At 41.4% G+C, this 70,782-nt stretch overlaps 5 protein-coding genes and 1 pseudogene across 15 annotated transcripts in view; 2 read left to right on the top strand and 4 right to left on the bottom strand.

Annotated features, from left to right (window-relative positions):
- The window catches only part of LOC111958221 (lysosome membrane protein 2), a 27,765-nt gene extending 16,392 nt beyond the window's left edge, over positions 1–11,373 (bottom strand). Inside the window, exons 1-6 of one of the 2 annotated variants that reach the window (XM_023979427.2) lie at positions 10,285–11,373; positions 3,606–3,763; positions 3,100–3,247; positions 1,921–2,115; positions 564–655; positions 98–217 (exon numbers count right to left, since the gene is read on the bottom strand). In XM_023979427.2, coding sequence (XP_023835195.1) covers positions 98–217; positions 564–655; positions 1,921–2,115; positions 3,100–3,247; positions 3,606–3,763; positions 10,285–10,407 — 836 coding nt within the window. In that variant the 5' untranslated portion in view covers positions 10,408–11,373. The remainder of the gene's footprint in view (positions 1–97; positions 218–563; positions 656–1,920; positions 2,116–3,099; positions 3,248–3,605; positions 3,764–10,284) is intronic. The other variant, XM_023979426.2, reaches the window with a different exon arrangement.
- Positions 11,374–28,542: 17,169 nt separating this feature from the next.
- On the bottom strand, positions 28,543–40,356 carry LOC111957706 (coiled-coil domain-containing protein 158-like). Of its 9 annotated transcripts, none has more exons than XM_023978650.2 (24): positions 39,468–40,356; positions 39,264–39,318; positions 38,938–39,080; positions 38,534–38,730; positions 38,259–38,368; positions 37,817–38,123; positions 37,634–37,710; positions 37,352–37,462; positions 37,052–37,166; positions 36,608–36,727; positions 36,179–36,376; positions 35,612–36,064; positions 35,180–35,348; positions 34,567–34,710; positions 33,128–33,240; positions 32,736–32,912; positions 32,549–32,641; positions 32,321–32,437; positions 31,833–31,981; positions 31,547–31,606; positions 31,332–31,399; positions 30,947–31,123; positions 30,647–30,751; positions 28,543–28,665 (listed from the first exon to the last, which is right to left on the bottom strand). In XM_023978650.2, the coding sequence occupies exons 1-24, from the start codon at positions 39,580–39,582 to the stop codon at positions 28,580–28,582; spliced, it is 3,459 nt and encodes a 1,152-aa protein (XP_023834418.1). In that variant the 5' UTR covers positions 39,583–40,356; the 3' UTR covers positions 28,543–28,579. The 9 variants fall into 9 exon arrangements, 7 of the variants coding, with proteins under 7 accessions (XP_023834418.1, XP_023834417.1, XP_023834419.1 ...); XM_023978649.2 differs by having other exon boundaries at positions 32,321–32,440; positions 39,468–40,355; XM_023978651.2 differs by having other exon boundaries at positions 32,321–32,440; positions 32,754–32,912; positions 39,468–40,355.
- Positions 40,357–40,432: 76 nt separating this feature from the next.
- On the top strand, positions 40,433–48,837 carry LOC111957708 (cyclin-G2). The gene is made up of 8 exons (XM_023978654.2): positions 40,433–40,630; positions 45,376–45,505; positions 45,616–45,753; positions 45,973–46,223; positions 46,364–46,442; positions 46,534–46,632; positions 46,901–47,103; positions 47,330–48,837. Exons 1-8 carry the CDS (start codon positions 40,593–40,595, stop codon positions 47,442–47,444), a joined length of 1,053 nt encoding a protein of 350 aa, XP_023834422.1. The 5' UTR covers positions 40,433–40,592; the 3' UTR covers positions 47,445–48,837.
- Positions 48,838–51,370: 2,533 nt separating this feature from the next.
- Positions 51,371–55,847, top strand: LOC111957428 (alpha-N-acetylneuraminate alpha-2,8-sialyltransferase ST8SIA3). Its single transcript, XM_023978248.2, has 4 exons — positions 51,371–51,625; positions 52,218–52,340; positions 52,547–53,104; positions 55,016–55,847. Exons 1-4 carry the CDS (start codon positions 51,465–51,467, stop codon positions 55,296–55,298), a joined length of 1,125 nt encoding a protein of 374 aa, XP_023834016.1. The 5' UTR covers positions 51,371–51,464; the 3' UTR covers positions 55,299–55,847.
- A 3,065-nt stretch (positions 55,848–58,912) lies between these two features.
- Positions 58,913–63,238, bottom strand: LOC111958270 (ras-related protein Rab-27B-like). Of its 2 annotated transcripts, none has more exons than XM_023979508.2 (6): positions 63,134–63,238; positions 61,019–61,220; positions 60,645–60,730; positions 60,324–60,427; positions 59,957–60,080; positions 58,913–59,201 (listed from the first exon to the last, which is right to left on the bottom strand). In XM_023979508.2, the coding sequence occupies exons 2-6, from the start codon at positions 61,172–61,174 to the stop codon at positions 59,015–59,017; spliced, it is 657 nt and encodes a 218-aa protein (XP_023835276.1). In that variant the 5' UTR covers positions 61,175–61,220; positions 63,134–63,238; the 3' UTR covers positions 58,913–59,014. The 2 variants fall into 2 exon arrangements, with proteins under 2 accessions (XP_023835276.1, XP_023835275.1); XM_023979507.2 differs by having other exon boundaries at positions 61,019–61,199; positions 63,134–63,237.
- A 2,504-nt stretch (positions 63,239–65,742) lies between these two features.
- LOC111958117 (DNA polymerase iota-like) lies at positions 65,743–67,173 on the bottom strand (annotated as a pseudogene).
- Between the last annotated feature and the right edge of the window lie 3,609 nt (positions 67,174–70,782).

Genomic DNA, 70,782 nt, shown 5'->3' with positions numbered 1-70,782 from the left:
ACCTAAACCACTGCCCCGCTTTGTACTTGCTACTTTGACTGTAAACAAATCAGAGACTACCGATAATACAAGATTTGGAGATATGACTGTGACGTACCTGCAGAGGTCAGCAGCGAAGATGTACAGCAGCTCTTTCCTAGACAACAGAGGGTGGAACACACTGCCGTCCGTGCCGTTTATCATGTTGCTCTGGTTAGAGGACCACCACGACATTTCACTGTTGATAGGGGAAAGGTAGGGGAAATGTCAGACATCAAGAGGACACATTCGTCTACATAAGGTTATTCTAACACAACGGAACCAAATATTGATTCCATTTAAACTGCCTGGAAGCCATTAAACATAACATTTTGCAATCTGCTCTGTCATGACAGGGAGCAACTGGGAATAACCTTGGACTTTGAATACTCGAATTGGACAGATACCAAGTCATCCCCGTTCAATGAGTAAACCCAATGGCCGGGGCAAGGACCAAAAAGCAAAATGATGACATGAGAAACTTTCTTGTTATCCTTTAATCACAACAACATGACGGTAGAAAAACAGAGGAAACGGGTCCCTACGTCAGCCCGTTCCATGTGTCTATTCTGCCATATTCCATGTAGTCCCGTTCGCCAGTCAGGAACACAAACTCTCCTTCGTCAGTTCCATTTTTCTGGGAGGACAGAGAGAGCAACAATAGTTCAGTGAGAGTGTCATATCAAAACAAATACATCCAACAAACAGGGGAACAGCGGACAGGTACAGAATTAGAAACAGACAAACAAGCTTTAATAAGCAGAGTTAAATTTAGAACATCTTCCTTTATTGACGTTAAGTGAATTGGGAAGTCATTTCTGTGTTTAAAGTGGCTGGTTGTCGTTGTTGGAAATGTACTGACGGGGAATATTGTGCTCTAGAGGCTCAAATAAAAATGCCACTGTATTACTGTAGCCTGCCTATCCAGTTCAGTTTTCTCTTTCTCATAATACAGTTTTATAGGGAGTAGGTTTGGGCGATATACCGTTTATACTGTATACTGGGGTATTTCTAAATATGCTTTTCAATACCATTTTAAAAAACGGGGGCGGGGGGGTTGCTGCGGGGTTGTGTGCTACGCCACTGCTTATAACTAGAATTATAACTATAAGAAATCTAAGATGTGTCAAATAAAATATATCCAGCTCAGGGCTCCAGTTTTGCATTTGGTTTGCTAACTTGCTAGCTAAGTGGCTAGATGTCAAGATCAAGCTTCTTGGTTACAGCAGAGGCATTCAATCCCGTCCTGGATCAAGATCCCCATTGCCTAAATTGTTTTGTGTGCACTTCCAGTAATACCCCGGTATGGTACAGAAACGATGACAGTATGAAAATATGGATAGCGCCCAACCCTAATGGGCAACATTAAGACTCCGTAAGAGTGCCAAACGAACAATAAAAAGTCCCTTCCAGATAAACGCTTTGACAGTTGAGATTTGAAAGTTTAGGTACAGGTAAAATTCTACCCACTGTCTACTTCTTTCTGGGATTTTCCAAATAATGCACTGAACTTGTTTATTAAATCAGACTGTTTGCTTTTTATTGCGTGAGGCAGAATAGCAGACACAAGTCTCCAAAGCAGACATGAGTCTCCCAGAAAAAGAGGAACTAAGCAAGCTTCCTCAGCATATTGTCATTTTCACTCTCATCATGTGATGACATCACAATGCCTCATCCCCGTCTCTCAATCCCTACCAACCTCCGCCTGGTCCGATGACTAAAGGTTTTAATCGAGCAATGTCACAACTTCTATTAAAATCACAATTTCAAGACCGGCCATTAGCTAAGGCTATAACTTCAGTGAATGACTATTAACAAGGACCAGCTCTGAAGTGTAATCTGAGTGAGCATATGGCTTATTACAGTATTTCAAGGTTTTTACTGAATACAAACAGTGCTTACCTTCCACATCAGTCCAAACATCTCGTCCACCTCTGGCTTCATGGCGTGGATTTTGGAGAGCAGGGGGTCCTTGAAGCCCCATAGCACCTCGTGAACGGTGCGGGTCATGAAGATTTCCACACCGATGGAGTTCATCCACATGGAGACGAAGGTGCGCAGCAGGAAAGAGTAGGAGTTCAGCTCGTTCATCACCGCCTGTCCAGGGAGAGGGGAGGAAACAGAGAGCGAGAGGGGGTTAGAGGTCATAGGCACTATGCAACACAATCATCAGCAACATTTCTAAGTCCATAGCTTTTGTTGCCATCTGGTCTGGTCCTTGTCATTGGAAATTGCATTAAGTCCACAAAAGTGTCTGTGATAAAGTAACAAGCTTATAGGAACAAGTCACCAAGATGTCATAATACGGCGTTTAGCAAAATGCTTGGAAAGCCTACTGGAATGATTCAGTAAAGCAGGGTTATCAAACATATTTCATGGAGGGCCGAGTGTCTGCTGGTTTTTGTTTTTTCCTTTAAATTAAGCCCTACACATCCTGGTGAGGGGAGTTCCTTTCTAATTAGTGACCTTAATTAACCAATTAATTACAGGGGAGGAGAGAAAACCCGCAAGCACTCCGCCCTCAGTGGAATGAGTTTGATACTTCTGCAGTAAAGGAATGTCAGTACATTGTTATATTGAAACTCTTGAAAGGTTAAAGTTGACCAAAACAGAACAGCTGTGGAATGATTCCCACCCTCATGTTTCTATGTATTCTTAGAAAGGCGCTGCACCATAGTTTATAATAATGATTAGGTGGGTGCTTACATTTGTCCTATTTCACATACGTACAAGTGTGAATTATACACGTGTGAATTGAAAATGTGTTTTTTGCATATCCCACTCCCTCCTTGAAGACCCTCTCGGAGAGTGGGGTCACGGCCAGGGATCAGCCATTATTGAATGCGTCCCCGGAGCCTTGCTCAATGGCACAACGGCAGATTTGTTTTACCAAGTTGGCTTGGGATTCGAACCAGCGACCTTTCAGTTACTGACCCAATGCTCCTAACCGCTAGTTCATCTGCAGCCCAACACACTGTATTGCGGATATCCCATGTCAGCTAAGATAAAGTGCATATGTGAAGACTACAAGTATGTAGAGGTAACAAGCAGAGACCGAGAGACACACACACACTAACTCACCACAGCTGGGATGTTGACTGTCCTCAGAATGTCGACCTCTGGATCACCCCGGGACTTCTCTGGGACGAAGACAAAGGTTTTGGGGTTCAGGGCATACACCTTGGTTCCGTTTTCGAGGAAAGTTACATTTTCCCTGGGTCTGTATTCCCTGTTATGGAAAGGTGTGGGTAGAAATGTTGTCATTCCAAACAAATATCTCCCCCCCCATGTCAAAAAAGTCCATGAGCAGGATCAGGAGCATGGACTAACATTCAGTCCATATGACTTTCCCAAGACCTGCATCACCAGCTTCCCATGATCAAACAAACAGATCCTAAAACAAATACATAGTGGCCCGAATCTTAACTTGAGATATACACACGAAACACAAATATTATCAAAAACCTTTCATTGGCATCGATATAGGAGTTCCACTGAAGTCTGAATTACGAGTGTTGATCTCAAGCCCTTTGTGAACTGAGGCCATCTCATTTGAAAGGAGAGCAGTTAGTGTGTTGTCAACCTACCTGTAAGTGTAAGGTCCAATCTGGGTGACAGCTGCCTTGCCCCCTGCTAAGAACACTTCAGGGTTGGTCACGTTGAAGAAGTAATACTCCATGTAGACTGGAGGAGGCGGGTTCTTCCACGACTCAAATACTCGGCTCGCCTCAGTCAAGGTCAATTCCTACAAAAAAAAGAGAGCGAAATACAGTTAATGATGGAGGACAGACCAAAACAACAATGATATCTCCAAGCATAATTTGTTTACGGTAGTACATTCCGGAGGGATAGAAAGCTATTTAGCCTAAAAGGCTATTTAAAACCATTTCATTCATTTCTAAACTAAGGATATTTCAAGCAATTACATTTTTGATTGCGGCAGCATCATCCACCAACAATCCTTTTCAGGTTATGCCAGGAGAGAGCACACACTGCAATTAATGTAGTGTACACTCTATGCCAGCACACCAAAACAGGGTACGGGGGAAAGGTCCTTCACAGCTGAATAACTGTCAGTACAAGCAGAAAACCTGAGTGAAAACTGCCCAGGGGGAGTCTCTGTCGACTTCAGCAGGAGGAGAAAGATATTTGCATTTTGCTCAGGACAATCTTCAAAAAGCCTAAATTAACACCAACCATAGTGGCAGCATGACAGTTTGAATAAACAATATGGACTAGCATCACTGTCCTATTAGTCATCATCTGAATACAGGAAAGTGGTTAAAGTTAGCCATCATGCCTGGACTAGAAAAGACAGTAGCTTCAATAAGGTAATTCAACTGTAATTAAAACTGACGCAGTGACATTCAACACTTTGAATGAATGAAGCGTGTTGAAACATGGTTGTCAAATCTAAAGAGCAAATTACTGTTAAGCCGTCTGTTGATCCATAAAATACTGGTAAGTACTCGACGCCAATAGGGCCTACCGTATATGAGAAATCGGTATTACTAACTTCAAGTGAGAAATGTCTCACTTCCCCCGTCCTTTACGTAAGGGGTTCCTGATTGCTTTCTCTGTCCTCTGAGTAAAGCGAGGATGTACTTGAGAAAGGCCTTTACCATTCACACAGCTCACTCAGCTGAAGTCTCAGAGAAGCTCAGCGAAGCTCGGTGATTGAAAGAGGATGTTTATTTTAAGGTGCGGCCCAACAGGGGTGCACAAACTCTTGTTTCCTGTCAAGACTTTAGTGCAACCAACAATGGAGGTGCATACTCCCTATGGAGTCTTAAATGATAGGACAGTATTTTGGCTCATACACACACATTCTGAGAGAAACACTCTATACAACTGGGCCAAAGGTCAGAACTCCCTAGCTAGAGCATTGAACTGGGGGGCTTACTCCTCAGGGGCAAAACAGAAGCCTATTGCGTCACTTAGATTCCAGTCAGTTTTAAAACGTGATCATAACTTCGAGCGCGCATATTGCGGCAGTGAAATAGGCTAGTTTCCAGCACAAGTCATGTAAACAGGGTTCTAATAAAATGTTAGGAGCACAACGAGGGATGCACGATATATCGGTGAACATATCGGAATCGGCTGATATTAGCTAAAAATGCCAACATTGGTATCGGCCCGACGTCTAGTTTAACGCCGATGTTAAAAACCGATGTCAAAGCAACCGTGCATTCCTATATAACGTAGGTATGACGTAATGACGCCGCGTAAAATGTTGCGCTACACGTGCAACACAGCATTCTTAACCGAGCCCACAATGTCTGCTGTGTGGATCATCCAATCGAGCAATCATTTGAAAGAGTAAGAAAATTTCAGCGAGACAACTCAAAGGCGAAATCCATTAATGCCAAGATAATGGAATTCATTGCCCTTGACAATCAACCGTTCTCTGTCGTGGGTGATGTTGGCTTTTGTCGACTGGTCACGCACCGGTACACACTACCAAGTGCGCTATTTTTCAGCTGTTGCCCTGTTTCCCAGAAGTGATGCTTGAGATTTAAACAAACGAGTTCAATCTTGGTTTCATCAGACCAGAGAATCTTGTTTCTCGTGGTCTGAGAGTCCTTTGGGTGCCTTTTGGCAAACTCCAAGCGGGCGGTCATGTGCCTTTTACTGAGGAGTGGTTTCCCGCATGGCCACTGTACCATATATGCCTGATTGGTGGTGTGCTGCGGAGCTGGTTGTCCTTCCGGAAGGTTCTCCCATTTCCACAGAGGAACTCTGGACCATCGGGTTCTTGGTCACCTCCCTGACCAAGGCTCTTCTCCCCCCGATTGCTCAGTTTGGCCGGGCGGCCAGCTCTAGGAAGTCTCGGTGGTTCCAATCTTCTTCCATTTAAGAATGATGGAGGCCACTGTGTTCTGGTGACCTTCAATGCTGGAGAATTTTTTTGGTACCCTTCCCCAGATCTGTGCCTCGACACAATCCTGTCTCGGAGCTCTACGGACAATTCCTTCGAACTCATGGCTTGGTTTTTCCTCTGACATGCACTGTCAACTGTGGGACCTTATATAGACAGGTGTGTGCCTTTCTAAATCATGTCCAATCAATTGAATTTACCACAGGTGGACTCCAATGAAGTTGTATAAACATCTCAAAGATGATCCATGCAAACAGGTTGCACCCAAGCTCAATTTCAAATCTCATAGCGAAGAGTCTGAATACATACGTAAATAAGTTTTTGCAAAAAAATCTTAAAATCGGTTTTCGCTTAGTCATTGTGGGGTATTGTGTGTAGACTGATGAGGGGAAAAAACGATTTAACCCATTTTAGAATAAGGCTGTAACGTAACAAAATGTGTAAAAGGTCAAGGAGTCTGAATACTTCATGAATGCACTGCATATTTGGTCTATATAAATTAGCTACTTTTTAAGCAAACGCTGTGCTCTAGAAACTAATATTTAACCCTGTAATGACATTTGTTTATTATAAAAAGCTAAAATGTTGATACAAAAACAGGTCATTGAAATTAAAGTCATTTGTGGAATATCATGTTTCTACACTGTGTAAAAGAGCACCCTATTGAGATGCATTACATTGACAATTCTACACTTTGACGTTAAGAGGGTAAAGTTAGTGACGACATGAGCTCAGTCATTCATTCATTGGTATTGTCATTAATCTTCTAAAGAAACTATCACTTTTGCTTTCTTTCTGTGCCCCCAAATGTCCAGATATACTGGTAAAGTAACCAGGTTGTTAGCTACAAAAGCTAGCCAATGAGGTAACATTACTGAACAAGGTGTAAACAAATGCCCGTGAGTGGTTTTGAAGATCCCTTTTGAGGTCTAGGGAAGACAATTTAAAAAAACATATTTTGGAGGGTATTGTTTCCCTTTAAATTTCAATTGCACACGTCAAGAGACTGGTGTTTGGCTGGCAGTGTTTCTGTACTGCATGCGCAATAGCAGAGTTTGCAAAACAAAAGACGACCCGATTGATACAAATATTTATGATATCATATCATTCAAAAAGGTAAGCCTACTTTGAAATTAACATTTCATTTGTTATGTTTTATGAGAAAGCCTTTAGAAATGACTGTTTCAGCATTGCTGACTGGCTACACAAAGTGGTTGACAGAGACATTCCCATGCCATTATGTCATCAGAAAGTTACAAGAAATACAAAATCACTAATGCATTCTTTAAAATCTAGGCTTTTGACTGAACAAATCTGCACTCACGTTTTTTTTTCCTCTAGGGCTCTCGGAAGCAACTACACAGTGAAGCTTATCATTACAAAAATTATTATCTGGGGTATTTTTTCCCTGGTCGCACCGGTACTCACAAAATAAAACATCTGGGAGCATATGCAACCAACACGGTCGCACTTTAGAGCCTTGAATGTGAATCAACTCAAATTAAATAATCAATGCTGTACAGCAAATTATGAATGCTATAGAGTCAAATATCGCTTCGCATTAAAGAAAAAAATATGAGTTATTTTGGAACAAGCAACAAAAAGCCTATTTGATACTTTGAAGACATTTCCTTTTATTTTACAAGATCATTTGAGTCACCTGAATGGTGTGCATTTAAAAGTAAAGCCAAAGTATGCTAGCTATTCCAATGCTGTGTGTTGTACTGAATGCGTTTAAAGCCAAACACTGTTTGCATACAGGATATGAGAGAGTGAGGGAAACACCAACACGTGATTCAGAGTCATCAGCATTGTTCTACCAATTTTCCAAATTTCGCAATCAGTGAAGTTTGTTCTGTTTTCTACATTAACTTGAATACCTTTCAAACAGATACAAATCAAGAGACAGTTTCTGTGTATACAACATTTGAACTAAAACCAAGGTCTAGATTAGAAGATTTCCTGTGTTTACCAACCTTGAAAAAGGAAGGCCACCTAAAGGCTTCCACAGACATGTCTACATAATTTATCTCTTAGAAATGCTTAAAACCTTGATCTCACAAGCAAGCAGGGACAGAGGGTTGTGGTTTATCAATCTTATCATAAATCAAACTCACTATGTGCATGTAGCTGGTGGGTGGGTCACATGATGAGTGGTAAGGACATGAAAGCATAACAACTGTTAGGGTCACTCAAAAATAAATGAATAAACTTATGCCAAAATATACTGTGGTTTGATAACTGTTCAAGATAATAAGAAATTACATTCAGTGCCATAATTTTCGCTGGTTTTCCCATCTATGAATTATGAAAGAAACCTGTTTTGAATTAAAGTAAACAGGTTTGTCCCCCATTAATTTGTTGTGAAGGTTTTTTACTCTACCCTCCAAAATATAGTTTGAGGAGGGTAGAGGGTTTCTTCCTGGAAGAGCAGTCCTCTAGACCTAGATCAGGCCAGGGCTGAAACAAAAAGCTTACAGATGACTGCTGTCTGACCAAAAAATATCCTGCCTCCAGGCCAAAGGAGTCCGTCAGATTCCTTACATGAATGTAACACTCCTCTCATCCACGCCCTTTCACCAGAAGTCCTCTAGGTAGGATACTGGAAAGTTGTTCTAAAAGTGCACCATGACATGAAACATCAGATCAGTTTTAGAAGTGGTACAGTTGCGGATGGACATAACTTCTTTATTTATCATGTATCTTTTCAGTCACCGGCAATGTCCACATAAGATTCGGCACTTTATTGAACGTAAAGCGACCGGTAGGCTGATATTTGTTAATTTTTTGTCTGTTTCATTTCATGATGTTATGTATTCTAGGTCTAGGATGACACTACCATATCCAAAATAAACCCAGACGCGAATTTAACAGCAGCAATTAAACTGTGGCAGGGAACCTTGGGCTGTTTGTGTCTGCATACTCTCACTGTCAGTTTGACATTTCTGCTGAGGTTCGCAGCTTCAGGAAAAGAAATTGAACCTGTTCAGATCTCTAGGACACTTTTGGGGGGGATTCTTTTATAGTGTGGTATTCAACCTTGTCAGCAAAGACGGGGAAGAATGAAATGCAAAGTATTCCAAAAGGGAGCTGTACTCCGATCCTTCACGATCTCTCTCCCTTCCCCCCACCCATGCGCACGCACACACCTGCCTACCCTCCTCTGACGAGATTCCTACCCTACTACAACCCCTGACTGATAAACCCAATAAACCACTTGGAAAGCTCATATAACTTTAAATCCCAAATCAATTATATTGTGAGACACACGTAAATAAGATGAATACACTGCAGTTGAAGGTGCAGCAGTTCTAATTAAAATAATCTGTATCGTGTATAATAACTTGACTGAGTATGATTATTTAAAATTATTTATATTGGGTTTATTGTACTGATGGAATAAAGCAGGTTGCTTGCTCTGAGAGCACCCATCCATGGTGATGGTTTTACCACCACGCACTGTGACATGAGCATATCCCGCATTGTAAATCTGCCAGAGATTCCATCCATAGGCTACTACAATACACTGAGTTAACATGCAGAGCTGTTCAAGAGGTTAGAATCAATGTTACGGATGTATGAATGATACAATGTTGCGGTCCTACCACAAAAAAACATCACTGGTTGGTGGTAAAAAAAAATGCAGCACAAATTGGCGACCTTGGAATGCATGGTATGTTGCACTGACCCATGTTGGGTGGGCAAATGACTGGAGATGCGGATTGAGTGAACTCAATGCTGTAGCTAGCTAGCAAACATCACATTTAAAGCTCCAGCCTGGTCTCAGACTAGACGTAACATAGTAAACCGGGACACTGAAATTAGTATGCTGTGTTACATTTGGTATGGTTACATAAAACAGAAGGTATAACGTCAATGTCTAGCAACCCAAAGGTTGCGTGTTCGCATCTTATCACGAACAACTTTGCTACTACTTACTACCTACTTTGCAACTACTTGGCATGGGAGCTAACCCATCCCCTAACCCTTTAACCTAACTCCTAAACCCTAGCCTAGTTAACCACCTTGCCACCTAGCTAACATTAGTACAACAAATTAGAATTTGTAACATGCACATTTTTGCAAATTCGCAACATGTACGAATTGCAATCTAACATATTGTACGAATTGCAATCCGTAACATATTATACAAATTGTAATTCATAACATATCACACGAAATAATGTTAGTAAACCTGCATTTATGGGAGTCTATGTTACGTCTACTCCTGGGTCCAGGTTGAAAACTAGTAACGACAAGGGATGGGAAATGTGACTCACCGTCTGCTGTTCCGTGCAAAGACAACAGACGTTAACAAGTTAAAGCCACCAGACAACAACAAAAAACTATAAAATGCTTGTTTGAAGTGGGAAAAAGTTAAAACTCACCTTTTTAAGCCGATTGTAAATCATTGTTTGGAAGACTTGAGCCACGACCAATGCGATGCCCACTATCAGTAGATGGGCGCAGAGAATCCCAGTAGCGTAAATTGCACATGATCTCCGAGTCATGATGCTGGCCAGCTATCAAACTAGCTAATTTGGCAAATTTAAAATTACTTATAACACTAACGATAATACTGACTGTAGGTTCTGATCTTTATTTTGACTTTCTTTCCTCAAAGATAGCTGCTACTTCTTACTTTGCCTCATACTCACTACAGACAACACTTGAAACGAATATAAAATGTCTCGTTGATATGTAGCTATCTACTCGCAAACTGTCTTCGATAATAAGAAATACTGGTACTTAGTGCTGTCAAAAAATACTGTTATTCTGCCCATACAGTCGGTGCCTAACGGAAATCGACTGTGTTGTTCTGAGGCAGCGGGAGAAATAGCAGCTCGCAGTGCAGAGGACGGGCGGAAGACCTCCACTCCCTCCTTAGCAGATTCAAATTAACTCGAACAAGGCGTCGTTTTGGTCTCTGGTGGGTGTGTTAAAATCAATGACTGTATATGATGTTAAAATGTAGCGTGCTTTCCGTGTGGCTGAGGTCAGGGTTTTACTTTAACGCACCATAATAAGACGGCACAAACTAAAACACGTTCGATGTTTGCCGTTGATTTTCTCTACATAGTTAGCTAATGATTTGTATTTGGATACGTTCAACCAAGCAACGATTTGAAAGTAAACTTAAGTTTCTGACAATTTTATACCAATTCACTTTCATATGAAACTGCAAGTAACATTATGAAGTAGTGAGGTTAACAACGTGAATGTGCTGAATGGAGCTTGTGAATGAATTGGCATCGCATGCTCATTCACATATCACCCCAGGATTGCTGCTAGCTAACTTTATAAACTGAGTGAGTGTAACCTAGGCCTACTACTGCCACTGCTTAGCAGGGTGGCATATACTATTGCGAAACTATAAAACATTTAAAAAAACAGTGCTTCTGAATTGAGGAGTTAGCTAAATGAATGTATACATGATACTGCCTTCATACATGTTTAGGAGTAACCGACTGTTACTTCTCAAAATGAAATTCCGCTATATCACCTCATCATGTCTCTTTAAATAACTACAACATGAACATGAATAATGTCTTGTTCGGAGAACCAACGATAGTTGACGTGAACCGTTAGTTCACTGAGCAGTACATCTTATTGGCTAACAGCCTCCCGGACCACCATCCTAAGACCACCCCCAGTGGATTATGATTGGACAGACGAGGTTGAGCGTGTTGCAGAATTTGATCGACTGATTTCGGGGCGGGGCTCGTTTAAAGGGGGAATGGCAAAGTGAATCAGATGTGTTCAGAGAGCTGACTGGCAATCTCCAGTCTACTCAGTCAAGCTATTGTCGAGGGGAAAAGAGAAAATGCTAAATAGGTACAGACACATATCTTGCAATAATTCCTACCTTCAGCAAATAGTTATCCTCTGGTTCTCCCTTGTTAAATGTTATACAATTTTCCCCATCTGTACTATGCTTACCATTGATTATTGCCTCTGCACTAATGACAAAATGCAGATACATGTACACTACCGTTCAGAAGTTTGGGGTCACTTAGAAATGTCCTTGTTTTTGAAAGAAAAGCACTTTTTTTTTGTCAATTAAAAGAAAAGAAAATGTATCTGAAATACAGTGTAGACATTCTTAATGTTGTAAATGACTATTGTAGCTGGAAACCGTTGATTTTTTAAATGGAATATCTACATAGTTGCTGATAATTGGCCTCTGTAGCCTATCACTCTTGTGTTCCAAAGGCACGTTGTGTTAGCTAATCCAAGTTTATCATTTTAAAAGGCTAATTGATCATTAGAAAACCCTTTTGCAATCATGTTAGCACAGCTGAAAACTGTTGTGCTTATTAAAGAAGCAATAAAACTGGCCTTCTTTAGACTAGTTGAGTGTCTGGAGCGTCAGCATTTGTGGGTTCAATTACAGGCTCAAAATGGCCAGAAACAAATACCTTTTTTCTGAAACTCGTCAGTCTATTCTTGTTCTGGGAAATGAAGGCTATTCCATGTAAGAAATTGCCAAGAAACTGAAGATGTCATACAATGCTGTGTACTACTCCCTTCACAGAACAGTGCAAACTTGCTCTAACCAGAATAGAAAGAGGATTGGGAGGTCCCGGTGCACAACTGAGGAAGAGGACAAGTACATTAGTGTCTAGTTTGAGAAACAGACACCTCACAAGTTCTCAACCGACAGCTTCATTAAATAGTACCCGCAAAACACCAGCCTCAACGTCAACAGTGAAGAGGCGACTCTGGGATGCTGGCCGTCTAGGCAGAGTTCCTTTGTCCAGTGTCTGTGTTCTTTTGCCCATCTTAGTCTTTTATTTTTATTGGCCAGTCTGAGATATGGCTTTTTCTTTTCAACTCTGCCTAGAAGGCCAGCATCCCGGAGTTGCACCTTCACTGTTGACGTTGAGACTGGTGTTTTGCGGGTACTATTTAATGAAGCTGCCAGTTGAGGACTTGTGAGGTGTCTGTTTCCAGCTACAATAGTCATTTACAACATTAACAATGTCTACACTGTATTTTGGATCAATATGATATAATTTTAATGGACAAAAAATATGCTTTTCTTTCAAAAACAAGGACATTTCTAAGTAACCCCAAACTTTTGAACGGTAGTGTATGTCTATACTGTGTAGTGCACCCCTCCCCAATGTAAACAATATTTTCACATGACCCTTCCCTTGTTCTGTAAAATAAATTGCACACCCTCTCCCCTCATAGAATTATATCAAAATACTGTTTATGACAAAAAATAACAGTAACTGTAGAAGCCCTGTGTTTATAAATGGGGATATCGACTTTGCCACTTCAGCATGTTTTTGTGGCAAAGTCAATGCCACGCAGGGCTACGAGCCAGAAGGTTGAGGGTTCACCGACCACCATGGATGAGCTCATTCTCCTTGCCTGTTTCATTACACTACGGTCAGAGCCGGCTGCAGACAATGATTCGCTAGGGGGGAAATCAGATTTTCAACATTTTGATTCCATATTTATGAATATATAAAAAAACATGCAACACATTTTCCACCAACAGCTTTCTGTGCCAATGCATCGCACAACCAATGAACAAAGCATAACCACTTCAGGCACTTCAATATCATGGTTTGCGTTTTCAACACCACTATAAAAAGACTGTGTCAATCTAGACAAACAGAAAATGCATCCCTACCTACCTTGTAGGCCTACCCAGCATCAAAGGCTTGGCATGACAATGTCTGGATGTCATTCAACTGTTTGGTGTTTTGCAATGATGTGTCCTTCCATTCATCAAATGGCCTTCTGCACAGTCTGGATTGATTTATTGATTTTATTTGTCGGATTGCATTGTGGTCCCTATTTTTCTACATAAATACATATACAATTACATACAGTTGAAGTCGGAAGTTTACATACACCTTAGCCAAATATATTTAAACACATTTTTTCACAATTCCTGACATTTAATCAGAGTAAAAATTCCCTGTCTTAGGTCAGTTAAAATAAAGTGGGGATCCTAAGAATGTGAAATGTCAGAATAATAGTAGAGATAATTATTTTAGCTTTTATTTATTTCATTATATTCCCAGTGGGTCAGAAGTTTACATACACTCAATGAGTATTTAGAAGCATTGCCTTTAAATTGTTTAACTTGGGTCAAACGTTTCAGGTAGCCTTCCACAAGCTTCCCACAATAAGTTGGGTGAATTTTGGCCCATTCCTCCTGACAGAGCTGGTGTAACTGAGTCAGGTTTGTAGGCCTCCTTGCTCGCAGACGCTTTTTCAGTTCTGCCCAGACATTTTCTATGGGATTGAGGTCAGGGCTTTGTGATGGCTACTCCACTACCTTGACTTTGTTGTCCTTAAGCCATTTTGCCACAACTTTGGTAGTATGCTTGGGGTCATTGTCCATTTGGAAGACCCATTTGCGACAAAGCTTTAACTTCCTGACTGATGTCTTGAGATGTTGCTTCAATATATCCACATAATTTTCTGTCCTCATGATGCCATCTATTTTGTTAAGTGCACCAGTCCCTCCTGCAGTAAAGCACACCCACAACATGATGCTGCCCCCACTGTGCTTCACGGTTGGGATGGTGTTCTTCGGCTTGCAAGCCTCCCCCTTTTTCCTGCAAACATAACGATGGTCATTATGGCCAAACAATTCTATTTTTGTTTCATCAGACCAGAGGACATTTCTCCAAAAAGTACGATCTTTGTCCCCCTGTGCAGTTGCAAACCGTAGTCTGGCTTTTTTATGGCAGTTTTGGAGCAGTGGCTTCTTCCTTGCTGAGCGGCCTTTCAGGTTATGTCGATATAGGACTCGTTTTACTGTGGATATAGATAATTGCGCGGTATGATGGCTTCGTGGACCCATGGTGTTTATACTTGTGTACTATTGTTTGTACAGATGAACGTGGTACCTTCAAGCGTTTGGAAATTTCTCCCAAGGATGAACCAGACTTTTTTTCTGGGGTCTTGGCTGATTTCTTTTGATTTTCCCATGATGTCAAGCAAAGAGGCACTGAGTTTGAAGGCAGGCCTTGAAATACATCCACAGGTGCACCTCCAATTGACTCAAATGATGTCAATTAGTCTATCAGAAGCTTCTAAAGCCATGACATCATTTTCTGGAATTTTTCAAGCTGTTTAAAGGCAAAGTCAACTTAGTGTATGTAAACTTCTGACCCACTGGAATTATGATACAATGAATTCTAAGTGATATAATCTGTCTGTAAACAATTGTTGGAAAAATTACTTGTGTCATGCACAAAGTAGATGTCCTAACCGACTTCCCAAAACTATAGTTTGTTAAACAAGAAATTTGTGGAGTAGTTGAAAAACAAGTTTTAATGACTCCAACCTAAGTGTATGTAAACTTCCGACTTCAACTGTAGATAGATACAGACACATTACAGAGATAGAGACAACAAATGCTTGACCTCCAGATGAGTGTGAGTGGGGAGTTTTAACACAATTCTTACAAGCTTGTTTGGCTGGTAGCTTATTCATTAGATGTTTGGGGCTGCTGGTGAACCATGATGTGCAGGTATAATCACAGTGACACTGGACTAACGCACTTGCCAGAGTCTTTAGGGTGTCTATAGCTAGGTTTCCATCCCATTGGCTACAGATTTTCATGTGAATATTCTCAAATCTGCATTAAAAACAACATGCACATTTCCCCATAAGAGTTTTGTTTCCCTCGAATTTACTTTTTTCATCTCTAGGCCTACAATTGATTTTGTCACAAAAAATGTTGTATAGGTATAGCGAATGTGCCCACTCGGGTATTGGCACGTGCGCTCTAGCCAACAGTTTGTAGATACAGTTCGGGTATAGCCTACAATACACAATGATATTATTATGGACAAAAGTGCAAGATTATTTATATTTGTCAAATGGCAGCCAAGCATTGATCATCATGTCAGCAGAATAAGACCCTTGGTATTTATTGAAAGGAGCATCAAGCTCATCACCATGCACTTTCACCACACTGTGAAGTTTATCTTCATTTATTTAATTTGTAGCCTAATAAACTGCATGCTTTCCCATGATGTCGTGACATTTTTAATCCGACATGTACCAAAAGGTTGGACGTAAACCTGGTTAATGTCAAGCCATTTTGAGACTGCTGGAATTGTATTTTGGACAAACGTGCTCATGCCTACAGAATACTTTTGAAGTAGCCTAATCAGATGAAAACATTGTGACTGGTTGTGTTTAAGTCACATATAAAAGATAATACATTTCAAAAGTGATAAATATTTAGGCTATATTGAAGCACAAGGTTCAAGGGGGCATGAGGAACAGCCTCTCGGATTGGAGAGGAGGCAGAGCGTTCGTTAAACTTTCCTGAATAACTGGGCCTGCCGGGAGCATATGTCGCCACATTATTATAGGACGACTTGGGAGAATGATGATCTGCAGCAGACAGCGCATCCCAGTATCAGAAGTAGAAATACAGCCAGACTGGCCTGCTACTGTGCCATTCTATACCTTATAAACTGTCGAGAGTAGACCCACAACGGTTCCAAATGGAATGAAACATTTAAATCATAGGGCCGTTGCGCCATTATTCAAATTACATTTTCACCTAGAGTAGAATTTTGTACTCACTTGAAAACAATAATGCAATTATTCATTGCATTTTAGTGTTGTAGGCTAGTCTAGGTCGGATAATTGTATTGTCCCTAAACAAGATCAATAGGGGAGCTTTTTTGAGCTGCGTGTCTCAAGTCTTCACTGTTCTTTCATGTGCAGTGATCAAATCAAATCAAATTGTATTTGTCACGTGCACCGAATCCAACAGGTGTAGACCTTACTGTGAAATGCTTACTTTACAAGCCCTTAACCAACTATTCAGCTCAAGAAATAGAGTTAAGAATATATTTACTAAATAAAAGAACTTACAAAATAAAATTCAAAGTAAAACAATAAAAGAACAATAACTAGGCTATCTACCGGGGGTACCAGGTACCGAGTCAATTTGCAGGGTACAGGTTAGTTTAAGTAATTTGTACATGTAGGTAGAGGTAAAGGGGGAGGGGGGCAATGTAAATAGTCCGGGTGGCCATTTGATTAATTGTTCAGCAGTCTTATGGCTTGGGGGTAGAAGCTGTTAATTAGCCTTTTGGATCTACACTTGGCGCCCTGGTACCGCTTGCCATCCGGTAGCAGAGAGAACAGTTTATGACTTGGGTGACTGGAGTCTTTGACAATTTTTAAGGTCTTTCTCTGACACCGCCTAGTATATAGGTCCTGGATGGCAGGAAGCTTGGCCCCAGTGATGTACTAGGCCGTACGCACTACCCTCTATAGCGCCTTACGGTCGGATGCCGAGCAGTTGCCATACCAGGCGGTGATGCAACCGGTCAGGATGCTCTTGATGGTGCAGCTGTATAACTTTTTGAGGATCTGGGGACCCATGCCAAATCTTTTCACTCTCCTGAAGGGGAAAAGGTGTTGTCGTGCCCTCTTTACGACTGTCTTGGTGTGTTTGGTCCATGATAGTTTATTGATGACGTGAGCACCAAGGAACTTGAAACTCTCAACCCGATGGGCACTCCATTACAGCCCTGTCGATGTTAATGGAGGCGTGTTTGGCCCTCCTTTTCCTGTAGTCCACGATAAGCTCCTTTGTCTTGCTCACATTGAGGGAGAGGTTGTTGTCCTGGCACCACACTGCCACGTGTCTGACCTCCCTATTGGCTGTCTCATCGTTGTCGGTGATCAGGCCTACCACTGTTGTGTCGTCAGCAAACTTAATGACGATGATGGAGTCATGCTTGACCACGCAGTCGTGGGTGAACAGGGAGTACAGGAGGGGACTAAGCACGCACCCCTTAAGGGCCCCCGTGTTGAGGATCAGCGTGGCAGACGTGTTGTTGCCTACCCTTACCACCTGGGTGGTGGCCTGTCAGGAAGTCCAGGATCTAGTTGCAGAGGGAGGTGTTTAGTCCCAGGGTCCTAAGCTTAGTGATGAGCTTTGTGGGCACTATGGTGTTGAACGCTGAGCTGTAGTCAATGAACAGCATTCCCACATAGGTGTTCCTTTTGTCCAAGTGGGAAAGGGGCAGTGTGGAGTCCGATTGAGATTGCGTCATCTGTGGATCTGTTGGGGCAGTATGCGAATTGGAGTGGGTCTAGGGTTTCTGGGATGATGGTGTTGATGTGAGCCATGACCAGCCTTTTAAAGCACTTCATGGCTACCGACGTGAGTGCTATGGGGCGGTAGTCATTTAGGCAGGTTACCTTCGCTTTCTTGGGCACAGGGATTATGGTTGTCTGCTTGAAACATGTAGGTATTACAGACTCAGTCAGGGAGAGGTTGAAAATGTCAGTGAAGACACTTGCCAGTTGGTCCGCACATGCTCTGAGAACATGTCCTGGTAATCCGTCTGGCCCCGCGGCCTTGTGAATGTTGACCTGTTTAAAGGTCTTTCTCACATCGGCTACGGATAGTGTGACCACACAGTCGTCCGGAACAGCTGGTGCTCTTATGCATGCTTCAGTGTTGATTGCCTCGAAGCGAGCCTAAAAGGCATTTAGCTCGTCTGGTAGTCTCACGTCACTGTGCAGCTCGTGGATGGGTGTCCATTTGTAGTCCGTAATAGTTTGCAAGGCCTGCCGCATCCAACGAGCGTCGGAGCCGGTGTAGTAGGGTTCAATCTTAGTCCTGTATTGATGCTTTGCCTGTTTGATGGTTCATCTGATGGTATAGCAGGATTTCTTATAAGCGTCTGGATTAGTGTCTCGCTCCTTGAAAGTGGCAGCTTTAGCCTTTAGCTCGGTGCGGATGTTGCCTGTAATCCATGGCTTCTGGTTGGCATATTTATGTACATTCACTGTGGGGACGACGTCGTCGATGCACTTATTGATGTAGCCAGTGATTGGAACATATTCCAGTCTGTGCTAGCAAAACAGTCCTGTAGCGTAGCATCCGCTTTGACTGACCACTTCCGTATTGAGTGAGTCACTGGTACTTCCTGCTTTAGTTTTTGCTTGTAAGCAGGAATCAGGAGGATATAATTATGGTCAGATTTGCCAAATGGAGGGCGAGGGAGAGCTTTATATGTGTCTCTGTGTGTGGAGTAAAGGTGGTCTTGAGTTTTTTTTCCTCTGGTTGCACATGTGACATGCTGGTAGAAATGAGGTAAAATGGTAAAAGGTTTGCCTGCATTAAAGTGACCCGGCCACTAGGGGGCGCCACTTCTGGATGAGCATTTTCTTGCTTGCTTATGGCCTTATACAGCTCGTTGAATACGGTCTTAGTGCCAGCATCGGTTTTTATATCCTTCGCGTCGGACTCATTAAAGAAAAAAACGTTGTCCAGTTCGAGGTGAGTAATCGCTGTTCTTATATCCAGAAGCTCTTTTCGGTCATAAGAGACGGTAGCAGCAACATTATGTACAAAATAAGTTAAGAACAATGTGAAAAAACACACAAAAATAGCACAGTTGGTTAGGAGCCCATAAAACGGCAGCCATCCCCTCTGGCACCATTGTAAGAATGCATCTGGCCTCTCCGCTGCCTCTCAGCTATTGCTATTTGTTCTTGTGGATTCATATTGAAAATGTATGCAGCTTTGAATGCTTTTATGTGTGATATGATTGCTAGTTAACCTATTGCAGATCTGGACAAATGAGATGGAAGGATAGACAGTTAGACTGGTAGACTATATTGACCTGTGGTATAGTAAAATTTAGTGTGGAGAAAAGCGTAGTCCATAAGGAAAGAACCAAAACACCCTGATATAGGGGAGGGGCAAGCAAGCAGATGAGGAAATTTGGCTAGGATGGAAGCAATTATATAGTACCTGCGGAGTGAATTTAAACCAGGGTGAAAAACGCACTACCCTCCCCTGTGCCCCCCCCCTAAAAACATACAACCCTCCCCAAAGCAACAAAAAAAGGTTTGACAACGCTCCCCAATTTTGGAACCCTTGCATAGGAGGGTCTTGCATAGCAGAGAACCAGTATTCTGTAGGGGACTGTTATCAAGTTTTTAGGTTAATTTGTTTCACAGTCACACAAGTTAACCTTCAGAAACGGATCACGCCATGTTGAGACTGGATGCCAGGGTGTCATAGCTCAAGCTCATTGCCACCATATGTGGTTTCAGGGACATTTTTCAAACGACCTTTTGGATTATGTGCCATTCCCAACTTGAGATGGACAGTTGGGTGTAATAGGACACGGGTGCTTTTAGAGCACATTGTGAGCAACCATCCTTATTTACAGATAACACCTGCTGCTTGGCTCAAGGACATGTATTTACACAGAATTTCTATGGAGTGAATTAGCGGTCAGATAACAGGTTAGGCATAGGGAAATGGATAAGTCGGCCAATAACGTCTCTTATTTTCTTGACATGGATAATTAGGCAAATATTTATAAAGAACAGTCATTGGGTGTTGGCCCTAAAGACTGCCAACACTTTGCATATCCGCCCTGAAATTATTGTTGGCAAAACAGTCAGCCACTCTTATTTTACAATGAGGTATAAATCCAGCACCAAACTAATATAAGTTTCACAAGTAGACCGGCTCCTAAAATGTAATCTGTTTCCCATTGACTATTTTAAAATATATATATATATAACTCGGCAAATCAGTTAACAACAAATTCTTATTTACAATGACGGACTACCCCGGCCAAACCTGTGCCAATTGTGCACCGTCCTGTGGGACTCCCAGTCATGGCCGGTTGTTATACAGCCTGGAATTTAACCGGGATCTGTAGTGACACCTCTAGCACTGAGATGCTGTGCCTTAGACCGCTGCGCCACTCAGGAACCCAACTTTTCACTATCACCATGACTTTATTGTAATTTGGTTTGCCAATAGGTTACATCCTGCTAAAATGCTGTTTGAACAGTATTGGAGGCTACAGACTGAGCTGTTGAGTGCAGTCATGCAACAACCTTTTACCTCAGACAACCTTTTGCATGCCATTCCCTGTATTCAGACAAAAGATGCCCATTGATTATAATCCATAGGAATAGTTATACATCATATTATTAGATGTTGCTTGTTTAACAAAAGGGAACTTACTTGGGTGTACTCTAAAATGAATATAATTGCGTGTTACTTCAATGTACTAATAAGTACTACAACAATCCCGGGGGTCGGGCCATGCTGGAGGGGGGTGGCATCTGTTCAAACAAGAGAAGCGAAAAATACTGAAGCAAATCATCAGGGAAGAATGATAATAGGCAAGTAATGCAGCAACATCGTTTCTGGGGGGGAAAAACGGTTTGGTTAGTGAAGCGAAAACTGATTTTATTTGTAGTTGCTCCTAAGAGGGGCTCCCGAGTAGTGCAGCGGTCTAAGGCACTGCACCTCGGTGCTAGAGGCGTAACTACAGACCCTGGTTTGATTCCTGGCTGTATCACAACCGGCCGTGATTGGGAGTCGCACAATTGGCTCAGCGTCGTCCGGATTAGGGTTTGGCCGGGGTAGGCCGTCAATTGTAAATAAGAATTTGTTCTTAACTGACTTGCCTAGTTAAATAAATAAAAATTGAAGGCCCATACACACAACACTATTTGATCATATTGGGAACAAAAACTTTTGGGTGCAAGGGACATATCCTTTGTGCACTCTAAAAGAGTCCAGTGTGCAAATAAGGCAACCATTCATACATACCAGGGCAAGGAGACTTTTAATTAGAAGGTAAATCATTTTGAATAAATTCTTCTAATCTAACCCGTCTGGGTATCTGTTTTCCCCACATATCTTTCATTGTTTTCTCACAAGTTCCTGTCCTAGAAGCAAGAAAGTGTGCCCATAGCGCTTGGTTTGCACTTTGGAGGCAGTACCTGTAGCACAACAGAAGCATTTCTCAGACAAAACATGAGATGTCAAATGCAATTGAATGATAATGTCCCAGCACTTCTACAGTTGAAGTCGGAAGTTTACATACACCTTAGCCAAATACATTTAAACTCAGTTTTTCACAATTCCTGACATTTAATCAGAGTAAAAATTCCCTTCTTAGGTCAGATAGGATCACCACTTTATTTTAAGAATGTGAAATGTCAGAATAATAGTAGAGAGAATGATTTATTTCAGCTTTTATTTATTTAATTACACTCCCAGTGGGTCAGAAGTTTACGTACACTCAATTAGTATTTGGTAGCATTGCCTTTAATAAATTGTTTAACTTGGGTCAAACGTTTCAGGTAGCCTTCCACAAGCTTCCCACAATAAGTTGGGTGAATTTTGGCCCATTCCTCCTGACAGAGCTGGCGTAAATGTGACAGGTTTGTAGGCCTCCTTGCTCGCACACGCTTTTTCAGTTCTGCCCACACATTTTCTATAGGATTTAGGTCAGGACTTTGTGATGGTCACTCCAATACCTTGACTTTGTTGTCCTTGAGCCATTTTGCCACAACTTTGGAAATATGCTTGAGGTCATTGTCCATTTGGAAGACCCATTTGCGACCAAGCTTTAAACTTCCTGACTGATGTCTTGAGATGTTGCTTCAATATATCCGCATAATTTTCTGTCCTCATGATGCCATCTATTTTATGAAGTGCACCAGTCCCTCGTGCAGCAAAGCACACCCACAACATGATGCTGCCACCCCCGTGCATCACGGTTGGTATGGTGTTCTTTGACTTGCAAGCCTCCCCCTTTTTCCTCCAACTATAACGATGGTCATTATGGCCAAACAGTTCTATTTTTGTTTCATCAGACGAGAGGACATTTCTCCAGAAAGTACGATCTTTGTCCCCCTGTGCAGTTGCAAACTGTAGTCTGGCTTTTTTATGGCAGTTTTGGAGCAGTGGCTTCTTCCTTGCTGAGCGGCCTTTCAGGTTATGTCGATATAGGACTGGTTTTACTGTGGATGTAGATACTTTTGTACCTGTTTCCTCCAGCATCTTCACAATGTCCTTTGCTGTTGTTCTGGGATTGATTTGCACTTTTTGCACCAAAGTACGTTCATCTCTAGGAGACAGAACGCGTCTTCTTCCTGAGCTGTATGACGGCTGTGTGGTCCCATGGTGTTTATACTTGCGTACTGTTGTTTGTACAGATGAACGTGGTACCTTCAGGCGTTTGGAAATTGGTCCCAAGGATGAACCAGACTACAATACAAAACATAAATGTCTTATATCTTCATCTTATTGCACACAATTTGAGGAAAAGCCTGACAGTGCCTCACATTTTTTATTGTTTTACTTCTCTGCAGATTTCTGAAATCTACGAATTGCAGATGATTATAAAAAACACTAATGTTGTCCTGTTGCTTTGGTTCCCAAGTTGTTGGGACATTTTTGGAAATGCGTACTCGATTATCAACCCCCAACATCAAATGGAACAAGATATACAATGGAATATATTACAAAATATGATTAGCCATAGAATAATAGTTCCACACACACCCACTTAAGTTAGAAAGTTTACATCATGCAAGGAGTACTAATGTTAAAGTACACTGACAACTCTACCTTTACAATCAGACTTTGAAGTTCAAGTGTCACGCGTCACAGTGCCAAAGTTTGTACATGTAAATAGTGTTTGTTTTTTGGGAGTATGTCGGACAAATAATCCTGAGATCCTTTTCGATTCCAAATATTTACTTCTCTTATGGATCTGCCAAATGGCAAGGCTCCAGGGAGAGTCGGACCATGGTCAACGCAACTATTTGGAGGCATCATCCAGGTGATCACAACTTCCAAACGTGTCATATTTCAGTCAATATAAATCCATGACACAAGTGATGAAATCATTTCCCAACTAGAAATGCTTGAGATGACAACATATGGAGAATTTACACCTCTTCAAAACCTTAAAATCTTACAGTGACGGTTAACAACCTCAGGATGCAAACAAATCCATTTCAAACTAATTTTCATATTTTGAATACGTTAATACTTCTTTCATATACTGTATACAGTACAGTCTTGGTAAGGTCTATTTATTATCAAGTGTTCTGAACCACATACCACATTTATCAGAAGACAGTAACATGAAGATGATAGATGGTACAATAACCTAAACATGTCAAGGAAAGTAGGCAGGCCTTGTCAAAGGGACAACTCCTTGAGAGATGGTCCTGGAGCCAAGAGGACATATTTGCCAAAGAAGTTCAAATATGTCAAATCAAATCAAATTGTATTGGTCACATACACACGGTTAGCAAATGTTATTGCGAGTGTAGCGAAATGCTTGTGCTTGTACTTCTAGTTCCGACAGTGCAGCAATATCTAACAAGTAATATCTAACAATTCCACAACAAATACCTAATACACACAAATCTAAGTAAAGGAATGGAATAAAAATATATAAATATATGGATGAGCAATGTCAGAGCGGCATAGGCTAAGATGCAATAGATAGTATAGAATACCTATACATATGAGATGAGTAATGCAAGATATGTAAACATTATTAAAGTGACTAGTGTTCCATTTATTAAGTCCTTAGTCACTCCCACCTTAGCTAGCTAACGTTAAAGACATCACTGGGTTGCATTTGTCATAGTGATAACAGTCATACTTTAATATCTGGCTGACATATTTTGTCATATGTTTAATTGACTTAGTTGGCCCAGCGTCGTAATTCATTTATAAATCCCATCATTGTATGGTTCGGTAGTTGGGATGTCCCAGGTCTCTCTCTCTGATAAAACACAAAGGAAGTGCTTCTCAAAAGAGCAGGCTTGCTTCTCTAAGCAGAATGCTCTGCAGCAGGCACACAGGGAGCATGTGGCTGCAGTGGAGCACAAACTCAAACAGCATCCTGTGGCTCTGTACCCACATTAAGAGCATGGCATGCCCCCAGAGGTGAGTGACAGGTAGATGGTAAGGCATAAGCGCTTGCTTAGTGGGAATCCCATTGTGATGCAGTGGGGGACACTCTTTGGCAGGTATTATTTAGCATGACAGACCCCTGAACAAAAATAACTCAGTCGGGATCTCGACTTACTATTGAGAGTAAGAATAGTCTCGCCATCTATCTTAATGTGTAGTAATCATTGCCGGATATCAACCGGACATGCAGGGCATGTGCCCTGACCTTAAGTCATTCTTACTTGTTAGTCATTCTCACTCAGATATCATATCAACATGGCATAAGTCATTGCAAAATGTGTAGAATTGCAGTAAAAATCCTCTCCACCGTCAAGAGAGGGGCCATGAAAATGTTTTGTCGTGAGGTGGGGGCCCCCTCAACCAAATCTCACTTAGGGCCTGTCATGCCAAATAATGTCCCGCAGAGGGGGACACTATTTGGCATGACAGGCCCCCAAAAGGCTAGAGCCGACCCTGATCTACTGGTATAAGTACTGGTGATGTATTATATATAGTCAGCAGTCTGTGCTGTTGTTAACCCTTTTCTTTTTTTGCTAAAGGATGGACGATTCCTGCCCAAAGAGCTGCAAGCAAAGCAGAGCAGTGCCAAGGAAGACCAGATAATCAATGTCAAACGACTGTGCTCCACATCTCAAGAGGAGGACATCAAGAAAGTCAAGCTTTTCTGTGACTGGGTCGCCTCATTGGTAAGCACAGCGAACACAAACCGACCATGACCATAAAGAAGGTGAGGAGGACTGCGTACATAAACACAGGAAGTAGGGGTTCTGAGGGTGTTGCAGCACCCCCTGAAAAATCTATTTTCTTCACTGAAGTAGTGCACTGGGCCTTTACTAGTCCTGTATTAGCAGACCGATATAGCAGTCTGTATTTTTTTCTTGTTTCCTGCCTATGTAAAAAATAAAAAAGAATAATAAATATACTGTATATAATGCTCATGCACTGAGGATAGGAAACTCTGTCACCACCGATAAATCCACTATAATTGAGAATTTCAATAAGCATTTTTCTATGGCTGGCCATGCTTTCCAGCTGGCTACCCCTACCCCGGTCAACAGCACTGCACCCCCCATAGCAACTCGCCCAAGCGGTCCCCATTTCTCCTTCTCCTGATGTTCTGAAAGAGCTGCAAAATCTGGAACCCTACAAATCAGCCGGGCTAGACAATCTGGACCCTTACTTTCTAAAATTATCTGCCGAAATTGTTGCAACCCCTATTACTAGCCTGTTCAACCTCTCTTTCGTGTCTGAGATTCCCAAAGATTGGAAAGCAGCTGCGGTCATCCCCCTCTTCAAAGGGGGGGACACTCTTGACCCAAACTGCTACAGACCTATATCTATCCTACCCTGCCTTTCTAAGGTCTTCGAAAGCCAAGTCAACAAACAGATTACCGACCATTTCGAATCCCACCGCACCTTCTCCGCTATGCAATCTGGTTTCAGAGCTGGTCATGGGTGCACCTCAGCCACGCTCAAGGTCCTAAACGATATCTTACCTGCCATCGATAAGAAACAATACTGTGCAGCCATATTCATTGACCTGGCCAAGGCTTTCGACTCTGTCAATCACCACATCCTCATCGGCAGACTCGATAGCCTTGGTTTCTCAAATGATTGCCTCGCCTGGTTCACCAACTACTTCTCTGATAGAGTTCAGTGTGTCAAATCGGAGGGCCTGTTGTCCGAGCCTCTGGCAGTCTCTATGGGGGTGCCACAGCGTTCAATTCTTGGGCTGACTCTCTTCTCTGTATACATCGATGATGTTGCTCTTGCTGCTGGTGAGTCTCTGATCCACCTCTACGCAGACGACACCATTCTGTATACTTCTGGCCCTTCTTTGGACACTGTGTTAACCCTCCAGATGAGCTTCAATGCCATACAAGTCTCCTTCCGTGGCCTCCAACTGCTCTTAAATACAAGTAAAACTAAATGCATGCTCTTCAACCGATCGCTGCCTGCACCTGCCCGCCCGTCCAGCATCACTACTCTGGACGGTTCTGACTTAGAATATGTGGATAACTACAAATACCTAGGTGTCTGGTTAGACTGTAAACTCTCCTTCCAGACTCACATCAAACATCTCCAATCCAAAGTTAAATCTAGAATTGGCTTCCTATTTCGCAACAAAGCATCCTTCAATCATGCTGCCAAACATACCCTCGTAAAACTGACCATCCTACCGATCCTCGACTTCGGTGATGTAATTTACAAAATAACCTCCAATACCCTACTCAATAAATTGGATGCAGTCTATCACAGTACCATCTGTTTTGTCACCAAAGCCCCATATACTACCCACCACTGCGACCTGTACGCTCTCGTTGGCTGGCCCTCGCTACATACTCGTCGCCAAACCCACTGGCTCCAGGTCATCTACAAGACCCTGCTAGGTAAAGTCCCCCCTTATCTCAGCTCGCTGGTCACCATAGCAGCACGCGCTCCAGCAGGTATAGCTCTCTGGTCACCCCCAAAGCCAATTCCTCCTTTGGCCGCATCTCCTTCCAGTTCTCTGCTGCCAATGACTGGAACGAACTACAAAAATCTCTGAAACTGGAAACACTTATCTCCCTCACTAGCTTTAAGCACCAGCTGTCAGAGCAGCTCACAGATTACTGCACCTGTACATAGCCCATCTATAATTTAGCCCAAACAACTACCTCTTCCCCTACTGTATCTATTTATTTTGCTACTTTGCACATTCTTCCACTGCAAATCTACCATTCCAGTGTTTTACTTGCTATATTGTATTTACTTCGCCACCATGGCCTTTTTTTGCCTTTACCTCCCTTATCTCACCTCATTTGCTCACATTGTATATAGACTTATTTTTCTACTGTATTATTGACTGTATGTTTGTTTTACTCCATGTGTAGCTCTGTGTTGTTGTTGTATGTGTCGAACTGCTTTGCTTTATCTTGGCCAGGTCGCAATTGTAAATGAGAACTTGTTCTCAACTTGCCTACCTGGTTAAATAAAGGTGAAATAAAAAGAAAATGTTCAACAGAGCAAACCAGGAACTAAAAGCCCCAAATATGGAGAATGGTTCCTAGATGCTAAAACATGGAAGTAAAGAGATGCTGATGACCCATTACGAGACCCCAATATCATCCCTGAGGACATTGAGTTTCCACCAGAACCAAGTGAAATGGTGAGTCTTTGATATAACTCGTCCTTGTTCTTTGTGGGTATTTATGAGACAAATGATTTTGAGAGACCATCAATCCCCCTTGACATTTCAGTTCAAATGATCTGAAATTCTATTAGATGCATGGGACTCGTGTTCATCATCAGCACGGGGCTGAGGGTAGGGTATGACAACATTGCTTCACGTTTACGTAGTGACTGCTTCCCAGGACAGGCGTTAATTAGATTAAAAAATATATATATTATATACAGATTAGTTGGCTTTTTAACTTGGACTTTTCTTCTATTTTTCGGTTTCTGAGTCTTGTCTTTGCAGAAGAGGAGCGAGACAATTGATCAAGGCCAGATGCAGCAGGCTCTGCTTCAACACGGAAAGGCAAATTGGTCATTCAGGCATGTTTCAATAGGCATTATGTAGGTCAGTTTCACAATAGTACACAGGAATAAGACAGCATGCTGGTAAAAAAGAAAAACTTGATCTTAATTTTTCATGAGTTTCCAGATCATGTTTAGAAAACATTGACTGTCTGTCAATGCATGTACATGACAGATCATCCTGTTACCTTGAATAAATGACATTTTATGAACAACAAGAGATGCTAGCCTGTTTATCCTTCTGTCATCATATTTGGTGCCAATCTTGCTGTGTTGAAAGTAACATGCCATGGACATTGGCAATTTGAATGAATAATAAAATGACAATTCACAATAATCAGAGTGCCTTCATTTAAATACAAGTTTATTTTTGTTACACATGTAGACATTCACCCAGAGCCTTGCTTGTTATAAAGCATCCCTTTGTCTTTGAATATCAACCTCCTCTCCTGACCCTTTATCATAGAGGACATATCTGTAAAAAAGAAAAAAGAAAAAAAAGAAAGCCTCACAGAAAGTGAGTTTTCATGTCAAATTCCACCTTTAGGACAATCCTGTTTATCGGACATAAACAGCAAATGGAATTTCTCCGGATTAAATCAGGAATTCATGTTTTTCTGACATTTAAATACAAAACAGACGGGTTGGTCGTTTAGCAACAAAACCGATGCATGCTCAACAATGGGGCAAAACAGACGGGTTGACTTAGATTGTTGACAACATGTAAACTATACTTTGTCTCCAATGTTTATTTAAAAACAAATACATTTGCACAATGAGCACTTATTGTCTCACAAATACATTGATACAGTTGTTGGTTAGCTAGCTTGTGAATTTTATCCATATTAGCATTGACATGAAATCAGTCAAAACAAGACATGGTATCAAGAATAAGATGAAACGGGTCAATTGTGATTCCCCACATGGCAGTTTGTCATTGTTGGTAGCTATCTGGCCATCCAGAATCACAACAAGTCACGGACTTCTGCCCCATTGAAGCGTGTGCACCGTTTGTGACGTTGTCAGCTAAACCATCTATTTATACAGTGGGGCAAAAAAGTATTTAGTCAGCCACCAATTGTGCAAGTTCTCCCACTTAAAAAGATGAGGCCTCCTACATTGTAGGATTTTTAATGAATTTATTTGCAAATTATGGTGGAAAATAAGTATTTGGTCACCTACAAACAAGCAAGATTTCTGGCTCTCACAGACCTGTAACTTCTTATTTAAGAGGCTCCTCTGTCCTCCACTCATTACCTGTATTAATGGCACCTGTTTGAACTTGTTATCAGTATAAAAGACACCTGTCCACAACCTCAGTCACACTCCAAACTCCACTATGGCCAAGACCAAAGAGCTGTCAAAGGACACCAGAAACAAAATTGTAGCCCTGCACCAGGCTGGGAAGACTGAATCTGCAATAGGTAAGCAGCTTGGTTTGAAGAAATCAACTGTGGGAGCAATTATTAGGAAATGGAAGACATACAAGACCACTGATAATCTCCCTCGATCTGGGGCTCCACACAAGATCTCACCCCGTGGGGTCAAAATGATCACAAGAACGGTGAGCAAAAATCCCAGAACCACACGGGGGGACCTAGTGAATGACCTGCAGAGAGCTGGGACCAAAGTAACAAAGCCTACCATCAGCAAGGGCATTGAAGATGAAACGTGGCTGGGTCTTTCAGCATGACAATGATCCCAAACACACCGCCCGGGCAACGAAGGAGTGGCTTGTAAGAAGCATTTCAAGGTCCTGGAGTGGCCTAGCCAGTCTCCAGATCTCAACCACATAGAAAATCTTTGGAGGGAGTTGAAAGTCCGTGTTGCCCAGCAACAGCCCCAAAACATCACTGCTCTAGAGGAGATCTGCATGGAGGAATGGGCCAAAATACCAGCAACAGTGTGTGAAAACCTTGTGAAGACTTACAGAAAACGTTTGACCTCTGTCATTGCCAACAAAGGGTATATAACAAAGTATTGAGATAAACTTTTGTTATTGACTAAATACTTATTTTCCACCATAATATGCAAATAAATTCATAAAAAATCCTACAATGTGATTTTCTGGATTCTTTTTTCTCATTTTGTCTGTCATAGTTGAAGTGTACCTATGATGAAAATTACAGGCCTCTCTCATCTTTMTAAGTGGGAGAACTTGCACAATTGGTGGCTGACTAAATACTTTTTTGCCCCACTGTACATCATGAAATTGACCTAGCCCCAAGCCAATATCCTCTTTTTCCTGATTACATTCCTATTAAAGATGTCTGCTACACGAGGCAGGGAAGGACAGACATACGTCTGGATTCTCACAACTGTAGAGTGTGGACAACATTGGTATCTAGGCTAATTCAACACTAAATACAGATTCAGCTCTTTAGCACTGATGTCAGTCACCGACCACTGCATAACAGTCATATGAACTCAAAAAACGGTGTCTTTGCTCAACAAACCTTGGTTCTTCATCTGCAAGTCATCCACCATGTTTTGAAGGCTGTCCAGTTTTCCTTGCAAGTGCTTGCATGTGTGTCCTGTCAACTCAGCCTGCGGATTGGCCACTGGACAAACATTTCAAGTGAAACCACAACTCACTCAGAGGTCAACAGATTAGAGTTCAGAAATTCAAACATTATTACGACGACAAACTGTAGTAACAGAGGAACTCCAAGCCCATTTAACTGGTGCAATGGCCTCAGTCATCTCCCATATTGGTTACACAGAGGTGTAATAATACTGAAGGCAGTAGGACTTACAGGTGCACATGTCTGCAAGAGGGCTTCCTGCCTGAGGCAGAGGCCTGCTCGGTTGTAGATCCGTGGGGCTGTGGTCAGTAGTCAGGAGTGAGTGTACAGGGGACGTGCGGCCCAGTGCCATGGCTCGAGGTGACGATGTGTAGCAAGGCAGAGACGCAACAAAAGAGAAGTCCTGGCCTGTAGAAATAGCAAACCATGTCTAAAGTGGAGGAAAGATTAACTGATCAAAATAGTGTATACCTTAATCATATTACGTTTGAGGGGACCACAGGGATGATAAAGGAGACTAGAAGAGTGATACGAAACGTGTGAAATAAGGGAAATGAAGCACATGCTTTGTTAACTGTGTTTAAGTGGTTGGTCGTACCAACAAAGACAAACTCACTCTCGCTTGAGGTGCTGTTTAAATTCCGCTCATCCAGATCAGTTGTCCTAAGGAGGTGAGGCACACCACTACACATATTGCATACACAAACATGCATTAGAACGATGCCACAGACACTGCACATGCATGTGGCCTGAGGAGTAGAAAAGCCAAGACACGGGTATGGGCCGGTTTCCAACTGCCATGCTCAGGCAGTCAGACACAGAGGCTCTTACCTGCTGTAGGTCCCCTTTGTCGTTTTGGCATTGTTTGTAAAAAAATTGGTGACTTCATTGCTGTAAGATAAATATTTGATTGTATTACATTTAAATAAGAGGCTCCACATTATTTTAGTTCATGGGTTGATTGAGAACCAAATAGAACACAATCTTTGTAAACATTTGAGTAAAAGGTCACTAGTGGTTGTGAAATAAACAGATTGGCGCGCACTATAAAATGTGGGGTGAAAACTAGTAACATCGTGACCTCTAATGGTCACATGATCTCTAATAGATGACTTACAGGGTGGTCCTGTGCGCTCTCTCTTGAGCAGACGTCCTTTTGATAATGCTGGTGTGTGGTCCGGGGTTCTCAGAAATCACACGTCGCAGCTCTTTGACTAGAGAACGCAGCTCCATAGTGGGGCTTTCAAGCAGCCGCTGAGACTTCAACTGCAAGAGGGGTGAAGAGGTGATGTGTAAAATACCATTATGGCCAATACCAATAAGGATTACAGTATATTCTACACAGAAATATTTTGATTACTATCTGGAATCCCTCCATGCTTTGAATAAATTGGCTTAAATCCGTCCGTTCCAGAGTCAAGTCAAACGGTTGATGAGCGAGTCTGTCGTGCTACCACAGGAATGCAATCAGGGTGTGTTTTTAATTTTGGGGAAGTCAGATGTGCTGAGCTTGTATCTTTGTTTTCCACAGCTGAATAAACAGCAATAAAGCCAGGCCCTGGGAGGATTGGAGCCATTTTGTAGGAGATTTCTGTATTGATTTACCTCTAGCAGGAAGTTAGAGCGGTGCTGGGTTGAGGGTAGTGCATTCCGGGCTGTTGGGCTTGTAGGGGAAGAACGCTGAGCATTCCCTGTAACTCGCAGGTTTTGACCCTGCAGCTCCTGCTGAGAAGATACAGCACACAGTAGAAAAGGTAGAGACAGAAACAACAAAACATCATATGCATTAGACCGCTATAGAGGCAAATGGACACCCGTCTTACTGAACTGTACCTTCACATCCTGAGCATGCTGCAGCTTCAGTCGCACAAACGCCTGCTCTTGCAACTGGATGAAGTGTTGACAGTCAATAACGCTCCCAGACATCTGAGGAACGTAGCAAGTGTAAAAAAAGGGGGTCAGTCAAAACGTATATATATATATATATATCCATACTGTGTGATAAAGTGAGTTTACATACAAGGTAGAGCCACACCACCTTGTGTAGGGTTGCCTCCAGTTTGGCCACTTTCTCCCTGAGCCGTCTCTCTAGGGAACGGACGGTCTCCAACTCAGCTGCCATCTGTCTCTTCTCCTCTGTGACTGAGGCCAGCTCCTGGAGCTGCCGCTTACTCTCCAGACTCTGGTAATGCTTTTCCTGGGAAGAGAGATACCATATTGAAATGGTAGATTATTATACATTTAAGTAAACACTAGAATCCCTTGTTGTTTAAAATCCCTACATAATTAAGGACACAGTCATTTTTTCTGTGTGGAAGCCAGGGCATGTGTAATAGTGAGAGAATGGGGACTAACTCAGAATTTGGAGTTTTGCATCATGGAGCCCTAAAGCAGACCGTCAGGTGTTCCTACCTGGCTCATTTTGTCCATGGTTTCCTCCAGTAGTTGGATTCGGCCCTGGAGAGAGTGGACCTGGTCTCGCTTAGTTTTTATCTGCTTCTGCATTCCCAAGGCAACCTTCAGGCCTGGACAGAAAAGGGGAGGCAGGGCAGAGGGGACAAATCAGTCAAGGTTCATCTACTCTCATCTCTTTCTGTCTAATCAATGGAGGGGGGGAATTAGTTAAAGCCTCCATTAAACTGAAATTATATTTACATCCAAACTTGTTTTCCAGGATGCTACTAAGAGGCATCCAATGTTCAAAAGTTATTTTTTTATACGTTATACAGATTAAAACCAACCATTTCTGGTGGATTGACAATGGATTCCTGTTAAAAGTATCCTGTTTTTTTAAATGAAGCGATACAGAGTTGGTTACAATTCCAATTTCATCCTCCAGAAGAGGCAGAACGAGTATTACAGCAAATAATATGGTTAAAACTCCAATGTACTGATAGAGAAAATACCAATTTTCTTGGAAAATAAAAATGTATAAGGAAGGTATCATGTTTATGAATGACATTGTAAATAAAGACAGTAAAATTGTCACACAAGCTATTAACAAAGGTGTATGCTCAATACAAAAGTATAACAAACTCGTCACAGCTCTGCCACAAAAATGGAAGAGGCAATTGCTCAAAAGAGAAAGGAATGAATTGGTTGGTCTGCCTCCAAAGAAAATCCATGCATGGCTTAAAATGACTAGTATAAATTGTAAAATGTATCAGTTTTACTTAAGGTCGAGAGGTTTGACAACTATGCCAAGGCATCGGTTTTATGAACTGATAGACAAAACAACAATCGACACATCAATCCGTTGTTTTCAATTAAAACTATTATATAAAATTCTCGCCACAGAAAGAAGGCTCAATATATATGTGGCATTGAACAGTCATCCCTGTTGCAGACTCTGCCACTAGGAAACACAACCAATAGATCATCTCTTTTGGGTCTGTCCTTCGGTGGCTCACTTTTGGTGTCAGGACTGGTTGTTAAGTCATAATGTCTATGTTCAGATGGACCTACAAACAGTACTGTTAGGAGATCTGAAGAACCACGATCAAACAATTGGAAATATGATTATACTCTTAGGTAAACAATTTATTTTGGGGGGCAATCTCGATAGAAATGGTACAAAGAGAGAGGTTTAGACCCTCGTAAGACACCACAGTAAAACAGATGTATATATTGCAAATCAAACAGTAAAATGGTAGTGTACTGGGAAAGATGGGTTAGTCTGGAAATATGTTGGTTGGAAAAATGTATTTCTTCCAGAGCTATTTACTCATCCGTTGCAATAGTCAGTTCTCTCAACTAAAAACAGTGTATATTTCCCATAATCATACAAACACAAAATTCTCTGCTATATTATAAATGTTCTCTGTGATGTTTGTCAGATGTGCAGTGCTGACCGTGTCTGTCCGCCTCCTCTAGGGTCCTCCTGGCCTGGTCCATCTCAGCCCGGGTGGTCTTCAGCTGGGCTTTGAGACTCACCACCACACCCTCCTGCTCCTCACTCTTACTGCTGTGGAGCCTCTTCAACTCCTCATGCTCCTCTGGACAACAGACAGATGGACACACACACACAAAGCACAATGAGGGCTTGGTGAACATGAAAAACATACAGTACATGCTGAAGTGTTTTTCCAACACAGTGTAGCAACTTCATCATTATTCTTGCCTTTTGCCACTAAAGACCTGTATTACCCCAAAGACTGGAGAAATGGAGGCCGTTATATCTAATCATTGAAAGGTCTTCAATATTACAGAATTAATAAAGATCATAATTCATAGAGAAACGTTAACAAATAACGGTTTGGTCACAGGAGTAAAACATTTAATTGGATAAATCAAGGACACGACGTCAACACAATCGTTTATGTTGATTAGGGAGCCAGCCGCAAGACGGATAACCACAACATTATTCTGCTGATGAAAGAACTGACAGAGTGGGTGCCTCTCATTTTATCTGTGCACGGGGAATATTCTCATATGAAAGCCATCTATAAATGGCAGCTAGTGTACCTGTGAGGGTGACCAGTTGCATGCGTTGCATCTCTAGCTCAGCGGTGAGCTTCTGTTTCTCCAGCTTTAGCTCCTTGTCACAGTGGCTCTGTTCGGACAGGCCAGCCTGCTGCACTCGCCTCTCCTTCTCCAGCACTGCCAAACACTGCTCACGCTGCTCCAAGTCTGTCTGTACAGGGTGGGACACAGCAGGGTTTGAACATTATTGGTAGGATAGCTTTGAAAACACACCCAAAAAGAAAACATTGGAGTATTATAATCCAAGACAAGGAACAATTATTGGTGTTAACTGAGGATTCCCTTTAGCAGCCTGTATGACCTCTGGGCCAGAGGTGGAGGAAACAACCAACCATGAAATTAAAGTAGGATGATGCAAATAAACTATGATCAAAACTAAGTAGTCAACTAACTCTAGCTAACTAACAAACCAACCCTTAGCTGTTGGATCTCCAGCTTGTGCTCACTGAGCTGGTTGCTGAGGCGCCTCTTCTCGTCGTGCAGGGAGTCAATGCTACGTCCATGCTGTACCGTCATCTGGGTGGTGCTCTCCATCTGCAGCCGCAGCAGGTCCACCATCTTCTCCCGGTCCTCCAGCTTGAGCCTCAGCACCTCAGTCTCTGCCCTGAGGGCCTGGCAGTGGCCCTGGGCCTCCTCCAGCCTGGCCCGGCCCTGCTGCGCCTCCTGTTGCCTCAGCTGCAGCTCCCTGTCCCTCTCCTCCAGCAGCGCCTGGACCCTCTTTAGCGCCTGGTCCCGGTCCCCCTGTAGGGCCTGCAGTCTCAGCTCCTCGTCCCTGGCCCTGTTCAGCTGGTCTGTGGTCAGTTTCAGCTCCCCTCGCAGCACAGCCAGCTCCTCCTGCTGCTCCCATTGATGCTTCTCGCCCAACACCTGGCAGAGGAGATACAAAATTATCAGTGTTTGACAACTAAAGCCTTGGTGTCATTTTTTTTATTTTTTATTTTTTTTAAACAAACAGCTCAAGGCTTTTAATTTCATTCTCACCTGAGCCTCCATCTGTGCCTGGCAGTCGTCTTTGAGAGATCCCACCAGAACCTCCAGCTGCTGCACCCCCAGGCGTCGCTCCTCCAGCTCCCTGCGCAGCCCGTCGCCGGTCACATTGTGGCCCGTGTCCCGCTCCCACAGCTGTTTGGTCTCCTCCTTCTCGTGGGCCAACTCCTCACGAGCCTGCCGGAGCTCTGACTAACCCCACACATAACACAGTACCCACTCATCGCTGTTTGTGTTCATATGTTTGGATTTATTCAAAACATTTTTTTTTATCAAAGCCACTTTACCATTTATATATCAAATACATTGATAGATGTAGGCTTTCTGGAATTGAAAAAATGTGCAGTGTGCTTTTTCCACAGCAACAGGGAGCACACTATGGCTGTATCCTCCCTGTTTATGTCTGAGGCTGGGCTGTCTTACCGTGAGCTGGCAGAGCTGAGAGTCCAGCTCCTCTGCCTGCTGGAGAGATCCGTCTCTCCCTCTCTGGGCCTCCTCCACCTGAGACTGGGCCTCAGCCAACTGCTTCTCCAGAGCACTCACCTGGCACACAACATCATGACAACCCAAACCTTCAGAACCTTCACATAGAATATTGCAATGCAGTGGAGGCTGCTGAGGGGAGGACAGCTCATAATAATGGCTGGAACGGCACTAATGGAATGGCATCAAACACATAGAAACCATGTGTTTGATACCACTCCACTTATTCCGCTCTAGCCATTACCACAAGCCCATCCACCCCAATTAAGGTGCCACCAACCTCCTGTGTTACAATGTCTACCTCCTAAACTTCTGTTTGAATAGGCCAGGGCCACTTTCATTATTCTAATAATTTAAAACACAATAGGGATATGTAGCCATTACCTTGTCTTCATGGACCCGCTGGCCATCCAGTAGATCGGAGCGCAGGATGGAGAAAGCTGACTCCAAGTCCTTGACCTGACACTGGTGCACCGAAGCCTGACTCTCACCTTGTTTTCTGATCAGAAGGAAATAATACATGTTTTTGGACACTTCCTGAAAGATAAGACTGATGTCTTACAACTAAATTAAAATATAGGTGATATAATTCATTTGGGGGGGAAAGAGAGAGCTTTGAATTGAATTCAACTCAACTCAGGAAATGTGTAGATATTGTATTGCTAGTTAATTCACGTCTCTCACTGTAACAATTCCACCTGGACACACAAACTGGAGGCACTGCTTCGGGAGCTGCTCAATTTCTCAGTCAATATCGCCACCTCCTGGTCATGACGGGTAATAAGCTGCTCCAGTCTGGAAGAGAGCAAAGCAAGCCAAGCAAGGCAACTTGACATGTCGCCTCAAGGAACTTATGTCGTAAACATACTTACAGTTTTTTTTTAAATCAGAGAAGTGAATGAATGACTAATCCCAGGTAACCCAAGTGACTGAGGCAAGAATTGTCAAAAGTTAATGAAAAAGTACTTTTCCCTTTGCTCCTTCAACCGTATCTCTGCTTTATCTTGGCATTTCTGTTCTTGAGTCTCCATCTGCTCTTCCACCTGGCACAATGAGTTTGGAATAGAAAGATACAATATCAAGAACAACACGTCAAACCTTTGATAAAATTGTTTCGAGTGGCATAATACATAAGACTGACTGTATTACCAGCAGGAATCTTTCTCTCAGATTGTGATTCTCATGCTCCAAGTCCTGTAATACTTTCTCCACCGCAACTCCCAGTGCGTCATGGCTGGTGTACAAATCGTTTCTACACCGTTTCTCATAAGCCAACAGTGTGGAGTGAACCTCCTGTAGTATACGCTCCATTGACTCTGCTTTCCTGCTTTGTGACTTTGCTTCCTCCTCAGCCTCCAGTAGCCTCTGGTCCCCTGTCTGTTTATTGATTTGCAGCGCTCTGATTATTGCATGCATTTTCCCCATTACATCTGCCTGTTTTCTGCTCTCTTTCATCCTGAGGGGCAAAACAATTAACATTGACGCAACTTATATCCTTTACTTCCTTACTTTTACAGTTAAATGAGCTGAGATCTGTCCAAAGGTATACAGTACAAATGGCCTACATTGCAAGGGTTTTAGCATGAAATACCTTAGATCAGTCAGGGCATCTTTCTCAATCTGGACCTCATGCAACTTTGTCTGTAGCTTGATGATGGACTGACGCAATTTGAACTTCTGCTGTTCATGAAAAGCACACATCTGAAAAAGTATTAGCAAATGTGCTGCAATCAATGGCAACTCTGTGGCACAGAATTGCATGGCTTTTGGTTTGAATAATTTAGTTCAGGAGGCCTCCTTCAACCAGATTATATCAACAACTCTCAGCAGGAAAGGAAAATAAATAGTCCTCCATCTCAGACTAACCTCACTCAGCTGCTTTTGGAGCTCCGACACCTGCTGAGAGTAGTCCTCTATTACATTTTCCAAAACATCTTTCCCAGGGAAGGTTACGCCACTTCTGACCACCTTCAGATCCAGGCCATCTCGGTCATATGTAAGAGGCTGGATCAAAGACGGTCGGTACGGAGACAGCACTTCTGAGTTCTCCTCTGATGAACCATCTGTAAAAAAAAAAAAAAAAAAGATTAAAAAAAGGGAGCAATAGGGAAAACGTATCACAGCAAAGTACTACTGGTAGTTCCAGAATTCAAAATAGGTTAGTGTCATATTCTGATGTGTTACTGTATAGAGCTAGTACTAGCTAGCTAGTGTATACGCTTTGCAATGGCTATATTTTTATTACTGATACAAGAAAACCTCATACTCACCCATAAAAATGGGAAAGTAATTTATTTGTGAGGGTGAGCTGCTGGGAAATGTGCGTCCCATTTGCTCCATGGCAATTTTAGTTGCATGTTCCACCTCTTCTTGCAGCATTTGGGTCTCCTTGGTTCGTCTGTTGAGCTCCTCACTGTAAAGAAAGCCAACCTAACAAATTTGCTTCCAAATGGATGATGGTTCATGGTGCAAAAGGCAGACTCTTTTCAAATACAGGTAGGTAGCTAACGTTAGGGTTTTGAAAAAGGAGGTAGGGCAGTTAACAGGTAACGTTAACGTGTTATCTAGCTAGAGAAACTTAAAGTGGAAAAATTACCTCAACTCATCCAGATTCTTGTACCTTTTAGGGACAGTACTGGTGTCATTTGTACCTGTAAGGTAGGGGTATTTATCTTAATTAGATATCCAAAGGGGGTGGCTCAGTGCTGCCACTGCTGATGGCGCTAGGGATCAGCACTATGACAAATACGCGTCCCTAGCTAACGAGGTTATAACTAGTTAGTCGGGTTAATTGACTTACTTGTTGTTGTTGTTGTTGGAATCTCGTGCAATAATCCATCATCAAACAATTCAGACGATTTATGGATAGATAAATCACTATCTTTATGTATGGAATTTTGAGATACAGATGACATTATCAGTTGGTTAGCTATCTATCCTTGTGGGATAGCATGTGCAAATCCATAAGCGCCTGCAAGCCACAAGTAACTACTATAACGTTAGGGAAGCTTAATCGCTCGCCATGGAAACCGTTGATTTCGTGCTTTCTTCAGAGTTGGTGGATTTTAGAAACGTTAGCTAGCTAACTCCACAAACTTGTTCCTGAAACATGTTCCTGTCTTTATAGATACTATCTCAAGAACTAACAGAAAGATATTTACTTTACTGTTAAATAGAAAATATTAAAGGGTAGTAGAACCTGTTGTCATCCACCGGTGCCCGATGGATGTTGTAGTTCTCGAAGTTTACGAGACGACAGTCGTTGAATCCGCAGTTCATGCAAAGATTTTATAACTAATCCAAGACGGACCACAGCCGGTAGTTTCCAATGGGGACAAATGAGTCATAGTGGGCAGAACAAGCAAGGAGGTGGGCAGAGCCACGCCCGAGCTAGCGAGATCCTATTGGCGCGTTCTAGCAAGTATTTTCATGTTTTGTTCGGGAACGCCTACTCCGTGCAGTGCGCGTGTGCAATACCTAAATTCGCCTTTGCACTCCTTCTAAACAACGCGATTTATTTTTATTTGGCAAAGGATAACGTCTACAAAACTTCGTCCACTCTGCTCATAACATATTATAATTTTAAGAATAGAAAACCTTTTTTAGATCAAATGTTTCATCGATGAGAAAATGTGCAGAATGTCGGACAAAATCTATCTCGGTCCATCTTCTCCCAATGCCGGCCACTGGGCTTCTTACCACTATCATATTTGGTAGTGATTGGAAACGCCAAGCGGAAGCTTCACATTTATACATTCGTCGAAATATCTCTCATTGTTCTATCTGTAGTTCAAGCGTTGTTGTATTGAGTTCAAGACGGACATTATCAACACCAACATTACATTAGATGACCATTTAGGAAACATAGTGTTAATTTACGTTATAGCTAACATAATCGAAATGGAAATGTGAATACTGATTTGATATGTGCACAGATTCGTCTTGTTCCAAGCGTTTGGCAAGGTACGAAATGGCTCTGTCTTGTTAGCTAACTTAGCTCACATTAGCTAGCCTAGCTTGTTGACCCTTTTTGCTTTGCAGCTGGTATACTGTATACTCTTAGCATGTAATTTTGAGATACATGGGATCGTTTTTCATTAAGAAATGATTAACGTTAATTAATTGCGTCAAAAATAATGTCCCAATATGAGCTTGATACGTGACCTATATACGACCGTTTTTTTCAGCTAACGTTAGCAGCAAGCAGAGTAATATAGTAATAATTCTATGTTTTTTATTGAACCTTTATTTAACTAGGCAAGTCAGTTAAGAACAAATTCTTATTTACAATCACGGCCAATCCCTAACCCAGACGACGCTGGGCCAATTGTGCCCCGCCTATGAGACTAGACGGCCTTGCTTTTCAATCCATACATTCTACTATCAATAAGATTTTGGTGGATCCTTTTCAAGAAATAACGTTAAAGATGACAGGCAAAGGTCTCCATGTAAACCATAAAACAATCATGTTAATTTAGGTTTAATTAAATAAGCCTCAACCGCAATTTTGTCTATCATTACATTTGGCTGTTATTTCTACATTTTGGTGAATATGTAATTTCTGTCCATAACATCATTTGAGGACATCATTTCAGGTCAAAATGAAAAAAACAATACTGCAAGCAACACAAGTTACAGATTTGGCTTTTGTTAGCTGATTAACCCCAGCGTTTACAATAGAGTTGAGCGGGGACTTCATTTTTTTTTTAAACTAGCTACTGATTTCAGCACCCAAAGAACAGCCCACAATTACACACAAGATTGTTCTGTGTAATTGTGTGCTATTCTTTGGTTGCTGAAATCAGTATTTTTTATTTATTTTTGAACTTTTTTTAAATGACATTTTATGTGACATTGGCGCGCTCCAGTCCACCCACCCTAGACACTGCTCAACTCCATTATAAATTGAGGAGTTGAGTTTAGTCTGCTAGGATTTGTGAGTCCTTTTCTGGATCAGAAATGAAAACTAATGATACTGACGTGAGAATATGTGGGGAATAAACGTTTGTCAATAATGATCCCTCGTATGCAGATGAGATATGATGTAGTTGTTAGTTAGCCAGCCAGTCAGTGAATTCCCTATCAACTTGATGAGGCTGCCATTTTAAACAGCTAATACTAGCTAGCAACATTTTTGAGTTGATAAGAAATTGTTGGATGGCACAACACATGTATATGATTGTTAGCTAGCTAATCAACTTATCTAGCAGAAATATTTGTTTCCCAATAAGTAAACTACCAAGCTAGCTAGTTAGCTTGCTCTAGAAAGCTAGCTAGACAGCCATTGGTGCTGCCTGCAGTCAGCTGGCCAACTAACATTAGCTAACCACCAAAACGTGGCTAACTACATGAAAATAATATAGCTATTGTATTTCTGATCAAATATTGCCATATAGCTAGACCCTTTCTGCTAAATGTACTCTGAAAAATAAATAATAATATGTACTCTGAACAAACGTTTACCTAGCAAACATTCGCTAGACCTATTGTGTCTAAGCTAGCTAACCAAGGATATCCATGTGACCTCTCCTGGCAAAATTCCGTTGAAAATCTTTTTCTCAATCTCAAATACTCTCACCACTGTAGCACTGTTCCTAAATAAAGATAATTGTAAACAGCAGTGAAGTTTGAAGTGATTTTATTACTGTTAGCTAGTTAAATGAAAAACATTGAGAGCAATAGTAATGGCGTCTTTTTGTAAGCACTAACGGAGGCTTAAGGCGTGCGCATACATAGTTTCCGTTCGCTTCTATCAGAACTCGGCAAGGCGAAGCAACTGTTTAAGTTCATGTTTTAAGTATCCCTATATTTCTGTCATGATGGTTCTATCACTCTGTTTTTAGTACGCCTGCGCAAGAGTCTCACTGGAGATGGACCTGGCCTGAGTGCAATGGCAACTATGTACTGTGGAAATACGATTAATTAAACGTTGTTAAACTGGAACCTAATCGTTTTGTCATTTTTTGTTAACAGCAGCCGTCTGTGTCGCATAATTCATAAAGACCTTCACTTGAAAAATTTGAAATAGCATCAATATTACTGTTTGTTCCTCTTGAACCACAGTAGCAACAACATAGCCAGAAACACTTCCTCAAATAGTAAGAATTAATCTAAGATAAATCAAGAAATCTGTCATTAATTTGGAAGTTTTTTCCGAAGAGGTCTTAGTCGCGCAATTTTACATCTAGCTAAGATGTTTGGTGCATGAAAACGAGCCGTCTCTCGTTGAATGACAACAAATTCTTCGTGTGCCCACACCTACTAGGAGTAGTACTGTTGACCAATCACCGACGAAGGGGTGCAGGCTTCGGCTACAGAATATGAGAAGGGTGCAACTGCAATTCGGGACATTCCCGCGTCTCCTGTACATAGACGGGGAGGGGCAGGGACACAGTAGGTGGCGGTAATGCACTATGACGTTGGATTCCAACCGCCGATAAAACCCACAGAAGAGACGCGGCCGACAATGTACACACGGGCAGATGGCATCTTCCGCCCCCGGTGTCGCTAAACTAGCAAGTTAGCTAGCACACAGTGTTGTCCAAGCCTCTCGCCCGCTGTGCTAGCGGGGGGCGACTGGTAGACAGTTGCAGTTACACACTATTGCCGAACTTCGACTTGCCTTAAGAAAAAAATGTGTGTGCTCGAACAGGCGGAAAAAACTGTTTTGACTGGGAAACATGCAACAGACTTAACTGCTCCATCGCTCGTTGGTTAAAGCCTATGTGAAAATGTAATAGGGTTTTTGGATAAAAGCCCAAAATAAGGTCTGGTAAACACAGGCTTCGGAGATTTTATACGTTTTGTTCTACGTGATCATCTAATGTAACTTTTTGTGAATTTTGAAGCATTTATGTAATCAAAATAAGGCTTCATAATTCATAAAGGTCATGTTAACTGACTGATGTTTGTGGGGTTTTATAAAGGTTTTTTGACATGCTTAACTAACTATAAGCTAGTAAGGCTTCTTATGTATTAAGGTTTGAATTGCTGACTCCTGTGAACCTGCATTTTCCATTGTTCTCACTCTTACCAGTGCTCAGGGCCTAACCATGAATATCAGCCTGAAATGTGTGTGTGTTAAAGATAGCGCTGTACTGTATGAAATATGTGTGTGTATGKAACAAATGTATCAGTAGTGTGAAGCTGTACTGTGTGYCCGAGACTGTGCTAATCTTAGAGAGACACAGGAGGGGTTGAATCATGAGACTGCTGACTGTGGTGTACAATGGACTATAACCCAATACTATAACAAACGTGATTAGCAACTGTATTATATGTGATTGAATACTATAACAAACATGATTGAATATTAGCAACTGTATTATATGTGATTGAATACTACAACAAACGTGATTGAATATTAGCTAACTGTTGGTCTGGGCGCCTGGGTGTCTGTGTGTGTGTGCRGAAAGTAACAGTTAGCTCAGATAAGAAGCTGGGAAGCTGTAGTTAGCCTTGAGCGAGAACAGTGGACATTGTATAACAGGTGTGAATAGCTCAGACAATATTACAGAGCTGTCTGACCCCAGTCTTTGGGGTGAAGAAGCGTAATCTACACAGCAACAGCGACGGGACAACAGAGAGCGCAAAGGGGCTAGGACTAGCTTAAGCGCCAACACCAACGATAGGCTGGGTGAGTCTAAACCACGCCCAGTCTCTACTCTGACAGGCCGGCTCGGAAGTGGGAACTATCTCTGTCATGAGTATTTATTATAATGTTTTTGTCAGTAACAAGTGTCTTCTCTGTTTCCACCCTGCGGGGTAGGGCAGTGGACCCGTATATACGAAAAATGCATTTGCCATTTATTAACTTTTGAATTAAACAATTATTTTAATCAAGTTCAGGTGTCCTATTGTTCCTATCTCAGTTGAACTTACGCAGCCCTAACATGTTATCTCATAGAACAAAACGTATAAGATCTTCTAAGCCTGTGTTAACCTCAGACCTTATTTTTGGCGTTTATCCCAAAAACCCAGTCTTTCCCCTTAAATTTCCCTCATAGGAATGGCTGAACGAACCAGAGGTTTAATTTCCGTTTTTTAGGACTACAAACTGGCGAGCTCTATTCTGCAGCATAAACCTGACCTACTGCCGACAGCTTCATGGCGCAGGGCAAGTGAAAAGGGAAAAATACTTTAAAATCCCAGCAACGGATGATTTCCTGACTGAAATAGCTGGATCAAATGTAAAACGTGAAATAGAGTTCTGATTGTGTTCTCAACGGTACAATATCGAGCATGTGAGCTCAGAGATGTGTGAAATTGTGACTTACATCAGATAACTGAACCTTTTCAGATGATGGCATTTTCACAATGACCTGAAATGACCAATTCCAAGCATTTCAAAGGCACATGTTGACAGGTGGTCATGCTTAAGTGTTATATCAAGGATACAAAATCTAATCTAAACAAAATATTATTGCTGATTATTTTCTCTTGTGTTTAGCTGTTGTTATTTTTACAACTGAGAAACATTTGCCTGTCACTGTTTTAATAATCAATAATGCTTTGCTTTTCGTTTTTTAAGAATTGTTTTGGGCCTATTGTAATACATAGCTAGCAATCTAGCTAGCTATTATTATGGGTGGCTGCCATTGACATTTTGACACCTTGTGGGTGGGGTAAAACAGTCCCCCTTTCTCTGAGGGAAATGTCACAGTTTATTTGTTTTGGATCTAATCACATAAAACTAAATGTTTTTTCAGGATGCAGGATCTTCAAGACCTTGACAATGAAACATGTTGGCTTGTCAAAGAGCTAAAGTCATACATTGCTCAAGAAGCAGACTTTTTACCGAGGGAAACTGGCCTCAATATAATGGAGTCTGCAGCAGAGGTAGGTATTGCTAACCCAGTGACTCAGTTCTATATACTGTACTTACCTTTCAGTAGTGTTTTGATGTGCTATTTTGATGTTTTGTTGTGGTATTTAACATTCATTTTCAGAATCACAACGGAGTCTCTGAAAAATGCAGAAATGCCAAAGTTGAAGACCTGTGGAGCCTGACCAGTTTCTTTGGTTTCAGCACCCAGACATTTGTCCTAGCTGTCAATCTACTGGATAGGTTCTTAGCCATTATGAAGGTGTGTATTTTAAAGATATTTGTTTTGTGATGTGGTCATACTGAATATTCTACATAATTGGCATATTGTATGCATTTTTTAAATTATTGTTTGATACCTCTGTTGTTGTTTACGTTATGTACATTTGCATACTTTTATTTCGTTTTTTATTTTAATAGAACTCTGCAGAAGTAGCCCATTAATGCTGACTAGTGTATCACTATAATGGTATGTTCACAGGTCCAACCTAAGCACCTGCCCTGCATTGGAGTCTCCTGTCTCCATATTGCTGCCAAAATGGTTGAGGATGAGTGCAACATCTCACCCACCCATGAACTCATCCGCATCAGCCAAAGCAAGTTCACTGTTTCTGACGTCAGCCGAATGGAGAAGATCATCTCTGAAAAACTCAACTTGGAGCTCAAAGCCATCACAGCCTTAACTTTTTTACACTTATACCATGCTGTCATTGTATCACTTACATCAGAAAGGTGAGCACTTTGTTTCTCAATTGATCACTTTTCGCGTTATGTCATCAGTGATGTATTTTTCCAATGGCTAGAAGCTGTAAAGTTGCTATCCTAATGATCAGTTGACATGAGGATCACATGAGAGTTCCCTTTATTTTAAGGGGGGAGATCCCAAGCATTGGGAGACTGGAAGCCCAGCTAAAAGCCTGCTTATGCCAGCTTATTTTCTCTAAAGCAAAAGTAAGAATTATTCTCAGGCCAATACACTTTTAAATAACAAGAATGTTAACTTTGTGTTAGGACTGATACGTTTTTTTCTTTTTTTCTTCAGCCATCGGTGCTGGCACTGTCTGTCATTACTCAGGAATTTGATGCCCTCCAGTCTCTTGCCATGTTGGAAATTGTCCAAGAACTCCAAAGGCACCTAAAGGTATTATACAGTTTACTTACAGAGCCCTCAGTTTGATATGACGGTGTTGTGACCAATGACAGTTATTATATTGTTATAATACAAAGACCCACTGAGGCTGACACTGACATTATACTTTACCCTGGCACTGAACAAGTGAAGTCATCTGACAACATGCTACATGGAAACTACCAGCTTCTGGCTTGGATGACTACTCTATTTATTTATATTTATTTATTATATTTATGTCTTCCACCAGCCTCTCAAATGTTTCCTGTTCCCTTCACAGATTGTTGACAGTGAGTTACTCTACTGGAGGGGACTCGTGGCCAAATGCATGACTGAGTACAGCTCAAGTGAATGTAACAAACCAGACAACAAAAAACTGGTGTGGATCGTGTCCAGACGAACCGCCCAAAATTTGCACGCTAATCACTTCAGTGTCCCTGAACTGCCGACTATTCCAGAGGGCAGCTGGGATGAAAGTGAGAGGTAAACAAACAGCCCCTTTTAATGCACTTCACTGTTTAATAATATAATAACATTTGATTACATTAGAGCTACTGTGTGAGCATAAAGGCTAATTATTGAATTGAACTGCAACGTAATGCACCACATCACTTCTACATTGCTATGATGTTTCAGGGAAGAAAGAAAAGTTAACTCACTAATCTGAAGATAGTAATGATTACAGCTGTTCTCCCCTGCATATATTTAGTGAGGATTCCTGTGAGGATATGAGCTGTGAAGAGGACAGCCTGTGCGGCTCTCCTGGCAGTGACGCAGAGGGAGCCTTCTTCCCCTCAGAGTTTTGCAACCAGGGCAGAAACTGATACTCCTCTCTTTTTGATGAGCTTAAATTCTCGATAGAGATTGTATGTGTAACCAGGGTGCTAACTGTAACTTTTCCCTAAATGTAACTTTCCTTGTCGTTCGTAAAACATTTATGTTAATTACTATACAGTATGTGTGACAGATGGGTATCTAACTCAAGTTGCCTGCGTGACTTGTTAGACCTGTGAGCTAAAGCCTAGGTGTGGAAGCTAACAAATCTTCCGGTCCAAAGTAAGGTTACTGATCACCGGAGCGTATTCAACAAACCACCTCTGCTACATACGTATGTATTCTGGAAATACTGAACGACAGGCCCTACCAAGTGCCTGTGTTAATCCATGTGCAGTTTTTAAACTTTTGTTATGATTTTAGAAAAGATCTTAGTGGAATTTAAATTGCAATATCTTGGCAGCTGACTGGCAATAAGATCTTAAAATGCCTTTTTAAATATGTTCCTTGTGTCAATCTATGTCAAAACTTGACACATTCCAGTTGTCATTAAAGGGATAGTTCACCCAAATTATAAAATGACACATTAGTTTCCTTACCCGTGTAATAAGCAGTCTATGCACAAGGTATGACAGCAATCCATGCTTTGGTTTAGTTTCCCTGGCACTGCTTCCACATGCTAACATTTTAGCATTTGTGGCACAAATCCCATTCAAGTCATTGGAATTAGCTGTTTTCGCGCACCTACACCAAATCATACAAAAGTATCTCAAATTGATTATGAAGCTCAACAAAGTCACTTCTAGATGTTTGAAACATTTTGCCTGAAAAATACAACATTAGATTTGTTCCACAAATGCTAAAAATTTCGCATGTGGAAACAGTGCTAGGAATGCTAAACCAAAGCATGGATTGCTGTCATTCCTTGTCCATAGACAGGGTAATGAAACCAATACTGTATGTCATTTGGGTGTACTATCCCTTTAAGCACAATGGCAAAATTATTTTCTACCTAGGATGTTCGTCCCGCACACTAACTGTTCAATCAATGGGAAATACCCAACATCGGTACATTGTGCAAGTTTTACCGGTTTTATAGAATAGTATTAATGTAATAGTTGCCAATTCACCATGTTTTTGTAATGTGTTCGTGAGATTATATGCAGGATGATACTGTATTCTATTAATGGTGGCTTGTATGGAAGTATGTCAATGGGATTCTGTTAGAGAATGATGTTGATTCAGTACACGTGCAAAATATTTATATGTAAATGAATAACACATTTGCATAACTTGTATAAGAAATTATAAAAAAAAGTGAATGTTTTATCATTCTTTGTGAATAAGCCATTTTATGTTACTGTATATCAACATGTTGTTATAAACAAACCATGTTCTCTTGGAAAAAAGAACCCTGCAAATAAAAGGATTACAATTTTTAAACCCTGTTGTGTATTCCCTATTATTGTTAAGGCCCAGTGCAGTCAATGTTTTTCCTGTACTTTATACAGTGCATTCGGAAAAGTATTCAGACCCCTTGACCTTTTCCACATTTTGTTACGTTACAGCCTTATTCTAAAATTGATTAAATAGTTTTCCCTCCTTATCAATCTAGACACAATACCCCATAATGACAAAGGATTTTCTTTACATTTGTTTTGCACATTTATAAATACAAAAAAAGAATGAAATATCACATTTACGTAAGTATTTAGACCCTGTACTTAGTACTTTGTTGAAGCACCTTTTGCAGCGATTACAGATTTGAGTTTTCTTGGACACCTGTATTTAGGGAGTTTCTCCCATTCTTCTCTGCAGATCCTCTCATGCTCTTGTCAGGTTGGATGGGGAGCGTCACTCCACAGCTATTTTCAGGTCCCTCCAGAGATGTTTGCTCGGGTTCTAGTCCGGGATTTGGCAGGGCCACTCAAGGACATTCAGAGACTTGTCCTGAAGCCACTCCTGCGTTGTCTTGGTTGTGTGCTTAGTGTCGTTGTCCTGTTGGAAGGTGAACCTTCACCCCAGTCTGAGGTCCCGAGCGCTCTGGAGCAGGTTTTCATCCAGGATCTCTCTGTCCTTTGCTCCGTTCATCTTTCCCTCTATCCTGACTAGTCTTCCAGTCCGTGCCACTGAAAAACATCCCCCCAGCATGATGTTGCCACCAACATGCTTCACCGTAGGGATGGTGCCAGGTTTCCTCCAGACGTGACGCTTGACATTCAGGCCAAAGAGTTCAATCTTGGTTTCATCAGACCAGAGAATTGTGTTTCTCATGGTCTGAGATTCCTTTAGGTGCATTTTGGCAAACTCCAAGCAGGCTGTCATGTGCCTTTTACTGAGGAGTGGCTTCCATCTGGCCACTCTACCAAAAAGGCCTGATCGGTGGAGTGCTGCAGAGATGGTTGTCCTGGATGTTTCTCCCATCTCCACAGAGGAACTCTGGAGCTATGTCAGAGTGACCATTGGGTTCTTGATCACCTCCCTGACCAAGGCCCTTCTCTACCGATTGCTCAGTTTGGCCGGGCGGCCAGTTCTAGGAAGAGTTTTGGTGCTTCCAAACTTCTTCCATTTAAGAATGATGGAGGCCACTGTGTTCTTGGGGACCTTCAATGCGGCAGAAATGTTTTGGTACCCTTCTATAGATCTGTGTCTCGGAGTTCTAGGGCCAATTCCTTCGACCTCATGGCTTGGTTTTCGTTCTGACATGCACTGTCAACTGTGGGACCTTATATAGACAGGTGTGTGCCTTTCCAAATCATGTGCAATCAATTGAATTTACCACCGGTGGACTCAAATCAAGTTGTACAAACATCTCAAGGATGATCAATGGAAACAGGATTTACCTGAGCTCAATTTCGAAATTCATAGCAAAGGGTCTGAATACTTACGTAAATAAGGTATTTCTGTTTTTAATTTTGTATATAATTGCAAAAAAATATTAAAACCAGTTTTTGCTTTGTCGTTATGGGGTATTGTGTGTAGATTGATGAGGACACATTTTTTTTAAAATCAATTTTACAATAAGGCTGTATCGTAATAAAATGTGGAAAAAGTCAAGGGGTCTGAATACTTTCTGAATGCACTGTATATATTTCCACAGCATGAGGTTGGAATAATACTGTGAACATGATAATGCCCTTTCAGTGTAAGAGCTGTTTGAAAATGTCAGTCTGTTTTGGTGCATGGAGTTTTGGCCTGCCTGCAGTAAATTAGTTAAAGACCAATAAGAAATTAGTTCCAAACCTCTCTGCCAATAACAGCTATTTTCCCCCTTCCCTCTCAGACCATGCCCAGACAGTCGTAGGAAATTATTGCTTGAGAAATTGCTCTTTCCTGAGAAGCTATTTTTGCTTCTTTTTGACCATTTCAATTGAAAACAATCACAGTAAAGTACTTAATTTCTACCCAGAAATTATTTGTTATCGTGAAAAAAACGGCTGCATTGGACCTTTACACTGATATGCTACTATTAATGAGATGTACTTTAGTATTCGTAGGGAAATCCCTTATTCAGATGCTGATCAGGCTTCCACATTTGCAAAATATTATGTGATACAATATTTTGTACAGTCAGCAAGTAATATTCGTTGGTATGCTTAACACACTAAGTTTATTGCTCCCATCTCTAAACCACGGAGGTGTAATACAGTCATGACACTTTTAGTCGTATTTTCATCTGGGCTCAACAAACACTTCTCCATTTGCACCGGAATATGTGAAATGATTTAATGGGGAGAGGTTGCGTAGCCGAGACCGGTGAGAATTTTGCTGGATTGATACATTGACGTGAATTTCAGATGCATCGCCCTAATGGTATTCATCTGCCTGCCTTGAGAGAATTTGTAGTTCAGCGCGAAGGCAAGGCAGCAGGGATGATGTGAGTGCACGAAGACAAATCGCTAACTACCATTTCAACCACATTGCATATTTGCCGTCCATTTTACATTGAAAAGCATGTTTATTTTGTATCATAAAAACAATATGTATAGCCAAAATCAACATCTAGAATCGAGGTGATGAAGGCTGGCACATTTCCATCGCTGTTCTTCAAGGAATGAAAACGCTCCAAGATGGTCCGCATCGCAAACGCCCTGGGTCTGGTCATATTGATGGTTGCTCTTCTCATTTTATCCTTAATAAGTTATGTGTCTATTAGAAAGGACAGCATCTTCTCTTCCACAAAAAATGACAATATGGGAGGACCACGGATAATGTTCCATGCAGGATTTCGGTGAGTAGGCTAAACCAAGATTTGGAAGCTCATCATTTTTATCTTGATATGACGCAGGTAAAATTCCTGATATTGTCCGATAATATGTGATTTATTTCACTCTGACAAGGCGCACCCGTTACAATTTTTTCCAACGTAATCTTAATGATTGAATATGTCTACATTGTTCTGTAGGCTATGGCATTATATGGCCAACTGTATTAGAGGAATCAGGGCCTGAATAAATAATCAAAATAACTAATAATTCCTCTGCAAGCGGAAGTAGCCTAATCTAATGCAAACCCCTGCGTCAATTAGCCTTACATTTCATTTTTAATGACATTTCAACTGTAGAATCATCGACAGTAGGTTTTTGCCCCAAAAATAAAATTGTATATATTTATATATATATGTATGTATATATACATATTTCACAAAATATCGTTGTTCCATCAGTAGCCCAATTTTAATCAAGAGAACTGTCCAAGGTGCTGCTAGCTGTTATTGTGCCTATACTGTTACAAGCCCACACATGAATGCATGCTATGAGTGGGCTTGGACATGCTGACAATATGAATAGCGTCTTTACTAAGGAAAACCGTTTTCTTCTCAGGTCACAGTTTGCCATGAATTTCCTGGACCCATCCTTCATCCCATTAACCAATGCTCTGAACGAGGAGCTGCAAGGGAAACCCTCCAAATGGAAATTCAATAGGACAGCTTTTTATCAGCAAAGGTATTGTTATTATGTGGGTTATCTGTGATAATCTGTAGAAATATTTTCTTTTGTTTTTAATGGAGTGTTCGGTTTAAACAAAATACTGTTTATGTGTTTTGTAGAACATTTCAGTTTATTTGTCGTTTGCAGTTGGCTACATAACATTGCATTTTGTTGAAACAGCAGCTCTGAGCTGATATTTTCATCTGTTTACAACTTTTCAGGAAAGAGATCTTCCATTACATTGATGTGGCCAACAACTTCTCCCTCACCAAGAATGGTGTGCGCGTCGGCCAGCTGATGCACTTCGACTACTCCAGTCACAAGTATGTCTTCTCTATAAGCAACAACCTGAAGTCACTGCTTCCTGATGCTTCGCCCATCCAGAACAAGCACTACAACGTGTGTGCCGTGGTGGGTAACAGTGGGATCCTGACTGGTAGTCATTGTGGGCCAGAGATCGACAGTGCCGACTTTATCTTCCGCTGCAACTTCGCCCCTACCGACTCCTACTACAAGGATGTGGGCCGGAAGACCAACCTCACCACCTTTAACCCCAGCATCCTGGAGAGGTACTACAACAACCTTTTGACCATCCAGGACCGCAACAACTTCTTCCTCAACCTGAAGAAGCTGGAGGGGGCCATTTTGTGGATCCCTGCGTTTTTCCTCCACACCTCGGCCACCGTCACACGGACCCTGGTGGACTTCTTTGTTGAGCACAAGGGGCAGCTGAAAATCGAGCTGGCCTGGCCGGGAAACATCATGCAGGATGTCAACAAGTGAGTATGGAGAGACTGAGTTTATTGTGCCAGAGTTCTGGGAATCAGAACTGTCATTGGTGGTTTTGTTCTCACTTTCAGACACCATTGTTACTACAAACTGTACACACAAAAAAATGACCCAACTGCTGGGTTGTAGGCATTGGGTCACTTAGGTTGTTTTCTTTTAAAAGAGCAAGGTTGGGTTTTAATGCTGGGTTATTGATGCTGGATTATTGAAAGACTGCAGGCGTGGCTTAGTAGGGGCGTGGCTTTCAGATAGTTATTTTTGGCCACCTGTGAAATTAAATGCCATTCCTGTTAATCTGTTCTGTTGTATTGTTACCGCATGTTAAGGTTGAACACTGGCAGTTTTGAAGCTTTTATGAGGCTTACAGAAGGCTTACAGAGGTTTTGTGTTCCTTAATGTCCCAGTGCAATCAAAAATGTGATTTCCTGTATTTTATATATATTTCCACACTATGAGTTAGGAATAATACTGTGAAAATGTTGAAAAATATGATAATTTCCTTTTTGTGTAAGAGCACTTTGCAAAGACCGCCTGGTGGGATGGAGTTTTGGCCTGCCCGGTCACATCACCAGGCAGTAAATTAGTTAATAGACCAATAAGAAAGAGAGTTACAAACCTTTCTGCCAATAACAGCTAGTTTTGTGTTTTATCCTCCCAACTCAGACCACTCCCAGACAGTCCTAGCACAATTCTTGTCTAGGAAGCTTTTATTTGTATTATATTTTTTATTGAAAACAATCACAGTAAGGTACTTAACTGACACCTAGAAATGATTTGATATTGAGATACAAATGTCTGCATTGGACCTATAAAGCTGGAGTCCTTAATGGTGAAACAGTCAATTTTTTTATTGGATGCGAGATAGAAGAGCACAATATGTACTCTTGTACAATTTATTTTTATTTTTATCATGCTGTGCAACGCTCCTCCGCTCTAAAAAAAACAAAAAAACATTGGTGGTGGGGTGGCCACTGGCGCTGTTTCCCACTACTGCGGATTCCATCTTGAAGCACCTATGCAAGTTCCAGTGTTGGGATAGCTACCACTTTATTACAATATGTAATTAATAATGTTAATATCCAAAAATATTTAAGGAACATTTAAAATTACACTGTACAATCTTAACATGTGATACAATAGAACAGAACATATGAACAGGCATGACATTTACTCTCACGGGTGACCAAAAATAACTATCTGAAAGCCACACCCTTAATAAGCCATACCTCCTGAAAATAATAAGGATTACATTAAAAAAGACCTGCTGCTGGGTCAACCCAGCATGAAAGTGAATAAAACCAAACTGATGGTTAAATTAACCCATGTTTGGGTAATCCTAACAACCCAACATGTTGGGTTATTTACGCAACCCAACTGGCTGGGTCAAAATAACCCACCGTGGGTTCTGTCCAATATTTACCCAGTGCTGAGTTAACCAAATAAACACATTGGGTTATTTTTAAGTGTCTATCTAAGTAACATAATTAAAAAATCCACCAAAATCCATCAGTTTAAGCTAGACATACCCGGAAAGTGGCCGAGCTACAGCTGTGTTTGTCAGCCCATGAGACATACCGAAAATCGATATTTTCATGAAAACGTCTGTAGCGTCCAAAGAGTTTGGCTTACAAAACAAATAGGACCCCACTATGGAAAGGTGCGACTTTCTGTGTTGCTCTATGACCCACACAAGTGTCACGGGACTTGTCTGAAGGTAACACGAATGGAAGTATGGAGGTAGTTTTGTGCCAAAAAAGCTCAAATATTTCCTAAGCTTTCTTGTATCTCTTAGATATAGGACAGACACTTCAAAACCTTATTCCTTATGATTTATTTTTAACTGTTTTTGCCATCTGTCGAACACTTCAGTGTCCAAAAAAGTGTTTACTTTTCCCCCATAGATATTGGAAGACCAAGAACCTGTCCCCGAAGCGACTCAGCACTGGTATCCTCATGTACACTCTGGCATCGGCCATGTGTGAGGAGATCCATCTGTATGGCTTCTGGCCCTTCGGCTGGGATCCCAACACAGGCAAGGAGCTGCCCTACCACTACTATGACAAGAAAGGAACCAAGTTCACCACCAAGTGGCAGGAGACCCACCAGCTGCCCAGTGAGTTTAAGCTGCTTTACAAGATGCATGGAGAAGGTGTGACCAAGCTGAGCCTTTCACACTGTTCTTAGACATTCCAGCCTGGGTGACAGGGCGTCAAGAATTTAATTTGGTGGAGCTCCAACACAGCAGCTGACCTTGCGCTCACGTAATATATTTTGCGACTCGAAGCAGACAATGCATGATTTAGTAGTAAGACGTATTACTCTTTCACTCCAGAAACACACCATCATACCACCACTGCATCTTGCCTTTCAGCTTCGTCATAGGGTATGTAATTCACACTTTAGGTTGCGAGGAACATGGCACAGTATTTCAAATTTGGATTACTGGTTGATGATGTCGTTATGATGTATATTATGCTGAATATATTATGTCACACTATCATAGTACTTATCATACAATATTTCACATCACATTATTTGCATTGCTATCATAATTGTGTGGATAAATAGATCAATAAAACACACAGACACTTTATGAAAAATAATCACTATTTCCAAACAAAAGTTTTTTCCAGAATGTAGGGGTGAGGTGGGGGGCATAATTATTATTAGGCTATAGCCTTATTTCAAAGGGATTTGATTGTTCTTTTGATATCACTGCTTAGTCTCAGGGAAGGAGTTAAGAGAAGGAATGTTGTTATTTTTTTTTATCAGATTCAAATGCTCCCACTGAGGTGCAAACAGACACACTGTCTATTTTCCATCCCTTTTTAGCATACAGTGAAGTACCACAGGTGCCAGCAGACAGACAATGGGCCCAGCCAGCACACTGCACTGCTAACTACTGTAGCAGTGAGATTTGTTTACAATGCCCCTTAATGTATATAATTGCTGCCCTATATAGATAAAGATACTGTAGCGATAGCCATAGTCCCACTATTTTACTGAGATTCTGGTGATAGCTCTGGTAATATTAAAATTTGCGAATTAGTAATCTACATTCCAACACCAAGCCATAGACTGAGCTTAGTTACAGTACACTTTAAAGTATATATATTGTTGTTATCATCCCGATTAAGAATTGTTCTTGAGTAAAACATTCAGAAAAAGTGTCAGAATTCTGTTTTAGTTTCATACGACTTCAACTCTATCTATTTTCAAAATACCATTGAACACCATGGTGCTAAAGGTAAAAGGAATTTCACCAACCAGTCTTTACATTGTGGGATGCATACTGTAACAGCATTTTTTGTTTTAGTCAAACGCTGAACACATAACTCATGTTATGACCCATGTATCAACGCAGGGAAACATTTTGCTTCCCACCACATTCACTGTGTGTACAAAACTTTAAGAACACTTTCCTAATATTGTCTCAATTGTCTCAAGGCTTACAAATCCTTCTTTAACCTGTCTCGTCCCCTTCATCTACACTGATCTGATTGAAGTGGATTTAACAAGTGAAATCCATAAAGGATCATAGCTTTCACCTGTTCAGTCTATGTCATGGAAAGAGAAGGTATTCATAATGTTTTGTACACTCAGTGTATACATTACTTTGACTTTTGAGACATAAACCAGAGAAATTACGTTTTGTTGAATAATTGTAGCATCTTGTACAAAGAGCATGATACACTATTGAATGACACTGCATGTAAGAAACTAACAAATTATTTGTGCTGATATTCTAATTGAAACTTTGTATGAAAGCTGTTTCAAGGCAGAAATTCCTATCAAACCACTGGGACCAAAATTCTTTGTTTTACCTTTCTGACAATTAAAGAACTAATGTAACTTTATTTTTATATCTCTAGATTATATTTACTCTCCTCAACAAAATGTTACATGAAACATATACTGTATCAAGTCAAGCTTCACTATGTTAGAGGATTGGGTATGGATTGGTACTGTAGCTTTCAGGATTTAACCATTGATGTCTGTACATTGACTTTGCTCAAGCGGTACCATATGATAGCCACATGATGACTCACAGCACATGCTCACATTGGGAAGGACGTGAGGTTGGTGAAAAACACCACAAGTTGGCTGTATTTATTAGACAGAGGGTTGCGTCATAGTGTACGTGTCATGCACAAGATATGGGATTGCCCTTATGAGCAGGGGTAGAAAATCTTAGGAATTTACCTTAACATATTTTGCTTATGAGTTCAGATTTACTATGCTCATGAACCAGATTATTGGTACTTTTAAAAGACAAGTTACTCAGTATTACATCGACCATGGGTGTCATCCTCACAGAAGTATTTTAGAACAGACCGGTTTGTTTTCCCATCATAGTACTGTCTGTCATCATTATTATGACACAAATATATGATACGAATGTGCCATTAATTTGTTAGGTAGTAGTTTACTCTTAGTCCATACCCTGGTCGTGTAGATTCGTTTTTAGATTAAATTACATTTATATTTTCACTCATGTTTATTTCTTAAAAGTAAATACACCAAAGAAAGCCATTAAACAAGAGATACTTATTTATCTGAATGTGATGTGATTTAAAATGTTGGCTTAAGTATGGCAACCAATGTACAACAATATATTTCATTCAATTTATGTTTTTTATTTGATGTGTTGTCAAATGATTTCCTGACATAGAAAACACTTGGGTAGTTGTGTGGTATATTTGCCTTTTATGTCTTGTCTAATGGGTTCTGTTGTTGAATTATAATGCCTCTATGAATGTCCTCCTTTAAATGCTTCCATGTACTGATCATCTCCAAAGAAAACTACAGTACTACTCACATAAATGAAGAGAATGTATTCTCCCCCACATTTCCTTAGAGCAAAATGTCCAATGTGTGTGTAGTAATGTGTGTGTAGTAATGTGTGTGCAGACGCGTTTGTGTTCAAAAGGAATGGTACTAACAGAACCCCGGATTGCAAATCACCCCAAGTGTGTGCTTGCATGTATTTATTTGATAAGAACAAACTGATAAGTCATCAAAGCAGCCAGACATTTTTATGTCAAAAGGCAATCATTGGTAAAACTGACATTAATTGTGTTTAAAATGACAGCATTTATTCTTAAGACTTTGTATTAAAACCTATTTCATATTTTTTTCTGTCAGTACTTATGACCTCTAAACATTTTCTATACTTTCTTAAATGTGCATGATAATTTTGTTCCAGTAATAATCAAGCTTAGTACCAAATGTGCTCCTTGTCGTATACAGTAGAACTCATGGATCCTGTAATGCACATTGCTATCTATGTTTGTGTAACACAATAATAGAGTTTCTCATTCATATATAAGAAATGTAACCATGACTGTGAATGAGTTGTTGCATAATCAGTTTTGGATTATATATTGTCAATTATAAATGTATGTGGCTGCATTTTCCTTCCATCGATGCCTCAATGTGTCAAATTAAAAAAAACATACTTTTTACATATGACTCTTCTTCAAACACTTTTGATTAGTATTTATCAATTTAGAATCACACAAAGCCTAGTCATATTACAAATATTGGCTTGAGATCTACACATGGTGCTTTCATGTACTTTTTAATCATTTTACAAATGTTATAAAACTGGATTGTGTGTTATATTACTCGTATCTGGGTCATTAACATACAGCACAAGTACAGACTCTGAAAATAATACTAACCAGGTCGGGAATAAATAGCCAGTGCAGCAGTTATCAATCCAAAAATAAACACACATTATTGCATAAGAAGATAATACACATCCTTAAAATACTGTATGGGATAATTGAACTTTCCAATATAATAAAACTCCTATGATGCAATAGTTAAACATTTGAATGGATGGTCCTTCATTCTGAATGCAGCCAACCACATGTCCATGAAATGTGGCTGACATCCTAACAGGCACACTTCCTGCTGGTGGAGGTTTCGGCCACTTTGTTAATGACTGCGCTCCCATTGGCAGCCTCTGACACAGGCCCCTCTGTGTTCTGCTCCATGCGCCTCATCACCAGGTCCAGCAGAGTGGTCACTGCCTGGTCTACCTCATCCCCTGTGGCACTACTCGTCTCAAAGTAGGGGACACTAGGGAGAAAGGGAAGGACTTATTAACCTGAACACTATACTGATTATAGTGATTATTAATGAATGGATAAAGGCCACAACGTTCAGTTGAGTTGTGGTTTATTTCTAATAGGGTCATTTTTATTTTAAAGGTCTAATGCAGCCGTTTGTATCTTAGTATCAAATCAATTATGGGTAACAATTAAGTACCTTACTGTGATTGTTTTCTGAGGAATTCCTCAGACTGTCTGGGAGTTGTCTGAGTGGGGAGGGGGGGAAATTTCACTAGCCGTTATTGGCAGAGAGGTTAGGAACTCTTTCTTATTGGTCTAATAACTCATTTACCACCTGGTGAATTAAAAAGGCAGGCCAAATCTCCATCCCACCTAAACAGGCTGAAATTTCAGCCAGTATTTTCAAACAGTTTTTACACTAAAAGGCCATTATAATAATTTTCACAATTTCACAGTATTATTCTAACTTCAGTGTGGAAATATATATCAAACACAAGAAATCACATTTTTGATTGCACTGGTCCTTTAAAGATGCTGAAGAGGCTCCATAGAGTGGATGGTAGTACTACAATAGTACTACTTCTGTTTGGAGCATTCGCTCTAGATCGGTACGAATGCTTTACAGTTGTGCTAAAAGTATGAACTCAAACACCCTCAGTTCATGGAGGTTCGCTGGAGAAGAGAGCAGTGCCAATGGTCAGATCACATTTTGTGGTGATAGCAGAACTTTGTCCTGAGCAAGCAGGTATCCATCTCACTTACCAATATCTGTCCGCCAGGTCCCTTGCTTGTGTTCCTTGTACATCTCTCAGGTCTTTGAGGTCTGCTTTGGTGCCAACTAAGACTATGTCTGGACTGTCACAATAGGCATTTGCCTGTAGCTGACCTGAACAATCACAACAATAGGTAATCAAATTCCAGTTATTGATGGATGTGTAAGTTAGTATTTGAATCACAAACAGTAACCTACCCTGCTAGACTGAGATAATTTACTATAATGCCAAATTCAACGTAAAATACACTATCAATGTGGTATTGTATTTACAGGCTCTACTAAATGGATGATTCAAACTGATTATAGGCTGACATTGATCTAAGTGCTTTGGCAGATACGTGTGCTGAGACATACTCATCCAGTTCCTGACATTCAGAAAACTCTGCTGATTGGTCAGATCAAACATAAGAAGGAAGCCCATTGCGTCTCTGAAGAAGGCTGTAGTGAGACTTCTGAACCTGGAATTTATACAATTACAACAATGTTCGAACACTGGTAACGTTATGGATGTGGATTATACCATTGAAAATGCTAATCTAACAATGATACAAAATTGTCTTTGAATTTCTAAATACAATATACTCCTAGAAAAACGGCAAATACCGTGAAATGTGACAGACTTGCAGAGCAGGACAGTTCAGATATCACATGTACTGTCAGCTTGATGTGGCCTACCTCTCTTGCCCTGCTGTGTCCCAGAGCTGTAGGTGCACTTTAAAAGTCTTCTCTGTCGTTCCATTAGAGCCAGTCCCCAAATACGTCTGAAGACACAAGAAAGCTGTAGAATAAGTGTCATCTCAAGAGCTGGGACCAAAGGCATGCTCTTCTGCTCTGGAATATGTTTTTTATTTTATTTTTACAAATGTTCTATTTTAATTGTGAGTTGATCCCCTACTATTCCATCCAAAAAATGAATCCAATATTCAACATTTGAATTTGTATAACCACATTATCATTGGAAGCTGGTGTGGAGCAAGGATGACTGAACATGAATGATATGTTTGAAAGGAATGTCATGGGCTGCACACAAGTAAAGCATCACGACTCACCACTCTCTTTTCCCTGAAGTCTATTCCCACTGTGGTGGTGAACTTGCGGTTGAACTTGTTGTCGGTGTACCTGTAGAGGAAAGTGGTTTTCCCCACTCCAGAGTCCCCTAACGACAAGAGCTTGATCAGGTAGTCATAATCCCAATCAGTCGTCATTGTGCAGCCTCGTGCCAAACCTGCCCTAAAATATGAAACCAAAGTACTGTAGGCTATTATAGTCATATCTTACTCGTAAATATAGCCATAACTGATATTACAGACGTTACTGTGAATAGTGGTACATTCACCACATTTACAATTAATACAGCAACAATGAATACATTACTATTAATTACTATTACATTGCCAGGACTTCAGAAAATTCAATACAAGTCTCCCAGAAGACATTGCTGGCTTGATTCGTGCCCTTAACTAATATACTTTGAAACTGTCATACATATACTGTATATAGGCTATTGTAATTTCATTGTAAGTACTGTAAATATAGCCAATATACTACAAAGTGCCCTAAAAGGATTGAACAAATAGGCAAACATTGGCCTAACACATAGCTGAAATTCCCAGTCAGTGGGTTCATGATCACAGGGGCTTAGTAGGCCGTCACAACTTCGAGTCATTAAAAGCTGATCAGAGCAGAGCTAGCACATGACTCGACCCAGCTTTCACATGAGCGGTCAAGTGGCTGTCCTGTGTGAGCTGCAGGAAAACTCTAAACTGTGGCTTCTATTCATTGTCTACATACAGTACACTCTCAAATAGTACAGAGACAGAATACAAAGAGTGCAAAACGACCTTGGGCTCCTGTAACTTATTCAGTTCCACTGGTAACTCTTTATTTGAGTAATAGCATGACAAAGCATCTTGTAGTATGTGGATGAAGATCAAGTGGAAGAAAATATCAAAAGGGACGTTGACATTTTTACATCATTACCGCCATGGACATCAACTGATCCATTATTGTGTTGGGAACAGTCTAAAAGCACAGCCTTATTGTTCATTTAAAATGTTTTATTTCCAAATCTGCTTCATACTTGGAAACGGCCTGTCATACGACTCAGATTCCTTAGGCACTGAAGAAGGAATGAGAGGCCAATATGAAATGCTGACTCATTTCCAGTGTGGATTATCAATATGATATTTCTGCTCAGTTGTCTGTTGTCTTTATTGAAAGATGAGAAAAAGTAGGCTGGAGGAAATTCTTTCAATGGCATATGTCTGTGATGCCCGAAATATTTAAGACGTTGGACAATATTTATTTTGTATGCAGAGAATGTGCAAATTATCCTTAGAACAAATGAATCTGTATGCAGATTATTTTGAAGATAAATGGCCATTATGCACATACAGTGAAGGAAAAAAGTATTTGATCCCRTGCTGATTTTGTACGTTTGCCCTCTGACAAAGAAATGATCAGTCTATAATTTAAATGGTAAGTTTATTTGAACAGTGAGAGACAGAATAACAACAACAAAAATCCAGAAAAACGCATGTCAAAAATGTTATAAATTGATTAGCATTTTAATGAGGGAAATAAGTATTTGACCCCCTCTCAATCAGAAAGATTTCTGGCTCCCAGGTGTCTTTTATACAGGTAACGAGCTGAGATTAGGAGCACACTCTTAAAGGGAGTGCTCCTAATCTCAGTTTGTTACCTGTATAAAAGACACCTGTCCACAGAAGCAATCAATCAATCAGATTCCAAACTCTCAACCATGGCCAAGACCAAAGAGCTCTCCAAGGATGTCAGGGACAAGATTGTAGACCTACACAAGGCTGGAATGGGCTACAAGACCATCGCCAAGCAGCTTGGTGAGAAGGTGACAACAGTTGGTGCGATTATTCGCAAATGGAAGAAACACAAAATCAGCAGGGGATCAAATACTTTTTTCCCTCACTGTAAGGAACGTCTCAAAATGCCTTTTCAGAAAATGTAGGCCAACTATAATGCCCCCAACAATACAGTGTGACAGACAATACAATGCCTGATGAAATGCCTGGAGATGAGTAAACCAATATGCCACTCAATGATGCTGCTACAAAATGCATGAACTTCACTCTACCAAGATTGGAGAAAAAAACAATAAATAAATAAAGATTAAATAAATTCAATCTTACCGATTTAGCCAGAGGTACTGCCAACTTCCATTCAGGGAGCTCAACCAGTCCTTGGCAAACACATAGCTATTGCCTGAACCTTTCCCCCTCTCACATGCTATAAGGGAGGAGTTTCCAGCTAAAAAAAGAACCACAGAGTGCGGTGTTCACAGACCTTGTGTTTTCTGGTATTTCTCAGGGGGAAAAAGCTCTTTAATAACTGGATTGCGGCCCTGTCTACAAATAATGTGTGCTTATGTGGATTTCCGTGGAACTCAGCAAACTGGGAGCTTTGTAAACCCCCTAAAAGTCATTTCTCCCTCTTATTCTTCTGGAATCTCAACAAGTTGGCTAATACTCTAAACTGAGTTTTTCCCTTTCTAATGCATTAGGACATCATCTTGAGATCAACTTGTGGGTAGGCATGTGGGGGTAACTTGTATTGTGTCACCAACCGTTTGTACATCATTTTTATACCAGGTCTAGACTACGTACCAAAAGTCAGTGGACACCTGTTCGTCGAACATCTCATTCCAAAATCATGGGCATTAATATGGAGTTGGTCCCCCCTTTACTGCTATAACAGCCTCCACTCTTCTGGGAAGGCTTTCCACTAGATGTTGGAGCATTTCTGTGGGGACTTGCTTCCATTCAGCCACAAGAGCATTAGTGAGGTCGGGCACTGATGTTGGGCGATGAGGCCTGGCTCGCAGTCGGCGTTCCAATTCATCCCAAAGGTGTCCGATGGGGTTGAGGTCAGGGCTCTGTGCACGCCAGTCAAATTCTTCCACGCTGATCTCGACAAACCATTTCTGTATGGACCTCGCTTTGTGCACTGGGGCATTGTCATGCTGAAACAGGAAAGGGCCTTCCCCAAACTGTTGCCACAAATTTGGAAGCACAGAATCGTCTAGAATGTCATTGTAGCATTAAGATCGCTCTTCACTGGAACTAAGTGGCCTAGCCCGAACCCTGAAAAACAGCCCCAGACCCTTATTCCTCCTCCACCAGACGTTTACAGTTGGCACTATACATTCGGGCAGGTAACGTTCTCCTGCCATCCACCAAACACAGATTTGTCCGTCCGACTGCCAGATGGTGAAGCGTGATTCATCACTCCAGAGAACACGTTTCAAATCCTGCAATATGACCACATTCATTTGAGTGACACATTGATCTTATATGTATTGATTACGTACAGTATTGATTGATTATTTATTTGGATGATAGGGAATGAGCTGTAGGATATCAACTGACAATTCTCTTTGAAATATGTTTCAATTGTAGGACTGTGTTGTATGAACACATAACAGGAATAGTTGTCTGTCCGTTCAAGTATTTATTCATCTTGCTCTTTTTGTACAATAGGCATGTCATGTAGCCAAAGATTTTTATTTTACTTTTCTCAAGGCAATTGTGATTAATATGCTTTTTGTATATTGTTGGTTAATATTATGTTGTTAATATGTTATTTATAGGAACTATTTATTTAATAAATTATTAGTAAATTAATAAAAAAATACCTTTTCGAATTTATGAAAAGTAATTAAGTGCCATCCTCTTATCGTTAAAAGAGGATTCCATTGACACCATGCAACCATTTTTACTAATGTAACAGAAAGTGCCGATCCAGTAAGTCAAGAGTACAGCTGCTCCCTGTGTGTTTGTACTGGTCCATTCTGGATCCCCTAGTCTAGTAAAGCCCTTGTTCCCTCTCAATGGGCCAGTAATGGCCATCCCTCTGATTGTCCACAACAAACACCCTGACCGTTGTGTGGACACAGAGACCATCCCTGACCTCTGAACCCTTATCTAGTGTCCGAGGGCAGAGAGAGGGGAAGAATGCGTTTCCACTGCTCCAGAGTCCAATGGCGGCAAGCTTTACATCACTCCAGCCGATGCGTGGCATTGCGCATGGTGATCTTAGGCTTGTGTGTGGCTGCTCGGACATGGAAACCCATCAATCTCCTGACGAAAAGTTATTGTGCTAACGTTGCTTCCAGAGGCAGTTTGGAACTGAGTGTTGGAACTGAGGACAGATGATTTTTACACGCTTCAGCCCTTGGCGGTCCCGTTTTGTGAGCTTGTGTGGCCTACCACTTCACGGCTCAGCCGTTGTTGCTCCTAGATGTTTTTACTTCACAATAACAGCACTTACAGTTTACCGGGGCAGCTTTAGCAGGGCAAAGATTTGACAAACTGACTTGTTGGAAAGGTGGCATCCTATGATGTGGCAGCATCATGTTGTGGGGATGTTTTTCAGTGGCAGGGACTGGGAAACTAGTCAGGATTGAGGGAAAGATGAACGGAGAAAAGTAAAGAGAGATCCTTGATGAAAACCTGATCCAGAGCGCTCAGGTCCTCAGACTGGGGTGAAGGTTCACCTTCCAACAAGACAACGACCCCAAGCACACAGCCAAGCTTGTAACGTCATACCCAAGAAGACTCATGGCTGTTATTGCTGCCAAAGGTGCTTCAACAAAGTATTGAGTAAAGGGTTCGATTACTTATGTAAATGTGATATTTAATTTTTAAAATTGTTATACATTTGCTTTGTTGTTATGGAGTATTGTGTGTAGATTGATGAGGGGTAAAAAACGATTTAATCCATTTTAGAATAAGGCTGAACATTAACAAATTGTGAGAAAATTCAAGGGGTCTGAATACGTTCCGAATGAACTGTATAGTGTATCTGTATGAATCTCCACGTTTCCTGGAACTCCCCAGTCAGCCGACTGCCTTTGTGACACAAGGCCTGTAGAGGAGTTTCCCTCCTCCAAACGGTCTGTGAGTGAAGACTGCGGGGAGGTGACTGTGAGTTCCTTGTGTTTGTTGGTTGTTGGTGCGTTGGGCTGTCTGTCAAAGCCCTTGGCAGTTTATTTATGGTCTCTGGGAGTGCTGTGAAATTAGTCATTAAGTTTGCATGGAACAGGCTGAGAGAGAGACAGGCTGTTCTGAAAGTGTTGTGAGATGAGTGGGCTGTCTGCTGGCTCCGGCTGAGGTGGCCCTGGGCGGTCTCAGGTAGGCAGGTGATAACAATTCCTTCTGGATGTCATCAGGCAGGAGTCTGAACACCTCAGGGTCAATGTTTGGGGGCAATCAAGGAAAATCTGTCATCCCAGGACTGTTGGTCCTTTTATCATCTACTGTTCCACCTATGCAGCACTCACCCAACCTTGGCTGCTGCTGGGAGGCCTCAGGGCTATGCTAAGGTTGGAAGGTGTGTCTGGTATCCCCTGTGATGCATCCTGACCAGTCAACCACTCTGTCCTACCTTCAACATCAGATCCAGCCTGCACTGTAAGGTTACCAAGCACACTTTGAGACGGATCATCCTATAGCGGACGGAGAGAGAGAGAAATGATGCACATGTTTAGAATTCCGAAGATGACACATAGGGAGTGCACATTGCAGGGGTAAGGCCTGAGACAGAGATATTAGTTGATATCTTATGGGTGAAATCCAGATGTCTTTATTGACACAGAGGAGGCCTGGGTTTTCTCAAGAGATCTGTGTGTGAAGAAGGCACAGATGTATGCCTTGCTGACAGCAGCACCCCTGGCCTGCATGTTACTGAAGCACATGTTGAGGAGGGTGAGGTGGAAGCCTGTGCTGGTGTCCACCATCTTGTGGAAGAGCTTCATGGCCATGGTGACCAGTTGTGCCAAGGCATCACTGTTGCCTGATGAACAACACGGCAGATTTAAGTGAGGTTAGTTGCTAAATGTATAGTAACTGATCTACCATTTAAGATCTGTGAAATCCAGCCTTAGAAATGAATGTACTGTTAAAATGTAGATTTACAGTACAGTAGGTTCTAATCAATAGCTACTGCATGTTTGCCAAAGCCATTGGTAGTCCATTTTCAAATCGTAATGACTTACAGACAAAATATACTCCTTATTTGTGTGAGAATTATTTACCAATACCAGAGGTGATCTTCTGCCCAATGTGGTTGGGGATGGTCACTGCCTGCTCTCCCGGCTGAACCATTTGTTGGTTGCTGAGTAGCGCCTGATGGTCAGTTGAAATGTCAGAGGCTGCCTGCCATCTTTATGCATCCTAAAACCAAGACAGCATTCTGTAGTTAAACTTAAAAGCAGAAACACTACTTACAGACTTAACCGTTTCTGCACCTTGCAGTTCAAACCTTATGAATAACTGTCTAGAAGGCTACTCAACAAATGTTTGGTTGAGGACTTTTTCATGAAGGGAGTCTTCATCGCTAATAGACTGGGATATTATGAAGATATGTATACAGAAGACAGAATGACATATCAATATGTGCACTGTAACAGTGTTAGCTGAAAACGGTTTAAATCACAAGGTCATTTCATTTATCAGTTTTCATTTTCAGTGGGGTGACTGGAGTGTCATCTATGCCCAAGGCTAGATTCTGGAGACGATGAGCGTTGGAGGCTCCGAACTCCCTCACCAGGTCAACCAATGGAGAGAGCTGCAAGTCCTGCACACTAATCAATCCCAGGGCCTGAAATCTCTTAGCAGTCTGGTGGCCTAGTGAATATATAGTACAAAATCAACCATCCAATGTTTATACAGCGGGAATTATATTCACTACATTACTCGCGACAATGTTGGATAAGTATTTTTGTGATGATAGAAGCATTTGTTGTGATTTTTGACATAATATAGGGAAATCAGAACCAGTCAACATGGCCGAGTACATGGAGGCTGACACATCAAGCAGCATCAAGGAAAATGGTTTAGAAAAGGAGGCTGCCAGGCGCAACACGTCAAAGGAAACTGTTCTTCCTATCTTCATTTTGGAGAGAGAAATCCTTACAAGGGAGGAGGCCATAGCTAACCCTCTGAAAGAAGAAGAGCTCTACCATAGCCTCATCCAGGAAATCCACCCAAGCCACCTTAGGTCAGTACAGAGAGTTAGAGCACTGGCGTATCCATCTACATAAAAGGAAACAAGGGCAAAACTCCAATTAGAGGAATATCTGTCTGTGGAAAGCATGCAGTGTTCAAGGAAAACAACCCTTTCAGGTTGAAGTCATGCATGGCCAATCAGAACTCAGTCCAAGTTACCTTTATTTATTTAACTAGGCAAGTCAGTTAAGAACAAATTCTTATTTACAATGACGGCCTACCAGAAGGCAAAAGGCCTCCTGCGTGGACGTGGGCTGGGATTAAAAATAAAAAATATAGTACAAAACACACATCACGACAAGAGAGACACCACAACACTACATAAAGAGAGACCTAAGACAACCAAAGAGCTGCCTGAATTAGTTTCTAACTAAAGCAGGCTGCAAAACTGTGGGGAAAGTGATGAAACGCATGATTCTATACAAGAACCAACTAATTAACTGTTCCAATGGAGACTGCTTTGTTTACATTGAAGCAAGCCCATACCCCGCTCTGCAAAGATCGATCCACACTGGGTCAAAAATATTTTACTATGGACAGGGCAATGAACACCGTCATGCCGGCCCGGCACAATACCCTGCACCTGTCACACCCTGATCTGTTTCACCTGTCTTTGTGCTTGTCTCCACCCCCCTCCAGGTGTCGCCCATCTTCCCCATTATCTCCAGTGTATTTATACCTGTGTTCTCTGTTTGTCTGTTGCCAGTTCGTTTTGTTCGTCAAGCCTACCAGTGGTTTTCCCCTTGCGCCTGTCTTTTTCTAGTTTCTGGTTTCCCGGTTTTGACCATTCTGCCTGCGCTGAGCCTGCCTGCCATTCTGTACCTTGTCACACCACCCTGGATTATTGACCTCTGCCTGCCCTTGACCTGTTGTTTTGCTCAGTAAAACAAAAGGAGAAAGGCAAGACCGAAGATAGCAAGATGAACAGGAGGATGTGCAACTCACTTGGGAGTGCAAAAGAAGGGAATCCATCCTCTATTCTATCTTATTTTCAGTCCCTAGGTGTTCTACATGCAAGCAAGAAGCCTAGGGAAAAGAACTCACTGTCTGAAACAGGTTATCCAGCTAAAAAGAAGGCAAAGAAAATGATGATTAACAGGACCAAAGTCCCCAGATCACAAGTGAAGAAGACAGTCACGAAAGCCCACCCAGGAAGTATAAGGGTGATAGAAACCATCATGGACACTGTGTGATGTGAGTATTACCTGAGTTAGACGATCGCTAATGCACCGATTCATTTGTATTTATTATGGATCCCCATTAGCTGCTGCTTCCTGGGGTCTATCAAAATTAAGGCAGTTATAATTTTTTAAAAACATTACAACAGATTTCACAACATATTAATGTGTCCTCAGGCCCCTACTCTACTACCACATATCTACAACACAAAATCCATGTGTTTGTGTGTGTATAGTGCGTATGTTATCATGCGTTTGTATGCATGTGTCTGTGCCCATGTTTGTGTTGCTTCACAGTCCCCACTGTTCCATAAGGTATATTTTTTTATCTGTTTTTTTAAATATAATTTTACTGCTGCCATGAGTTACTTGATGTGGAATAAAGTTCCATGTAGTCATGGCTCTATGTAGTACTGTGTGCCTCCCACAGTCTGTTCTGGACTTGGGGACTGTGAAGAGACCTCTGCTGACAAGTCTTGTGGGGTATGCATGGGTGTCTGAGCTGTGTGCCGGTAGTTCAAACAGACAGCTCGGTGCATTCAACATGTCAATATCTTAGTCCGGGTAGCCATTTGATTACCTGTTCAACAGTCTTAAACTGTTGAGAAGCCTTTTTGTCCTAGACTTGGCACTCCGGTACCGCTTGCCATGCGGTAGTAGAGAACAGTCTAAGACTGGGGTGGCTGGGGTCTTTGACAATTTTTAGGGCCTTCCTCTGACACTGCTGCTACTTGCTGTTTATTATCTATGCATATTCACTTACCCCTACTTACATGTACAAATAACCTCAACTAACCTGTACCCCTGCACATTGACTCGGTACCGGTACCCCCTGTATATAACATTGTTATTGTGTTCTTTTTTTGTGTTTTTTCACTTTAGTTTATTTGGTAAACATTTTCTTAACCAAAAATGCAGTTGAAGAAAGAGTTAAGGGCATGTACGGTAAGGGCTACACCTGTTGTATTCAGCCCATGTGACAAATAAGGTTTCATTTGATTTGTTGTTTCAATATGTTTTGACCATGACAGTTTATAATCCACCAGTTTAGTCTCCTCAACTTGCTCAATTTCCACAATATTCATTACACAATTTAATTGGGGTTTAGTGAATGATTTATGCCAAATATTTATGACTCATTTATTCCTTGCCACCATTCTGAAACAAACTGAAGCTCTTTGTTAAGTGTCCTGAAAGTCTGTCTCCCTCCATTGCCGCAGGCGCCCGTCCCAGCGCCTCGCACAACTGTGTTGTTGTCTGTCTCTTGTTGAATGTGAAGAGCGAAAGAGAAGTGCTGCGGGGCGGGTGATGGCGATGGCTGCTGGGTCAGTTGTAGGTCACCGGCTGTTCCTTGCTACGCACTGGCCCGAATACGTGTTAGCATTTGGTGTAGCCTCTCAGGCGTGTCCCGAGTGTCTGTAGTCGTGGGGGATACAAAACATACAATTACAACAATTGGAGTCACACTCACACGCTGGAAATAAGCACTTTCCTTTAGTAGTTCTATAGAGAGTGTTGTATGAGTGGAGCTCTTGGTGGCCTGGCTCGGTTGTTGGTATCCAGGTACTAAAGCGTCCAGAGTGAAAAAGTCAAATG

Source organism: Salvelinus sp. IW2-2015, linkage group LG33, assembly GCF_002910315.2.
Source record: "Salvelinus sp. IW2-2015 linkage group LG33, ASM291031v2, whole genome shotgun sequence".
Lineage (NCBI taxonomy): Eukaryota > Metazoa > Chordata > Actinopteri > Salmoniformes > Salmonidae > Salvelinus > Salvelinus sp. IW2-2015.
The sequence above is the reverse complement of the archived record's forward strand: the minus strand, read 5'-3'. Positions and strand labels throughout refer to the sequence as shown.

Excerpts from the sequence above, each read along its gene's own strand:
- LOC111957706 (XM_023978649.2), bottom strand. The coding sequence starts at position 39,582 with ATGTCATCTGTATCTCAAAATTCCATACATAAAGATAGTGATTTATCT. Across the intron at positions 34,711-35,179 it reads GCAACTGGTCACCCTCACAG|AGGAGCATGAGGAGTTGAAG; the intron begins GTACACTAGCTG and ends TCTGTTGTCCAG. Across the intron at positions 31,607-31,832 it reads AGAGCGCACAGGACCACCCT|CAATGAAGTCACCAATTTTT; the intron begins GTAAGTCATCTA and ends TTTATCTTACAG.
- LOC111957708 (XM_023978654.2), top strand. The coding sequence starts at position 40,593 with ATGTGCACAGATTCGTCTTGTTCCAAGCGTTTGGCAAG. Across the intron at positions 45,506-45,615 it reads TAATGGAGTCTGCAGCAGAG|AATCACAACGGAGTCTCTGA; the intron begins GTAGGTATTGCT and ends ATTCATTTTCAG. Across the intron at positions 45,754-45,972 it reads GGTTCTTAGCCATTATGAAG|GTCCAACCTAAGCACCTGCC; the intron begins GTGTGTATTTTA and ends GTATGTTCACAG.
- LOC111958270 (XM_023979508.2), bottom strand. The coding sequence starts at position 61,174 with ATGACGACTGATTGGGATTATGACTACCTGATCAAGCTCTTGTCGTTA. Across the intron at positions 60,081-60,323 it reads GAATGTCAGGAACTGGATGA|GTCAGCTACAGGCAAATGCC; the intron begins GTATGTCTCAGC and ends GTGATTGTTCAG. Across the intron at positions 59,202-59,956 it reads GACCTGGCGGACAGATATTG|TGTCCCCTACTTTGAGACGA; the intron begins GTAAGTGAGATG and ends CTTTCTCCCTAG.
- LOC111957428 (XM_023978248.2), top strand. The coding sequence starts at position 51,465 with ATGGTCCGCATCGCAAACGCCCTGGGTCTGGTCATATTGATGGTTGCT. Across the intron at positions 51,626-52,217 it reads ATGTTCCATGCAGGATTTCG|GTCACAGTTTGCCATGAATT; the intron begins GTGAGTAGGCTA and ends TTTTCTTCTCAG. Across the intron at positions 53,105-55,015 it reads ATCATGCAGGATGTCAACAA|ATATTGGAAGACCAAGAACC; the intron begins GTGAGTATGGAG and ends TTTCCCCCATAG.